At 36.7% G+C, this 66,700-nt stretch overlaps 1 protein-coding gene across 6 annotated transcripts; it reads right to left on the bottom strand.

Moving 5' to 3' along the window:
* Positions 1–6,375: 6,375 nt before the first annotated feature.
* Positions 6,376–46,475, bottom strand: LOC115214218 (18S rRNA (guanine-N(7))-methyltransferase bud23). Of its 6 annotated transcripts, XM_036504891.1 has the most exons (4): positions 46,300–46,475; positions 29,834–29,852; positions 8,491–8,561; positions 6,376–7,333 (listed from the first exon to the last, which is right to left on the bottom strand). In XM_036504891.1, the coding sequence occupies exons 1-4, from the start codon at positions 46,455–46,457 to the stop codon at positions 7,318–7,320; spliced, it is 264 nt and encodes an 87-aa protein (XP_036360784.1). In that variant the 5' UTR covers positions 46,458–46,475; the 3' UTR covers positions 6,376–7,317. The 6 variants fall into 6 exon arrangements, 4 of the variants coding, with proteins under 4 accessions (XP_036360784.1, XP_029639190.1, XP_036360783.1 ...); XR_005000112.1 differs by lacking the exon at positions 29,834–29,852 and having other exon boundaries at positions 46,300–46,420; XR_005000113.1 differs by lacking the exon at positions 29,834–29,852 and having other exon boundaries at positions 46,271–46,394.
* Between the last annotated feature and the right edge of the window lie 20,225 nt (positions 46,476–66,700).

Below are 66,700 nucleotides of genomic sequence, written 5' to 3'. Positions count from 1 at the left end.
AGTGGTATCTTGCGCAGTTCCTCCTGTCGGACATGTTGTCAGTGAATCCTGGCTCGTTGGCATAAAGAATTTCCAGTTTCAGCTATATAATCCTCCTTGCACATGGGGCAGGTTATGCAGTATATTACATTCTGCGTTTTGCAGTTCATATCTGCATTTATTTTAAATATGTGACCACTTTTAAATTTCATTTCTTTGTCTCCCTCTATGTATTTGTAGGTGGGGTTACTGCAGATCCCACACCTATCATCTCTGCACTCTTTTACAAAGAATTCAGTTTTAGTTTCTGAAGAGAATTTCGCTCTTGTTAGATGTTTCTTTAGGTTTTTGTCTTGTCGTCTACTGTTTTTTATGCAATATTTATTTAGTATGTTTTCCATTTTGGGGCTTTCTAAGGCTATTGGCAGGTTTGAATGTATGATTTGGAACATGTTGGAAACTCCAGGGTTGTGTGTGTTTATGAAAGGGATAATGTTTTCTTTGTTTTTTGCTTTGGGTGTCCTGAGTTGTGCGATGTCTAGTTTCATTGCTCTTGTGATTCCATTTTCTATTAGTTTAAGGGCGTATTTTTGCTCTAGCTGGAAGTTTTAAGTTCATCTAGCCTTATTAGTCGTGTTTGTGAGTCAGTTACTATGCTGTATATGCGTCTTGCCATACTATATGGGATGTTTCTTTTTGTGTGGGATGGGTGGCATGAGTGGAAATTTAAATATTGGTGTGTGTCAGTTTTTTTGTAGTGGATGTCTGTTGTGATGATGGAGTTGTGTATTTTGATGTTGATGTCTAGGAAGGAAGTTCGTTGTGGCTGGTATCTATTGTGAAGTTGATAGATGGATGCAGCGTATTGAGGATGTTGTGGAATGTTTGTAGGTCTTCTTCTGATCTGTTCCAAAAGATGAAGCAGTCATCGAGGTAGCGTTTCCACTTTTTCTTAATGTCTTCCCTAAAGTCGTGTTCGAAGACTTTCCCTATTTCATCGTATAGTTTGTTCTCCAGGAAACCCATCACCAAGTTGGTATATGAAGGTGTGAATTTTGTACCCATAGCCGTGCCCTTTATCTGTTGGTATGTCTTGTTGAATGAGAACGTATTTCCTTCGAGTATTAATTGGGTGGCTTGGGTGATAAAGTCTGTCTTGAAACGTTCGTCTATGAGTTCCCTGTATTTTTTTTACCGATTGTCTTATTGCTTTCAGACCTAGGGTGTGTGGTATGTTTGTGTATAGATTTGTGACATCGAAGCTTGCAAGTATGGTGTTTTTCGGGACTGTATTTGGAATGTGTGTGAGGAAGTCTATATCATCCTATATGTAGCTTGGTATCTGTGGGCATAAAGGTTTGGAGTACATCTATGAAGTGGCTTAGTTGTTGTGCTGGTGCCTGGGGTCCTGCCACTATTGGTCTCATTGTGAGGTCTGCGGGTCTTTGTATTCTTATATAGTGGTTCCTCTGTTCCTTTATGGCTCTCTGCATTTCAGAGCTTTTATGAATTTTAGGTAATCCATAAAAGTTGCTATCTTTGGTTCTTGAGTTGCATAGATAGTCTTTCTCCTTATCTGTAAAGGAGTCCTGGTATTCATTGACTAAAGTTCTAATTTTTTTTATTGTTGCTTTCTCCGGTGGTGTGGGTTCCTCTTTATAGTATGTCTGGTTGTTCAGTAACTCCAGTATCTTTTCTTTGTAGTAATCTGTATCCATAACTATTGCTCCACCTTTGTCAGCTTCTTTTATAATGATTGACTTGTCATTTTTTAGTTTTTGTAAGGCTTGTTTTTCTCCTCTGCGGAGATTCTGTTTGCGTTTGTGTGTGTTGAGAGGGAATTTGGATATTGTCTCTATGTATGCGTCAAGGTGTTTGTCACTTCCTTTGTAAGGGGTGAAATGGGATTTTTTTCTTATGATTGAGTTATCTTCTGTTTCTTTATTTTCAAAGAATTCCATAAGGCGGAGGTGGCGGCTGAAGTTGTCTATATCAGTTTTTAGTTCTATGAGGTTTGGAGTGGGTGTAGGTGTAAATTTGAGGCCTTTTAGTAGTAGGTTCATTTCATTTTCGTTAAGTTCTCTTTTAGATAGGTTTATTATTTTGGGGTCTATGTGTTTTGTGTGTTCATCCAGAATTTTTGGTGTATTGAGTCTGGAGTATGGTTGAAGTATCCTTTCCCTAAAAAAGGGGTTGTGTTGTTGCGTCTCCAAATTCCATTTTCAGTTCTTAGGTTTTCTTGTAGTAGTAGGGGTGTTCTGTGTGGTCTGTATGTGTTGTTTTGTCTTTGGCAGTTGTTTTCTTCCCATCTTCTGTGTTTGTTGAGCCAATTTCTATTACTGTGGTTCAGGTTTCTTTGTGGGTAGGTGGATGGTTCATGTATTGTGTTTGTATTGTATTGATAGTGGGGGTTGTTTTTTATACATCTTGTAAATTTGTGGGGTTGCATGGGGTTGGTGTTTGTGTGGTTTGGATTTCCTCGATGTTTGTTGTAGGTTATGTTTTGATTTCTATCCACTTGTTTATTGTTCCATGTGTGTGTCCTTTTAGGATGTCCAGTGTTATGTGTTGGTGGTTGTTCATATTCTATTTGTTCTCTCCAAGTGTTATAGGTTGTTGGTTGTATGTATCGTGCTCGTCTTGCTGCTTGTGTGTTTGTCTTTGTGGGGTTTTGGGTTGATGGTTGTCTTTCATATTTTGTGTGTCTGTTTATTGGTGTAAGGAGTGGGATTTTGGTTTGTGTTTGGTAGGGCTTATTTGGAAGTCTGGGAGTCCAATATGTTCGTGGTGTTGGTTTGTTGTATGTTTTCATTTGTTTTGGTAGTTTTTTTGTCTTCATAATTGATTTTTCCCCATAGTTCTTACATATATATATATCACATGATCACGTGACCGACCAGACCATCAGATGTTGTTACAATGCGTTCGCATTGTTTTAGCCTTCGGATGACGCCACCCCACTGGCTAAGCGAGCAGGCCAACAGAAGAAAGAGTGGTGAAAGAGTACAGCAGGGATCACCACCCCCTGCCGGAGCCTCGTGGAGCTTTTAGGTGTTTTCGTTCAATAAGCACACACAACGCCTGGTCTGGGAATCGAAACCGCGAGTCTGCTGCCCTAACCACTAGGCCATTGCGCCTCCACATATATATATATATACATGTGGAGGCGCGATGGCCCAGTGGTTAGGGCAGCGGACTCGCGGTCGTAGGATCGTGGTTTTGATTCCCAGACTGGGCGTTGTGAGTGTTTATTGAGCGAAAACACCTAAAAGCTCCACGAGGTTCCGGCAGGGTGTGGTGATCCCTGCTGTACTCTTTCTTCTGTTGGCCTGCTCGCTTAGCCAGCGGGGTGGCGTCATTCGAAGGCTAATGTAACAACATCTGATGGTCTGGTCAGTCACGTGATCACATGATATATATACATATCTCTTGAACAAGCCTCAAATTGTGTAGGTCTTTACCTCAATGAGGCCAAGACTGAATACATAAACAAGTGCCTGTCCAACAGTGATTGCATCATCCATACTCTCAACAATGCGCCCTTAAATATGGTTTCTGATTACAAATATCTTGGGTCATACATATCATCATCTGGAAAAGACTTTCTAACTAGAAAGGGTATGGCCTGGTCAGCCTGTAATGACATGCATAAGATCTGGTCATCAAATCTAAGTAGAGATTTCAAACTTGAAATCTTCAAACCCACAGTCGAACCAATTCTACTATACAGCTCAGAAACCTGAACGTTCTCAAAGAAGCTTGAGAGGCAGTTGGATGGAACCTACACTCGCCTCCTTATGAGGGGTCAAAATCTCTCGTGGAAGCGCCATCCAACTAAAATGCAAATATATGGGAAACTACCACCTGTGTCATCTCTTGTGAAAGGTAAGAGAGTCCAGTTTGCTGGACATTGTTGTAGAGCTGAAAAAGAGGTAATTTCTACTCTTCTCCTCTGGAAGCCATCTACTCGCAATACCAGAGGGCGCACACTCCCCTACCCTGATGTAATCTCCAGGGATACAGGCATCCAGCAACAGGACCTCTGTAATGCCATGATGGACCGTGAAGTCTGGCGTAGCATGGTAAATTCCATTGTCTCGACCACGGTCGAACAATGATGATGATGATACATATATATATATATATACACATATATATATATATATTATATATATACATATATATATATATATGTATATATATATATATATATGTATATATACATATATATATACATATATATATATATATATATAATATATATATATATATATATATATACATATATATATTTACATGTATATATTTACATGTATATATATAAATATATATATACGTGTGTATATATATATATATATAACGGGAAGCTTTATGAAAATAGACAAAAGACGAAGGCAGGTTTACGGAAATAAACAAAAGATGAAGGCAGGTGGAATACAAACAAACAATTGTATTAGTATGGCGCTCTGGAAATATAAATAAAACAAGTCTTTAACATTTCGAGCCTACGCTCTTCAACAGAAAGATACACAGAGAAGAAACACAGAAAGAAGGAGAGAAAAAAAAATGCGTGCAGAGGCTAGCGAATCAACATGGCGATCTGATTTCGGCCAGAAGTCAAAGATCAAACGTGAGACGCAAGAGCGAAATTAGGGGAGATAATAGGGTTAAATGACCTCGCTCCAACATAAGAGTGTGTGTGTGTGTATGAGAGAGTATTAGTGCGTATGAGAGGTCTGGACGTGTGTATGTATATATGATGTGATGTGTAAAGTCGTATGGTGTAGTGTAGAGAGAGGAGATGAGGGAAGAGGGGGAGGTAAGGGGGAGAGAGGGGAGGGGTGAGTGAAAGAAAGGGGAGAAGAGGAGGGGGAAGGGGGAGAAGGAAGGAAAGGAGAAGAGGAGGGGAGAGAAGGGGAGAAGGAAGGAGAGGAGAAGAGGAGACACACATATATATATGTACATGATATGCTTCTTTTAGTCTCCGTCACCCAAATCCACTCACAAAGCTTTGGTCAGCCTCAGCCTATAGCAGAAGACACTTGCCATGTAGTGGGACTGAACATGGAACTATGAAGTTGGGAAGCAAACATCTTAGCACACAACCACAACTGTGCCTAGTTCTTTATAAATAATATTAAAATTTTTTATAGTAATTTTTTTCATCAGTGTATATATACATAGATGTCATTATGTATGTCTACACATGCACACACAGAACCATATGTTTGCTTTAAAATCTATATTTCCATTCTAGTATGGGACAGAGGTGGATTTTCTAGTCAGATGCCCTTCGTGTTGGATAACTCTCACCTATTTTCGAGCAAGATAATATTTTCCCATGACCAGATATGTTTTGCAGAATATTGGAAATGAATGGCACTCTTGCATGATAGTGATGCTTATGTAGAACTATCACATGATGTCAAAATGAGTTGCTTCCCAACCACATGGTTTTAGGTTCTGTCCCACTGCATAGCATCTTGGGCAGGAGTCTTCTGCCATATCCTCAGGCTGTTTAAAGCCTTGTGAGTGGATTTGGTAGATGGGAATTGCAAGAGACCTGTTGTAAGTATATACGTGTGTGTCTTTGTGTCTGTGTTTATCCCCTACCACCTCTTGACAACTGATGTTGGTGGATATACGTCCCTGTAACTTAGTGGTTTGGCAAAAGAGACTGAGAGAATAAGAACTGGGGTTAAAAATAAACGTACTGGGGCTGATTCGTTTGACTGAAATTGTTCAAGGCAGTGCCCGAGCCTGGCTGTAGTCTGAAATAAGTAAAAGATAAAAGATATACAATGGACATCTTCTTGCTTTTGTCAACCAAAACCATTCACAAGGTTTTTGTTGGCCTGAAACAATAATCAAAGTGCCATGCAGTAAGACTAAACTCAAAACCATGTGGTTGGGAAGAAAACTTCTTAACTACACAGCCATGCCCATGCATGTACAAATGGTTATACACATATGTTTATACAAAGACACAAATATAAACAGGAATTCACAATTCTAATCACATCTTTTCCTCCAGAGGCATTAACTTTTCAGAAATAACAGATATCAAATTAGAAAATGATGATGTTCATATTTTGTGAAGTATGATTATGTGCAATTGGCAATTAAAACCAAACTGTGGACTCACCTCTCTGCTACTGGGGTCATGAGTTCAAAACATATGCTAGCTTCCATATATTTAGTATGCTTAAGTAAGATCAATAACTTTGCGAGCTTGAGTTTTGTTGGCTTGACATGTTCCATCCTTTGTAAGTAGTTAGCAGTAGGAAAAACTGTCAAAGTGATTTTGCTCTAATATGCAAATGTGAGAAATTATAAAAAAAACCTTTTCTGGTGTCAATGGATGTAAAATCAATGACAAAAAAACAAAAAGCACAATTTTTGATGTTTTAAAAATATGTTTATTATTTATCTTCTTTATAGAGAAATAAGAAAAGTTTCAGTCCTCGTTTAGGGTGTGGTCTGCAAGAGAACAAGGCTCCTCGGAAAACCTCTACAGATAAGGTCAAGGCTAGCTGAATATCTGAAATGTTCCTTGGATAGAACTGGAGCAAAAAATGTCCATTGGGTTTTAAAATGTGAGAAACAAAAGAATAAAATCTTCCTAAAATGCATTTTGAATCTTTTGTAACTAATAACCACTGTAAAAATGAAGTACTGATGACAACATCAAAACAATTTGGGCGAAAGGGAAGTCTGTAACTATGGTCAAGTTGGAGGTAATCACAACTCTTCAAAGACTTCTTTTTCACAGCCATAGATAGCATTGACATACTAATGTCAGTGCCAATAAAATGGCAATTATTTGAAGTGAAACTTTCAGTACTTACACCTGTACCACAGCCAATGTCTAACAACAACAATGGACTCTTATGGTAAATTAAAGAAATGATCTCAAATATTTTTCTCAGTATTGAATACTGAATATCTAATTGCCTAGTATTATTATTAAAAGAAAGAGCCAACTGTGGTGTGTAGAATAGGCGAGAGTCTGCTACTTTTAGTTCTGGTCTGCGCTGTTTGGCTGAAGTCTGTTTTAAGTTTGGAATGTTGAATTTTGATAAATCAAAGACTTGTTGATATTGAGTTATAAATGGTATCTTCTCTAGGTTAGTGTCTGGTAGAATGTAAATTAAATTTTCTGGGTTCTTGATAGAAGAATGATAACGTATTATATAAACTGCAAATGACCTACTTCTGGTAAGCCATTGACAATTTGAGGTTATCATTGGCAGGCAAAAGTACAATCAACTTGACATGGGAGTAGTTCAGGAGATATTCAAACATGAATCATCAAAGTCAATTAAGGAAGTGGATTATTCAACAAATAACATAACTGAAAATAGAAAACAAAAAAAAAAAAATAAAATTTCACCAAGATTCTAGACAACAAATGGGAGAACAACAATGGTACTTAATCTTTTGGCAGATAATCATCAATGAATGGCTGTAGAAATATGGTAACAGTACACAACAAATTATGATTCTTTTATTATGACTTTTATCAGTTGGCTGTGTAGAAAATGCTTAACCCTTTCGTTACTGAATTTATTTTGAGATGCTCAGTGTTTCTTCCAATTATGTTAAATATAACAAAGAATTAATTAAAATAACATCGTTATCATTAAGCTAGAGTTAGGGACATAAATTGTGACTAAGGTTTGGTGGAAGGTTTTAATTCAGAACTTTTGAAAACCAGACATTTGTACAAAAGAGCCAGAGCCGGTTTCAGCCGGGTTGGTAATGAAAGGGTTAAAGTTTGAGTTGTTTATAAGATAATGATTTTTCTAGAATATTCTTCTCATAAATTCACAGAAGTGAATTCTTTGTCTTTTGCAACATTTGGCAGAATATTTGTAGAGAACAAGTTACAAGATGGCTTCACTTTTTATTTTATTTGACTGGTTTTTTCACAATCTTACAACAAATTTGATAATCAATATGTACATCAGAGACGTTTTTGATTGTCTTATCTTCTTTTTAGCAAAATTGTTGTCAGGAGAATAGGGTTTGGAAGAAGGTCCTGCTAAGAATAGACGTAATAAATCGGGAAAATATAATTTATAAAAATTTTAAAATAGGAGCAGGCATGGCTGTGTGTTTAAGAAGTTTGCTTCCCAGATTCAGTCCTATTGCATGTCATCTTTGAAAAGTGTCTTCTCCTATAGCCCTGGACTGTGTGTAAGTGTGCGCGCATGCATTTTGTGATTCCTTGTCTTGACATCATGTGGGGACATATATGAGTGTTGCAGTCATACAATCAGTATCAGTTATTTCAAGTATCCTGCAAAGACATATGCCACTATGAGAATGTAGCTTACTTAGAAACAAACAAGGGTTGGTAATAGGAAGGGTGTCTGGCCGAAGAAAATCTGTCTCAATAACCCTGTCTGAGCCATGAGAGCATGAAAAAGTATATGTCATGGTAATGATGGAAAAAATCTGTGCCTTGACAGTGGTGGTACTATTCAGAGTTGTAGGCATGCCACTTACATATAGCAGCTGTGTTCAGGAGAGGCATGATAGTCATAACAATTACTTGCTTCAAAGGCTGGCAGGGTTATCTATACAGAAATAGATAAAACTAATTACAAATACTTACACAACGGAGGCGTTTTGTGTTTGATAAAGATTATTACAGCAGTAACTATACCACAGTTAATACAAAAGCAAAATAAAATATTGGATTGATGTCCTATTTATTGTTGCTAAGGTAACATATGGAGAGTAATGTAAGGTGTGTTTTTGAAAACCAAAAATGCACTAACATTGTTATCTAAACAGAAATAAAAATCACAAAGGGTGTATTATTGACATACTTTCAATACATTTACTAACATAAAGTGGAGAACACCATGGTTAGGTGATTAAGAAATTTGCTTCCAAGTGGTTTAGGGTTCAGTTCCACCATGTGAAACCTTGGTCAAGTGTCTTCCACTATAGCCAAGGGCCAAACAAAGTTTTGTGAAATGGATTTGGTAAATGGAAACGATGAGGTCCATTACACACATACATATGTATATACACATAAGATATTGAATGAAGTCTAGTAACCAGTTGATCTTAGTAAGGGGGGAGCTAGTGAGCAATAATGTTGCTGAGAGAAAGGCACTGAAATGGCACACATTTTCACCTGATGATCCTCATAAGTCTCCTAGTGTCTGGAGTATGGAGCTTTCAACTGTAGCACTTGTATCTGCAAGTTATTTATAAATAATATATGAGGGGGTACCCAAAAATAACTGGAAACGTTTTATGTGGGTCAAGCCCACTGTAGTTCAGGCTGTCATTGTTAGAAGCCACTTGATGTGACTGTCAGATATCAGTCTGCCATCCTCTGGCATCAGGTGTAGTCCTACTGCCATGTGGTGTGTCTTTGTTTTGCAGTGTTTCTCCCTTGTTTGTCAATTCTTGTGATGGCTGAAATGAAGGAACAACATGCTTCCATGAAATTCTGTTTTCTCCTGGGGAAATCGGTGGCTGAAATAGCTATTATGCCTCGTAAAACACAAGTTTACAAGTGGTTTTCATGCTTTAGGAATGGTTACTTGTTGCTTGTGGACAAACTTTGTTCAGGGCAACTGTTGATCTCCCGAATGAATGAAAACATCATGAAAATTCATGAACTGATCTTGGAGGACCATTACTGAACAATTGACAAACTTGTTGATATGACTGGTGTATCTTGAATTTTGAGTGAAGAATTGCAAATGAAAAAAGTTGCAGCAAAATTTGTGCCTCGCTTGCTCACAGAAGATCAAAAGTAGTCACAACTGAATGTATGTTATGAACAGAAAGAACAGCTGAAAGTTGATCCAGACCCTTTTTTGAAGGCCATCACTGGTGACAAAAGCTGGTGCAATGGAATTTGCAGATGTGGAAGAGGTGAAAAGAAAAACAACAGAGGTGTTAAAAGGCATCACTTCACAAGAGTTCCAGCACTGTTTCAAACTGAAAATCACATCTGGACTGATGCATTGCTTCAAATGGAGAATACTTTGAAGGTGATAAAAGTGCAAACATGTAAAACTAAGGGAATAAAATAGTATTGCAAAATTCTGGCTTCTTTTGGGTACCCCCTCGTATATACACAAAATATATATATGATATATACCTACTACATATGTGGAAAATCAGTGTGTGTTTGTGGCATTGTTAGCTAACTCCTCCTACATCATTTTATTGATTTTGATGAAACTTGACATGTGAGTAGAACTCATCTGGAAACCTCATGACATACTTAGATTGTTGAAAAATCGATAATAAGGCCCCTGGAAGGGACCTTTATATCTACCGTATATAACTAATTCTTTTTAAACACCCAAGGGAAATAACCCATTTCATTGTGGATAAGGTTACAGAGGTAGTTAGAGTATGCGATAGAGTACTTAAGCTCAGGCTAGTCTTGCAGAATAGTATAGCTACAATTATATCTGCCTATGCCCCACAAGCGGGCCTACAAAATGAACAGAAGAATCATCATCATCGTTTAATGTCAGCTTTCCATGCTAGCATGGGTTGGATGATTTGACTGAGAACTTGCGAACCAGATGGCTGCACCAGGCTCCAGTCTGATCTGGCTGAGTTTCTACAGCTGGATGCCCTTCCTAACGCCAACCACTCCGAGAGTGTACTGGGTGCTTTTATGTGCCACCAGCACAAGGGCCAGTCGGGTGGTACTGGCAATGGCCACACTCAAATTGTGTCTTTTACATGCCACCTGCACAGGAGCCAGTTAAGTGGCACTGGCAATGACATCACTCGAATACTTTTTCACATGCCACCAGTATGGAAGCCAGCCAACTGCTCTGGCAACGAACACGCTTGGATGGTGCTCTTAGCGCTGCACTAGCATGGATGCCAGTCATCGAATTTGATTCGATTTCAGTTTCACTTGCCTCAACAGGTCTTCGCAAGCAGAGTTTAGTGTCCAATGAAGGAAAGGTATGCATAAGTGGGCTGGTTACACCCCTGGCATAGGCCACGAGGTTATGGTCTCACTTGGCTTGCTGGGTCTTCTCACGCACTGCATATTTCTAAAGATCTCGGTCACTAATCATGGCCTTGGTGAGGCCTAATATTTGAAGGTCGTGCTTCACCACCTCATCCCAGGTCTACCTCTTCCGCAGGTTCCCTCAACCGCTAGGGTGTGGCACTTTTTCACACAGCTATTTTCATCCATTCTCGTCACATGACCATACCAGCACAGTCTCTCTTGCACACCACATCTGATGCTTCTTAGGTCCAACTTTTCTCTCAAGGTACTTTCACTCTGTCGAGTATCAACACTGACATTACACATCCATCGGATCATACTGGCTTCATTCCTTGCAAGCTTACGTCTGTCCTCAGCAATATTTCACTGCCATGTAGCATGGCTGTTTGTACACATGCGTCATACAGTCTACCTTTTACTCTGAGCGAGAGGCCCTTTGTCACCGCAGGGGTAGGAGCTCTCTGAACTTTGCTCAAGCTATTCTTATTTCAGCAGCTACACTTTCAGCGCACCCTCTCCCGCTACTGACTTGGTCCCCTAGGTAACGGAAGCTATCAACTACTAGTTTTTCTCCCTGGAATGTGGCAGAAGTTGTTCTCTGCACATTTTCAGTGTTTATTGCTCCTGAGCATCTGCCACATACAAAAACTATCTTCCCAGTTAGCCTTCCTTTGATATTGCTGCTTACACTGGGTACATCTTTTAGAGTTTCTACCTATGCCTTTTCTGCAGATTGAGCAGGGCCAACTACCTGAAGGGATTTGTGGTTTGTCTGCTTTCCTACTTATTAGGACTTTGGTTTTAGCTACGTTGACTCTAAGGCCCTTCAATTCTAATCCTTGCTTCCACACTTGAAACTTCTCCTCTAGTTCTGATAGTGACTCAGCAATTAGAGCAAGGTCATCAGCATAGAGGAGCTCCCAGGGGCATCCTGTCTTGAATTCCTCTGTTATTGCCTGGAGGACTATGATAAATAGGAGGGGGGGGCTAAGAACTGAATCTTAGTGGACCCCTACCTCTATCAGGAATACTTCACTGTACTCATTGCCAACCCTCATGAACCACTTTTATGCTATTCTTCTGCAGGCTACCTCCAATATGTGTGACAATGATCTCATCTTCATTGCTGAGGATTTCATTGAGCAGTCCAGTATCTACCATGGTGTACATGGAGGCCATGGAATCAGTTCCCGAGGTGAAGAGGGAACAAGACTACTGGAGATCTGTGATGCAAATAATCTTTTGATCGTCAACACCAACTTCAGGAAGCCAGCTAGCCACCTGATAACTTATCAATCAGGTGACTCTGCTAGCCAAATTGATTTCATTCTCACCAGGCAGTGGTATGCATGGTTGCTCTCAAAAGCAAAGACTCTCCCTGGTGAATAATGTACCCCAAGCATAGACTAGTCATTAGTGACTGTAGACTCTAGGCCAGAAGGAAGCCAAAAAGAAGACTAATTTGGAAAAGAAGGATTTGGAAGCTTAAGGACTCTTCAAATGGTCTGAGATTTAGGGACATCCTAACTGAGAAATTTGATGAGAGGGAGGAGCAGCTACAAACTTGTGATATAGAGGGCAACTGGGAATTCCTGTGGGATAGTTTGCTGAGTGCCACAGACCAAATCTGTAACTGATGCAAAGTCCTTTCCAGACCTAGCGTAACGTGGTGGTGGAACAAAACTATAGACAGGGCCATTAGAACAAAGAAACAGACTTGGGAACAGCAAGGAACTGTGTCAGATAGCCAGAAGGGAAGCTAGGAGACAGATATATCTAGCCAAGGAAGAAGCAGAAAAGAAGTTTGCCTTTGTTCAGTGCCGTGATGACCAACAAACTGAAGTATTTCAGATTGCAAGACAGTGTGTTAGAGAAAATTGTGATGTCATAGGTGAGAAATGTTTCTGTATGGATGATGGTGCCCTTGCTTTTAATGAATATGCAAAGAAAGCGGCTAGGAGACGCCATTATGGAAGACTGAATGAACTCCAGTGGTCTGCATGTGCTCTCCATCTGCAGGGAATTCAGTCTAAGTATCACAAATACCTATTTTCAAAAGTGAAATTGTTGCAAGACAACCTCGATGCATCCTAGATCTAAGGATAGGCATCTCATAGACTATGTTATCACTAAGAAATGAGATATGAGGGACTTTAACATTACATGTTCCTTTCGTAACACCTGTTATCTCTCTGACCAATCTCTTCTCTGTAGTAAGGCTAGGGTTCATCTGAAACACATATGACTGTAAAAGTCATCGGTACCTAAGTGCATTAATGTTCTGCCTTTGAAAACTGTTGAAAAGCAGGCTGAGCTCTCTATCAAGTTGGACTCTGCACTCAACACTGTTAATATCAATGATCACATAGTATCATCTTGGAAGGCTCTGCATGATACAATGCATTCTGCATGTGTAGAGATTCTTTGATTTCCTGTTTGTAAACAAGATTGGTTCAATGATAACAACACCGATATCCAACAATTGATAGATAAAATGCACAGCTCTCACAGAACATAGATAAATGATAAGAGTTCATCCAGAAAAGAGAATGCCTACAAGATATGCAGAGGCCAGGTTCAATGTACTTTGAGACAGATGAAGGAGACTTGGTGGTCTTTCAAGGCTACTGAACTCCAAGAAGCTGCAGACAGAAAGGATTCTAAAGCCTTTTATGATGGCCTCAAGAAAGTGTAAGGCCCTCAAGAGCACGGTGTTACTCCTATTTTTTCATTGAATAGAGAGACACTTGACTGACAAATCTGATGTCCTGAAACGATGGAAAGATCACTTCGAAGCTGTGTTGAACTCTACCTCAGTCACTAATGATGACGTTATAATGTCTATTCCGTAGCACACTGAAATACCAGAACTGTCTCTGGAGCCAGCCTTCCTGGAAGTGGTAAACTCTATTAAACAAATCTCTTCTAGTAAAGTGCCTGGAAGGAATGCTGTTCCTCCAGAAATTTACAAGCATGGTGGACAGAAGCTTTTTAAGAAATTGCATGACCTCTTCATAAACATTTGGATGGTAGGCCGTGAACCAGAGGACTTCAATTCAAATCTTTATAAGAACAAAGGAAACAGAAGTGTCTGTGATAATCATGGAATATTGCTTGTCTATTGCTGGAAAGATTCTTGCTTGACAGGATCATCAAACACATAAATGATATCTATCTAAAATCACAGTGCAGATTTCACTCTGGTTATGGCACTATCGACATGATCTTTTCCCTTCAACAGGTCACAGAGAAAGTACATGAAAAAAATCAAGAGTTGTTCTTGATATTTGTTGACCTTACTAAGGCCTTAGACACTGTTAACTGGCAAGCACTATGTAAAGTTCTGAAAAAGCTTTGTATACCTGACAAGATGTTGAATGTCATCATCTCCTTTCATGAGGGAATGAAGGCTGCTGTTGTGTCCGGTGAGGACTCTTCAGCTTCCTTCGACATTACAAACAGCACAAAGCTAGGTTGTGTTACGGTCTGTTCTGTTTGTACTCTTCTTTTCAGTGAAGCTGAGGTATGCTTTTAACGACAAAGTGGTGTCATATTCAAGTTTCAGACAAGACTATTCAATCATCAGTGTTTCAAAGCCAGAACACTGCTCCACACCAGTATCAGTTGTCATCTAATTTTTGCAGATGATGCTGCACTAGTAGCGACCTGCTTAGAGGAAGCTCAGAACTTCTAGACTGGTTTTCTGCTGCATGTAAAGCCCTTGGCTTGATCATCAGTATAAAGAAGACAGAAGTAATCCACCAACCTTGCCCAACTCCTAATCAAATTTGAGGTGTCAAGCAAAGGCCACCGGTTCACAATTTCCTGACACTCCTATACAGGTTGATGGGAAAAGCCTAAATTATGTAAAGTCATTTACATATCTTGGTAGTAAAGTGAATTCCCATGATGATGAAATTGTCAGATGTCTTGCAAAGGCAACCAATACATTTGGCAAACTCCGTCATCTATGGAATAAAAGGGGCATCAAACTTGACGCTAAAGTAGAGGTCTATAAAGCCACCATTCTTACTACTCTCTTGTATGGCTCAGCATCGTGGATACCCTATAGATGACACATTAACCAACTAGACATCTTCTGCAAACTGTCTGAGACAATCTGCAGTTATTCCCTAAAAGATAGAGTTTCTAATGCTGACTTGTTTAACAAGTGTAAGATTGGTGAAATCGAGAGCTTCCATATGCAATCACAATTGTGCTGGGCTGGCCATGTCATCAGAATGAGTGACGAAAGAATACTCAAAGTCCTCATGTATGGCCAGCTTGAGAGTGGGCACAGGAATGTTGGTTGACTATGGCTCAGATATAAGGACAAGCTGAAGAGTAGCCCCTTAGAAATGAAGATAACTCACAACACCTCTGAGTGAACAGCCTTGGAACGAATAAAATGGATATCGTTGTGTCAAAATGGTATAAAAACTTTGTTGCAACCAGCATTAACAGGCTTTGGGGTGAAAGGTAAAGGAGAAAAGCAGCTGCAAATATACCACCTGCACTGACGTGTAATCCTCATACTCGCAGCATTTGTGGTCTTCTTTGCAAATTGTTGGCGGGACTTAAATGTCACATTCGACATAAGCATTATGATCAAGAAAGAAAAAGTATGTTGTCAGAGTCTCATTAATATATATATATATATAGGGAGAATTCACAAAAAAACAAAAGACAAAGATAGGTGGTGTAGACAACAAACAGATGTATTAGTATAATGCTCGGGAAATGAAAAAGTCTTTAACATTTCGAGCCTATGCACTTCCACAGAAAGGAACACAGAAAGAAACAGAGAGAAAATAAAGAATGTGTAGTGGCTAGCGATCTATCATGGCGAATGATATATATATATATATATTGCAAATAAGAAAATGGAGGAGCACAATAGTTGGTTCTAAAGTTGATGAACCAACTAATGTGCTCCTCCATTTTCTTATTTGCAATATAAATTAATGGTAAAATATCTCTTTACCTTCACCCATTTAATACATGAGGTAAATTGAAATGCAATAAAAAACACTTGTGTATTAATAATTGGGTATTATATCAATAGTATATTGGATGGATATTATCCCTTAGTGGGTTGGACCCACAACCCTGAACTTTCTTCAAGTTTATATATATATAAATATATATGTATATATATATATATAACTTGTAATTCTTTAATTCATCAAATAACTTTCAAATCGTAATTCTTTAAATCCTTGCAAAATCTCTCCCCATTTCATAACTCATGTGTTCACATACTTTGCCATGATTCTCGCCATGTCTTATAGCTCATGTTTCTCATTTATCCTCTGTCAAGATTTCCTCCAGAGATTAAGTCTTTGAAGTCTCTCTCTCTCTCTCCCTGTCTCATTAATGTCATCTTATTGCAATTTCTGTTTCTTGTGGCCATTGTTTGTCTGCGATGTGCCCACCCATTCCTGCCTCCACCACCTATATGGGAAGTCTCTTCTCTTATACTGGTAATTCATACAGGGCTCTGCCTCACTTCTGTACCAGAAGATTTGCATACCTCCATCTCTCCCTCCCCACCACCACCAATCATACACACTACTGCATGCACCAAAAGAATGTGTTACTTAGTAAATTAACAAACCACCTACCTCTTTCTCTCTATATATAATGGACTAACCAATAGCAGCTCCTTTACTTACTTAATTTAAACATTGACCTATTTAGATTTGCAGCAGTAACACTAATATTTACAATGCTTACATTACACTCATCTTCAATAGAGACAACAATTTTAACATGTTTGAATGATGATAGGTTAAAACGAGAACAACTGATGTGACATGTCTGTTATCAAACAATCACTGTAATCTTCTTTTCAGGTACTGAATACCATCACTCATTTCTATGGTCCCTCTGATATCTGATGCCTCTTATGCCTAATTTTTCTCTCAACATGCTTAAACTCTGTCATGTATGTACATTTACATTGCATTAGCTTCATTTCTTTCAAGCTTAAGCATGTCTTTGGCTGTCACAGCCCATGTTTCATTGCCATGTAACATTCTCACTGCTACACTCTCAGGGTATCCACCTCCGCTACTACCTTTAGCTTTCCCCCTGGCAGTTGATGGAGTCTGCTTTCTGTATATTTTTGGTGTTTATTGTACCTGTGCATCTTCCACATACAAAAGCTAGTTTCCCTGTTAACCTTCCTCTGATATTGCTGCACCTTTTATGTGTCCAAAGCTTACACCAGGTACATCTACCTATGCCTTTACTACAGATCAAGTAGAGCCATCTACTTGAAGGGATTTGTGATTTGTCTGCATTTCTAGTTACTAACACTAGTTTCTGCTAGGTTAACTCTAAGACACTTTGATTCTAGACCTTGCTTCCATACCAGGAACTTCTTCTCTAGTTCTGGTAGTGATTCAGCTATAAGTGATTCATTGACCACTAGATGAGGGATCGGGGGACCATGTCAACAAAAGTCAAGTACAGAGGTTCATCTTTGGCTACATATTTCTCCTGTAGCTGTCTTACCAGAAATATAGCATCAGTGGTGTTTCTCCCTGGCACAAAACCAAACTGCATCTCATCTAGGTTAACTCTCTCCCTAATTAGTTGGGCTATGACTCTCTCTGAAACTTTCATTATTTGATACCTCTGTAACTATTTCTATCTAAGGCATCACCTTTACCTTTATAGTAGGTGATTATGGTGCTGCTACACCAGTCATTGAGTATGACTCCTTAATGAACCACCTGATTTACAATACAAGTGACTAGACCATAACCTACACTGCCAGATATTTTAAACATCTCAGTGGTGATTCTTGATGGGCTGGGGGCTTCCCCTGTCTTCATATCCTTAATTGCTTTATTATCTACAAAGGTACTGTCAATTCAGGTAGCTGGTCAACATTTGGCAGACTCTCCTCCTCCTGTCCATTCTCCACATTCAGCAGACTTTAATCTTTGCAGAATCATTAAAAGCAAGTGCACCATCATCCATGCAGACACATTTCTTTCCTATGACATCACAATTTTCTCTCACACACTGTCTTCACATCACTGAACATAGGTAAATTTCTTCCTTGGCAAGATATACCTGGCGCCTAACGTTGAGGCTTTCTGCCAATTCTCGGGTTGTGCAATGTTGGTTATTCTCAATTAATGACTTGATTTAGTCATCATCTGTAGTGGATGGTCTGCCTGATCGCTCTTTATCAATAAGGCTACAATCCCCAGCTTGGAACCTTGCGAACCACTTCTGTACAGTTATTTCGGATAAAGAAATATCACCATAAACTGTGCATATTTCTTTGGTTGCTTGTGAGGTATTTTTCCCTTTACAGAAAAAGAAAAGCATCAAGTGCTGAAAATGAACTTTCTTATCTTCCATTTTAAAGGGTTACAGAATTAACACAGGTTATAGGAACATAAACCTTCTTCCATGAAAAGACAGCTTAAACTGTGCTCTAAATGGAGGTGTAGTCAAATCCTATTTTATGGACTCAACCATGTTCTAAAATAAGTTGAAAGGTAAGCTACTATAAATCAGCATGAACTTTCTGGACAACCCAATACTAAAAGAATAAAAATAGAAAATATATACCTTGTATTGAATCCACCAAAACAAAAACTTTGAATTACCATACTAATAATAAAATAAATGAGATTATTATTTGGCTAATCTTACCTTTTGCCAAACAAATTGAAACTAATTTAATTGAAGTCAGACGTAGAGGATTTGTTGGACACAGTGTGAGGCGACTGTTGTTATCGTTAGGCCTAACTCATAGTAAAGTAAATACCACCATGACTGATATCCAAACTACAGTGGAAAAGGCTCGCCACTGGATTTAGTTAAAAAGAGACGATGAGCTAGAAGAATATTGTGCTTTATTTGATAACCAGTTGATCCAGCAAGCAGGGCCTCATATGAGAGAGGTGGGGGGTGCACATACATTCTCTCCTGATGAACCCATACACTTGCTGGATTCCAGTATGTGGAACTTTTGACTGGTAGCACTTGCATGTGCAAGTTGTTTGCAAAATATATATATCTAGACTGATAAACAGGCACTTCACTATAATAAGTATAGTGAAATTATTAATAGCTAATTTTAAGATATGGTTTTCCAGTAACTAAAAAAATATATTTAGATATACATCTTCAATTAATAATGCAAAATTAGATAATTTTTACAAGTATCGTAAAAATACTTCTGGAAATAGCACACATTATCTTTCTGCCACAAATAATTCAGATAATTTCAGATAATTTTATCAAGAGGAAATAACCACCAAAAATCCACCTATTTTAGTGAATTCCAAAGATAATCTTCATAAATAATGCAATTGTAAGATTAAAGAAAAATGCAAATTTAACAATTATTGCAAACGTAAGAATCTGATATACCAAGCTATCATTGAAGCAGGAGGAAAAATCACTACTATATTGGTTTGACAGAATGTTTTGTGAAAACCAGAATTTCAAACAATGAGAATTCTTTTAGAAATAAAATTAAACAGAATCCTACAAGCCTTAGCAAATTTATTGGGTTAGCAACTAAGTTCCTGCCGTTTTTTAAAATTTAAATTTTTTAAAAGGTTTAATAAAAAATAACAACTAATTAATCGATAATGTATTCACCCTTGTTGTTTACAACTTCTTCTCAACGTTCAACAAGATTTTCAATAAGTCATGTTGATTTTTATTGTTGTCACTTAAAGCATACAGAACCCATGCTCCATACTTCTGAACATTTCCCACTGAGTGAAGATGCTTCTCTATAGCAGTGTGGGAGCATTCCATTTTCTCTGCCAATTCCCTTGTCGTTCGATGAGAATTTTCGGGCAAAAGTTGGTTTAACCCTTTTGTTACCAAAGACGCGCGAAAAAAATTTTGGTTAATGTGACCAAACCGCCCAAAGCCGCCCGAATTTACCTATTCATATTTAAATGAGAATATCAGAGCAAATCTCTTTAGTACATTCGTGAAAACACGTGATTATGCTTCGTAAACAGTTCATCTACAGTTTTGTACAAAGATCGACGTGTAATTTTAATTCCCTGAAATTTGGGAGATTTTTTTCCACATTTTTTTCGCATCGATTTTTCTTCAACTTTGAAAATAGATAGGAGTTTCATGTTATCAAGCATTGATTCCGAATTGGAAAATTTGTGAAACGAATACTGGGTACTGTTGTGGATTTAGTTTTTATACAGGGAAACTAATGTTAGTCAGCATGGCTTAGGGTATGATGTGGTCTGGAAGTTATTGTTTGAAGCGATCAATGCGGAAACAAACTTATGCAGAATGTAAACAAACACAAAATGGGGGTTCAAATTTTGGAAAATTTGTGAAGCAAATACTGGGTACTGCGTGGATTTAGTTTTTATACAGGGAAAATAATGTTAGTCAGCATGGCCTAGGGTATGATGTGGTATGGAATTTATCACTTCCATACCATAACCAGGGCTGTATATTATTTTTTGACTGATTTCTTTAGTTCGGTCAAACTTACGGTGGATTCCAATATTTCAGTTTATTCCACCTTTATGGTACACCTGTTGTGCATTAAATTCAACTGATGATATAGTGATGTGCACAATTCTTCTTTATCAAAATTTTGTTGCATACCCATTTGAATATTAGCTGATGATTCATTTTCTATGGTGATGTTTAAACAAAATTTTAATATTTTTACCTTTTGCTCATTTTAAAATTTTAATATTTTTACCTTTTGCTCATTTAAAATTTTAATATTTTTACCTTTTGCTCAATTTACCTGGATTTACCTGTAATTAAAGTCACTTTGAGACAAAAGTTATGCAATAGAATTGATTAAGAACCCTTTCTTTAATTATGTTCCAAATATCACATTAATATGTTGATAAGTAAAAAAGTTACAGTTATTTAATGAAACAAGCCTAGATTCATGATTTTGGTCAGAAATATAGTAACGAAAGGGTTAATCGCTCTTCATCGAACTCAACTGGACAGCCAGAATGAGGTGTGTCTTTGAGGTCAAAATTTCCATTTTTGAACTTGGCATACCAATCACAAGTGGTTCTTTCAGCTATGGCACCCTCTCCATACACAGCACAAATGTTGTGAGCAGCTTTTGGGGCCTTAGAACCTTGATTAAAAGCAAACAGAAGGAGGTGTCGAAAATGGTCATTTTTCTTAACTTAACATTCCATTTTAATCATCTGAAAATAAACAAAACTTAACTAAAATTAACTAGAAAAAAGAAAACATTCCAAAATGATTCAAAAATAGAATTCTTGAAACAAATAGATACCAAAATTGAAAAACACAATAAATTAAAAAATTTAAAAAACTGCGGGAACTTAGTTGCCAACCCAATATTTGGAAATTAAAAGATAGCAATATTAGTTTCAAAATTTGGTGGAAAATATTCACCATTGCAAAATCTTACCATCCCTAAGACAGAATTTGTTCCTTATGTACAGCAGAATATTCTATTCTCTAAAAAACAATTATCAGTTGTCCCTGTTTCAACTACTCCACATTTCGAAGGCAAGGACAAGACACGACTTCGTTGAAACAGAAGGGGAATATTCTTTATGTTGTGTGTCTCGTTTCTCTGTTTATTTTTTTCGTTGTTCAAAAAAAAGTTCATTTCTATGTTTTTGTTTTTGTTTTCATTTCTCTTGTGTTCAATATTTTTTTAATGTCCTGTACCCATATATGTATGTATATATACATATATATGTAGGTATGTACATATATGTATGTATATATACATCATCATCGTTTAGCGTCCGCTTTCCATGCTAGCATGGGTTGGACGGTTCTACTGGGGTCTGTGAAGCCAGAAGGCTTCATCAGGCCCAGTCAAATCTGGCAGTGTGTCTACGGCTGGATGCCCTTCCTAACGCCAACCACTCCGTGAGTGTAGTGGGTGCTTTTTACGTGCCACCCGCACAGGTGACAGACAGAGCTGGCAAACGGCCACGAACGGATGGTGCTTTTATGTGCCACCGGCACAAGGGCCAGGCGAGGCTGGCAACGGACACGGAACGGGGCGGTGCTGGCAACGGTCGCGAAACGGAAGGTTCTCTTACATGCCACCGGCACTGGTAACACATCTGCAATTTCCATTGATCGATTTCCATTCTGATCCTCACTTGCCTCAACGGGTCTTCACAAGTAGAGTTTCGACATGCCACCGGCACTGGTAACACATCTGCAATTTCCATTGATCGATTTCCATTCTGATCCTCACTTGCCTCAACGGGTCTTCACAAGTAGAGTTTCGACATGCCACCGGCACTGGTATCACATCTGCAATTTCCATTGATCGATTTCGATTCTGATCCTCACTTGCCTCAACAGGTCTTCACAAGTAGAGTTTTGTGTCCCAAGAAGGGAAGGTATGCATACATAGGCTGGCTCCATCCCAAGTAGAAGGCCATGGGTTATGGACTCACTTGTCCTGCCGGGTCTTCTCGTGCACAGCACACTTCCAGAGGACTCGGTCTCTAGTCATTTCCTCAGTGAGACCTAAAGTTCGAAGGTCATATATTTATATATATAATATATATATGTATGTAGAATAATCAGGCAATAATCTGATAGTTCTGTGTCGGCAAGGTATGAATGAACATTTTTCCTTTCATCCTTTCACCTCCTCTTAATTCTATTTTACCTGTTTCAATGCTCCTTCCACACTCTCTCTGCAACATTCCTGTATTTACTTACCTCTACTCTCTCCATCACCCTTTTCCTTCTCCTTTCTGCATGTCCTCTCCTATAACTTTTGTTTCACATTAGCAACCAGTGTTATTCTGCGCCCATTATCAATTGCATCCAGTTTTTCAAGCTGAGAGGATGTATTTTTTCTCTGCCCCCTGATGAAGGATTGAATCCAAAACGTTGGATATTCCACTCCACATGGCAAGTTCACTGTACCCCTTCCACTTTATTTATATATATATATATATGTATATATATATATATATATATATATATATATATATATATATATATATAAGTAATACTAAGCAATAAAGCATATTTTATCTCAGTAGATGACCACAGCATCTTGTTTTGGCTACACGCAGGTGGGAAGGGGCTGGTGACACAATCTTTTCATTCACACATTGAATTTGGTGATACTAGTTGCGGATTCTAGCTCGCTCTGATACTGAGTTGAGTTGGTGCCTTCTAGTATCTCAAAATTCAATATATAATCATTTATGATTATAGTATTCTACGCTGAAGAGAAAAGAAGTTTTGGTAAGGTAGAATTATTTAATACTTAATTCTTATGCTTTCCTAAAAACTTGATTTCGAAACGTGCGTCCGTAGATAACATAAAATTGTATGATAGATTGCCGTCAATTCATTCTCTCTTACCTGTTTGTGTCTGCCTTCCAATTGCTGTTTTTACTGAGATCTCCCTTTTTAGTAGAAGAAATAGCTATAACTCTTTGACTGCTATTTCTAAATTCGGTATGTGGTAAGGCAATTCGTTGCTAAACCCTTTATTGCTTAGTATTACTTAAATTTTCCTCGAATGAGGCTTTTACATGCTGAAGACTACTTGGTGTAATTGATAATTATTCCAAATTAATTAATTTCACCCTTCATTATTATGGATAACCATATTTTATCTCAGTAGATGACCACAGCATCTTGTTTTGGCTACACGCGGGTGGGAAGGGGCTGGTGACACAATCTTTTCATTCACACATTGAATTTGGTGATACTAGTTGCGGATTCTAGCTCGCTCTGATACTGAGTTGAGTTGGTGCCTTCTAGTATCTCAAAATTCAATATATAATCATTTATGATTATAGTATTCTACGCTGAAGAGAAAAGAAGTTTTGGTAAGGTAGAATTATTTAATACTTAATTCTTATGCTTTCCTAAAAACTTGATTTCGAAACGTGCGTCCGTAGATAACTTAAAATTGTATGATAGATTGCCGTCAATTCATTCTCTCTTACCTGTTTGTGTCTGCCTTCCAATTGCTGTTTTTACTGAGATCTCCCTTTTTAGTAGAAGACATAGCTATAACTCTTTGACTGCTATTTCTAAATTCGGTATGTGGTAAGGCAATTCGTTGCTAAACCCTTTATTGCTTAGTATTACTTAAATTTTCCTCGAATGAGGCTTTTACATGCCGAAGACTACTTGGTGTAATTGATAATTATTCCAAATTAATTAATTTCACCCTTCATTATTACGGATATATATATATATATATTCAAAATGTGACCGCATGTGTATCGTTGGCGATTTTTTTCCCTCCGTCTTCCCTTCTCTGGATCTTTCCTTTTCCTATGTTTCTGACGAAGAGCTCTGCTCGAAACGTAAAACGCCCCTTCCTTCCTGAGCGTCCAATAATACTATATTTGTTCCAAGTCCTCGCGTTGTTGTGTTGTCTCTTTGTGTTTTCATGTTTGGATTAACTTTATATATATATATAAATATAGAAATAGAACAAAAACGGAATAGAGAGTATTAAAACATTCGGACAGATAGACGATACAAAGGTGGACAAGAGAAACAACAATTAGAAGGACAGGTAAAAAAAAGACGGGTCATTCTAGGCTTTTTTCCATCAGTCAAGTACCAGAAGTCATGACCACTTCAGACAGTTACACTGTATATATATATATATATATATATATATATATATATATATATATATATATATGTACTAGTAGAGTTACCCGGTGTTGCCCGAGTTACATTCAATTGAAGAGTTAGATTTTTCTATTATATTTTCTGTAATGAACTGGAATACCTATGTTTCGAATTTCACCATAATTGCAGATGAGGGTTATTTCCCTCTTTTCACACCCAAGCAAAATTATAATCGTGCCACATGTATCCCATACTACTGATTTTTATGCGCATATTCCAAAATTCCAGTTTTATTGAACCTGTTAAAAGGAATTTGCTCCTGAAAAATGGAGGTCATGGAGCTCTAAAAAGTGAGAGTTAAGGCCCCTGTTGGGGGTGGGCATCTTAATGTCAACCAGAGGAGTTGAATTGTTGAGAATCTTTTTAACTTGGGTCTTATATCTGTTGTTTGAATTTCTTTGAAATAGGAAATATATGTTCAAATATATGTGCTCAAATATAAGTTTCAAATATCATAAGGATCCATTCAGTAATTTTGGTCCATGAAATCGTATGAAACACACAGCATTACCCTTCTCCCAAGGCTTCGATTTTGTGTTCCAAATTTCATTATGATCGGTGCAGCAGTTTTCGAATGTATAAGTAATACACAAACACATAAAGACATTGTCTTTGATATAATAAATATGAATGTACACATATACATACATGTATATATATATATATATATGTGTGTGTGTGTGTATTTTATATATATATATATATATATATATATATACATACACACACAAAGAGAAATTGATAGATACAACTGAGTGGGCAAACAAAAATATGAGATACTGCCTAGTGGGGTTTTTTTTTATTTTGATAAGCCTGGTACTTATTCTATCAGTTTCTTCTTGTGAAACCAATAAGTTATGGGGATGTAAATAAACGAACACCAGTTGAGAAGCAGTGATGAGGGAGAAACACAAAGACACACACACAGACTTACATATATACATACATATATATATGATTGATTTCTTTCAGTTTCTGTCTACAAAATCCACTGACAAGGCTTTGGTTGGTCTGAGGCTATAGCAAAAGTCACATGCCAAGTCACCACACAGTGGGACTGTACCCTGGACCATGTGTTTTGGAACCAAGTTTGTTACCACACAGCCACACCTGCACCTATGTACGTGTGTGTGTACGTGTGTATGGGTGTATAGATGTATGCATGTATATATGTGAATATATATGTGTACATATTACATGTACATCTATATATATATATATATATATACATCTACACATATACATGTATATGTATAGAAATAAATGTATACATATACAGCTATACACACACACACATACATAGGTGCAGGTGTGGCTGTGTGGTAACAAACTTCGTTCCAAAACACATGGTCCTGGGTTTAAATTTAAATTTAAAATAATAAGGGTGCGAAATTGAATATTAATTTGATTAATATGAATTGAAAACCAGTGGTGTAGCATATAAGACAATAGCGGATGTTCTTCTAGCAAAATGGATGTCCACTGTTAATGGTTCATCCCTCTTATATAATAGTCTGACTTTAATAGTTTCAGTATTAAAGTGAAAGTATCTGACATTACAATAGAGAGATGTTTTTGTTTCACTTTTAACATGTAATACTGAAATAGTGGAGAAGAAACGATATTGCTGTGGGCTCGCCCTAGGCAAGAAGTTGGAAATGTTTTTGCCCATGACACTCCCTGGACCCTAAGTAAGGCATGTGTAAAATTTGAATGAAATTGGTTGTGTAGTTCTCAAGTTTTAGGGAAACACACAGACAGACACACATTCTCAGTTTTATATATATAGATATATATACGTGTGTGTGTATATATATGTATGTATATATGTATGTATATTTATTTTATATATATGTGTGTGTATATATATGTATATATATGTATGTATATATGTATAAATATATGTGTATATATATATATATATATATACTAGCATTATGACCCGGCAACGCCGGGTCACAGTGCTAGTTTGGTATAACTTTGTTAAATTAAAAATTTGGGGTAATAAAACATACAATGACATTAAAAAGACGAATGAAAATTCCAGAGAAAAATACATAGAAGATAAATATACAAATTTACAAAAATACATAGAAGTTCATAGATGCACGAATTAATATGTAACATATCATATATTTAAAATTGACACTCCCCTCGTCAGGATGTTTTTTACACACAACACATAGTACATGGAAACAAATGCACAATTACATACCTGCTACATGCGAAAGACCAGACATTACGTACTCCCAAAAATTCTCATAGATACTGAATGCTACTTTATAAGCATATAATTCAATCTAGTAGCTATAGTAAATGGTATGCACACAGCTCCATCTAGACTAATTCACTTTTGCACTCAATTAAATTTTTTATCTTTTAATTTCTCCCATTCATGCAAAGCCACATACTCGAATTCAAGTCCTTGATACATTTTATACTAATTGCTATTTTTTCTTTTAATTGTTATATTACGATTTAATTACAATACTTTAGTTTTATTCTAATTACTACTTACTATATTTAATTCTATTGTTATTATTACCTCTAACTTTTATTGCAATTTTTATTTCTAAATTTCTTATGGAACATCGAGTGGAGCTTATGCGTACAATATATTTTTATATGATGTTTAGATACTCTTTTACTCTTTTACTTGTTTCAGTCATTTGACTGCGGCCATGCTGGAGCACCGCCTTTAGTCAAGCAAATCAAGCCCGGGAATTATTCTTTGTAACCCAGTACTTATTCTATTGGTTCTTTTGCCGAACCGCTAAGTGATGGGGACGTAAACACACCAGCATCGGTTGTCAAGCAATGCTAGGGGGACAAACACATACACACACATATATATATATACATATATACGAGAGGCTTCTTTCAGTTTCCGTCTACCAAATCCACACACAAGGCATTGGTTGGCCCGGGGCTATAGCAGAAGACACTTGCCCAAGATGCCATGCAGTGGGACTGAACCCGGAACCATGTGGTTGGTTAGCAAGCTACTTACCACACAGCCACTCCTGCACCTATATTTATATATTACTATATATTTCTAAACGTCGGGCTTTATGTCTGTTCTGTAGATATAAATGAATATATGAATATATATATGTGTTTGATCTTTCTGTGGATTTTGTAGTGCTCTTGTAGTTGCTGCTCACATTGCCTCCCCTCGGATTAAAAAGTGTATACAGCTCATTTGAGCACTACTATTCCAGTCTGTTATATATTTTGAGCGTTGTTGTCACTAATGATCTCAAGATATAACTTTATATTTTGTAATATATATATATATATACATCCATACACATACAATAGAGAGATGTTTTTGTTTCACTTTTAACATGTAATACTGAAATAGTGGAGAAGATATGATATTGCTATGGGCTCGCTCTAGGCAAGAAGTTAAACATGTTTTTGCCCATGACACTCCCCGGACCCTAAGTAAGGCATGTGTAAAATTTGAATGAAATTGGTTGTGTAGTCCTCAAGTTTTAGGGAAACACACAGACAGACAGATAGACACACATTCTCATATATATTATATATTATATATATATATATATATATATTATATATATATATATATATATATATATATATATATATGTATATATATATATATATATAAGTATATATTATATATATACTAGCATTAAAGACCCGTCGTTGCCGGGTCATAGTGCTAGTGCATGTATGTATGTGTATATATATGTGTACATATTACATGTACATCTATATATATATACATCTACACATAAAATGCAAAATGCAAAGTTATATCTTGATATCGCTAGTGATAACAATACTCAAAATATATAACAGACTGGAATTGTTAGCCCATCTCTTGTAATTTCGATCAATTGTATCTTGTCCTCCCTTTTGTATAGAACTGTGGCTACAATCCAGCCTACCTCTACTCTTGGGGGGAGGGGGGCATTTAAAATTTTTTCCGGGACATCCTACGTCCCAGATATAAAGGTAAAAATAAAATATTTCCACTTTGCAAGTTCGAGTCGAGTACTCCCTTGCATGCTCCATTGACTCGAACCTTGCCTCTATTGTGGCGAATTTACCGCCTCTGATTAGATATGTTTTTCTCTACATTGTATACTTTATAGACAATAGTCTTTTCTTTAATTTAATTTTTTATTATCCATCTGGACTATTCCATTTCTGCACGCTGATTTTATTTTTAATTTATTCCTATTCATGTGAAACCACTTATTCAAGTTCAAATCATTGATGCAATTTTATACCAATTGCTATTTTTACTTTTGTTATGTTACGATTATATCATACTTTAGTTTGATTTTAATTATTACTTACTACATATAATTCAATTGTTATCTCTAATTTTTATTGTTAAAGTGAAAGTATCTGACATAAAATAGAGAAATATTTTTGTTTCACTTTTAACACGTAATACTGAAATAGTGGAGAAGATATGATATTGCTATGGGCTTGCTCTAGGCAAGAAGTTGAACATTTTTTTTGCCCATGAAACTACATGGACCCTAAGTAAGGCATGTGTAAAATTTGAATGAAATTGGTTGTGTAGTTCTCAAGTTTTAGGGAAACACACAGACAGACAGACACACACAGTTTTATATATATAAAGATATACGTATATATATCACTGTGATCACCGTGACTGACCAGGCTATCAGATGTTGCTACATATCGCCAGTCACAATGCACTTCGCATTGTTTTAGCCTTCAAATGACACCATCCTGCTGGCTAAACGAGCAAGTCAACAGAAGAAAGAGTGAGAGAAAGTTGTGGTGAAAGAGTACAGCAGGGATCACCACCACTAGCTGCCGAAGCCTCATGGAGTTTTAGGTGTTTTCGCTCAATAAACACTCACAACGCCCAGTCTGGGAATTGAAACCGCGATCCTATAACTGCGAGTTCGCTGCCCTAACCACTGGGCCATTGCGCCAAGTATGGGGGTTTAGTTCACAAATGATCTAAATGATTAGGTATGCTAGGTAAGTGCTCTAACAGATTACTAGGGCTTCAAGGTTATAGCCAAGATGGTAGTTATGGAGCCATTGCAGATTTCTGATGCAGCAGATATATAATTGTTAAAGAGGACAATAAACATTAGGGCAAGGCAAACATTTCAAGTCGTATACATTATTATTAGTGGAAAAAATCCAAAGTCTTACCGCTGTTTCTGGGATATCCCTGAGTATGGGACATTCCATCATCAGAGACAAATAGGGAAAAACAGAATGGTATATATTAACAAGATGACACAGAGGAAGGGAGTAAGAGAATAAGGAGATAGAAAGAAAGAAGAAAAAAGAAGCATAAAAGCTCATAATTCAACTTTCCAATGTTATAGAAACAAGTGCATAAGTCCTTAGGTGCAATCCTGTGTAGATGCATGTGGGTTAAAATTGTGATATAATGGACATTCAGAGAAAAAAGATGTGAACCTGTCAACATTCAATAACAGAATGGTAGTGGAGGTGGCTATTAAGTGGTAAAAAGAATGTACAGAAAATAGAAAGAGAGGTAGATAGTGTGAGGGGGAGAGGAAATTTTAGGTTTGGCTATAGGATAAAGTAAGGTGTATGGTGTCTAAGAATTGTGTACAAGGTAGCTGAGAAGATAAGACAGAGAACAAGGAGGGCGAGGTAGATAAGGTAAAAAAAACAGAGCAAAATGAAAGGAATTTAGAGAGAGTAATAGGTGTCTGTGGTAGTCTTAAAGTCTATAGGTATTGGGGAGGAAATCTAGTAGAAACTGCTTGTGTCCATTCTGGTTAAGGTCAGTGGCTGTAGAGTTATTTTTATCAATGGGGTTGTGGGTGTATAAGTAGTCAAGAATGGAAGAGCTAGCTGGATGTTAACTTATTTATGAGTGGGAGTTAGAGTTGGCTATTAAGGAATTTTTGTTAGAGTGTGCTTTTTTCAGATCTATGTTTTTTACAAACAATTATATATATATATATATATATATATTATATATATATATATATATATAATATATATATATATATATATATATATATATATATATATATGTATATATATATATGTATATATATATATATATATTATATATATATATATATATATATATATATCTGCGATGGTTTTTGGTAGGCAGTGTCAAGTTTTACAATTCTGTAAATAATAATAATAATATTTTATTAGCTTGAAGCTTATAAGTGGTCACCTTGTAATGACTAAAGAAAATTGTCTAATATTGGAGCATATAAATCCTCAACAGAAAAAAGGGATTTTTTTTTTTGTATGCATGGGATGGAAACCCTACTTTAATCCGTCGAGGGCTTATATACCCCAATATTAGACCATTTTCTTTTCATCACTACACAGTGGTCACTTAGAATCTTTAAGCTATATATATATATATATATATATATATACTAGCTTAAGGTGACCCGCTCTATGCGCGGGTAAGAGTGTGGTAGTTATTTTCTGCTGCTTCCTTTCAGCACGTAAAAAGCACCATCCGAACGTGGCCGATTGCAGTGCCGCCTTGACTGGCTTCTGTGCCGGTGGCACGTAAAAAGCACCAACCGATTGTGGCCGCTGCCAGCTCCCTGGCACCTGTGCCGGCGGCACGAAAAAAGCACCCACTATACTCACAGAGTGGTTGGCGTTAGGAAGGGCATCTACCTGTAGAAACAATGCCAGATCAGACTGGAGCCTGGTGCAGCCTCCTGGCTTCCCAGACCCCGGTCAAACTGTCCAACCCGTGCTAGCACGGAAAACGAACGTTAAACGATGATGATGATGATGATGATTCTCCCTCTTTGTTTCTCTCTCACTTTCCCACTCTCTTTTCTTTTCTCTCGGACTCTCCCTCGCTTTCTCTTACTCTCTATCTTTATCTATCTCTCTCCCATTTATAAACAACAAAAGATCTTGAGTAAGTTGAGAAATAGAATATTTTGAAAGATCAATCATAAATATCAGGCAGTGACAACGGAAAGGTCTGCTTCAAGGCAGACAGCAAAACACTAACATTTAAAAGGGACAGACGAACTTGCAAGCTGAATAAAAATAATAAAATATTGGAAACCAAAGTTTGAAGGGATAGAATCTGAGGATAGTAGAGTCACCATGGCTGGCATTTCTTAACGACGGACAGCAATGTATTGACAGTTTAACAGCTGGCGTAAAATTTTGAACTTGATGTAAAAGAAAATTCCTAAACACCAAGTTTTGAAGTGATTCTTTCTCACAACAGTAGACTCACCATGGCAAGCATTCAAAACTTCTTCATCATGGACGGCAACACATTGACAATTAAAAGGCTGGTGCAAATTTTTTAGCTTGATGTAACCGAGAATTCCTAAACACCCACTCCTTTAAATTTTAATCCCCTTCCAGCCCCATTTATACCCCTTATCACATTTTGGTTAATATAACCCGATTTCATTCGGGTCTACTGGGGCCACATTTTATAAGATGAGGAATTTTGTCCTAGAGGTCACGCCTTTCATTTGAGGAAAAAAATAGTTGTCATGCAAACTTGCCAGCACTTTTAACATAGGTCTGCATATTTTCAGCTCAACCGACCACATAATGCACACGTTATATATATATATATATATATATATATATATATATATATATATGTGTGTGTGTGTGTGTGTGTGCACGCATTATATATACAAATGTATACAAATTATATATATATATGTATAAATTAAATTAGAGATAAAAACCACTAATAGGCAAATCAAACAGTGAAAAACATAAAGCAAAACATGCAAACTCGCCAGCACTTTTAGCATAGGTGTGCATATTTTCAGCACAACCAACCACATAATGCACACATTATATACATATATATATATATATATATATATTATATATATATATATATGTGTGTGTGTGTGTGTGTGTGTACGCATTATATATACAAATGTATACAAATATATATATATATATATTATATATATATATAAATTAAATTAGAGATAAAAACCACTATTAGGCAAATCAAACAGTGAAAAACATAAACTAAAACATAAAAATAAAAATATAATATACAGAATATATAAAATATAAAATTGAAAAATTAAAATTATTTAAATTTAAAATTAAAATTATTGATTTATATTTATAATTTTATAAAAAAATATATATAACTATAAAAAAGTATTAAAAAGTTTAATATACATAAATACAGATATATACACTTTGTATATATACATTATATATACATATTTATACATAGAACACACACACACATATATAAATTAACCCAATAAATATCTGATTCATAATATTTGTTCTCATGATTGTGTGGTAGTGGTGGCAATGATAATTCTCTCTATGAATGCAGACAGACGTAGAAAGAGAATATCTGATTCATAATATTTGTTCTCATGATTGTGTGGTGGTGGTGGCGATGATAATTCTCTCTATGAATGCAGCCAGACGTAGAGAGAGAGAGAGAGAGTGTGTGAAAGCGCTGTCGAAGGCGGGGAGGAGGGGGAGACTGAGGACGCCATGACAGAACGTCATAAAGAGAAAGTGAAGGTAAGGGAGATAGACGCCATGAAACAACGTTATATATAGAAAGTGATGGGAAGGGAGGAAAGAGAATGAGTGACGGAGGAAGACAGATACATAAAAGAATGAGAGTAGACTTGTCAAAGTGTGTTTTTGGCCCTAGCAACGACACCTTTTAAGATGGGGATTTCTAACCTATCCCACTAACATCCTCACCTCATTTTACATGTCCCTGCAAATTTTGGAGTCAATCCGACGGGATCTAGTGGCTGAATCACAAAACCAATTTGGGACTAATGGGCCATTATATTTTCACTCAGCCCCATGTACTTTAATGATATTTTTTATTATCAACTAAAATGATAGTAACTAATAAAGAACTAAACACTAATAGATCCAGTCTTTCACTGCTTCAATAAACTTACTATTGTCTAATCTGTGACTGATTCTTATTTGCCCAAGGTTTCAAGATATGCAGAGAAGAGGTGCAGATATAGCTTGCTTTCCATCCACATGCTTTGATTCCTGCTGTGTGGTACCTTGGTTAAGTGTCATTTACCTTGTGAGTAGAATTGGTAGACAGAAACTGAAAGAAACCTGTAATGCATGTATGTGTGTATGCATTTATATGTATGTGTATGTTTCCTGTGCTCTTTGTCAGGCATAGGAAAATATTACTTTAGTTGGAAACAAGTGAAGGTTGCTGATAGGAAAAGCACCTGGTCATAGAAAATCTGCCTCAACAAATTCCATCTGATTTCTAGCAGCATGGAAAAGTGTCTGTTAAAACAGTGATGATGATACTGTCATTTGAATTAATGCCAGCACTTGGTTTGTGCTTATGTTGTGGATGACAGAATAATGGAGATAAGAGCTAAGCTGACAACAAAGGAATTTCAAGAGAAAATAACAGGATATCTGTTTTTATCAAGTACTTTAGAAATATTATTCACTGCCTCAGGTCTTCGTTGCCACCCAACTGCATAACCCAATCTCATAATGTTCTGTTCTAGTACATGATTTACAATTTCAAACAGAACTACGGTTAGCAATGAATGTGTGTGATAACACAATTTAAATTCATGTTTGTATGTCTACAGAAGATATAGTGAATTCAATTCTGCCTATGACTTGCTCTGTGCTTTATGTTGTCAACCTTGGAATACTAAAAGGTTATAGGTGAAGTTGATAGGAGAGGTATTTCAATTCAATAAACAGGATATACTAAATAAGGCATTTTAATAGGTGTCCTGATTACATCATCTTTTCTTGGAATTGTTACCCACTTCACTCATTTTAAAGGGTGTCCTGATTACATCATCTTTTCTTGGAATTGTTACCCACCTCACTCAGACTTCTCTCAGCCTATATTGCATCATTAAAAACCATAAAGCTATATATATTAGCGTGTGATCATTACTAACTATTAAGCAACAATGGCTGAAGAAGAGATTGCAGCTCTTGAAAAGGCAGTGCAAGACCAAACTGAATTTTTGCAACAATTAGAAAGAAAGAATGCCAGAGAAGAAAAAGTAAGGTCTTTTTTTTTTAATGAATTTATATATGTGTGTGTGTATGTGATAATATAATACTTTTAGCTCTAGATTATTGTGTAATTGTGATTGTGATTTACGAATTTTTCCAATCTTAAGTGATATTTAATATTCACGGACCATTCATCCTCAAATTAATACAAAATAATAAGAATATCAATAATAATTCTGTAATTTTGACAAAAGGTCAGTAATTTTGAGGGGAGGAGGCAAGTCAATTACAATGACCCCAGTTCTTGACTGGTACTTATTGAAAAAGGATGCAAGTCAAACTCAGATGAATTTGAATCCCCCTGTTGAGCTGTAATAATAATAATAATAATAATAATAATAACAACAAATGCCCTGATGCAGTACCAGGCAGTGGCTCTCATGGCTGCTGATCTTAACTGATTGGAAGTGTTGTTATGTACATTGTTTTGTCTTGGTATAAAAGATGGGCTACAGCAAATATTCTGCTCAAAACCACAGATTTGCTTGTCAGTTGTTTGACCTTAACCAGTTGAGCATGTCCCTTAGTGGCTGACGATATGTACATCTCTGATCACGAGCAGAAGTAGTGCATCTCTGATCACGAGCAGCATCATAGCCATGTGTTGAGAGGTATTCTTTGGGGTTTGAATAATTCACCTCTGGAAACATGGGTGTTTTGTTCAACATCCTTAAACAACCCTTATTCAGGGACCTTTTGAGCGGGATGGGTTACTCAACCAGAAGAAAATTCTAACTGGGCCCCCAACTGCAAGGTCATGTGCTGTTTATCTTGATATGAGATCACCATGTTGTGCACATATGGTTGTGATGCATGTGCCTAGGGTACCTTTATCAGACGGGTATACTGGGCTTCATATATTTTACCCCAGTGTCACTTTGATGGCATGCACTGCTCTCTCACTCAATAATAATAATAATAATAAAAATAATAATAATCCTTTCCACTGAAGGCACAAGGCCTTGAAATTTTGGGGGAGGGGACTAGTTGATTACATCAAGCCTGGTGTTTCACTGGTACCTAGTTTATTGACCCCGAAAGGATGAAAGACAAAGTCGACTGCGGTGGAATCGGAAGTCAGAATGTATCTGTAGCAGCAGATGAAATACAGCTAAACATTTCGTCCATTGTGTTAAGGATTCTGCCAGTTCACTGCCTTAATAATAATAATTACTATCTTATAATCATTATTATTTATTTTTATTATTATTGAGGCTGTGAGCTGGCAGAATCATTAGTATGACGGATAAAAATAATTAGCAGTATTTCATTTGTCTTTTTATTTGGAGTTCAAATTCTGCTGATGCCAATTTTGTTTTTCATTTCATCCATATAGGGGCTATAAAATAAGTACCAGTTGAGCACTAAAGTTGTAATTGATTAGCCTCTTAACCCCAAATTCTGCCAAGGTCGACTTTGCCTTTCATATTTTCAGGGTCGATAAATTAAGTACCAGTCAAGTACTGGGGTTGATGTGATCGACACCCCCCCCCCAAAAAAAATTTCAGGCCTTGTGCCTACAACAGAAGGATATATTATTATTATTTCCTGTGCAGGTGGCACATAAAAAAACACCATTTGAGCATTGCTGTTGCCAGTACCACCTGACTGGCCCTTGTGCTGGTGGCATGTAAAAGCACCCAGTACACTCTTGGAGTGGTTGGCATTAGGAAGGGCATCCAGCTGTAGAAACTCTCACAGATCAGATTGGAGCCTGGTGCAGCTATCTGGCTCACCAGTCCTCAATCAAGCCATCCAACCCATGCCAGCATGGAAAGTGGACGTTAAACAATGATGATGATAACACTGATGTCCACAGATTAAGAAATAACACTAATGACAATTAGTCCAATGCCTTTTTGTAGTAAAATATGCCTTATTTAAATTTTCAGCAATGCATGGATAGATTACTGCATATTTCTATTTTAATCAAGTTCTCTGAAAAAACTTGATCTTTTATGACTGCAATATTGCAACGTTAAACAAGACAAACAATTGTTACCAGATGCACCCAACTTGTTGCTAATGTCTTAATACCATAACTCAATAAAAGAAAACTATCAGACAGGCAATTAAAAGGCCAAAATGAAATTGTACATAACTCAGAAACAAAGACTTCTGAAAAGCATTAAAAAGCAAAGAAATTTAATAGTCATACATATGGTAATTCCCTGAATTCCGGCTTTATGAATTTTGGCAAATTTCCTGGAATATTTAACGGATTTGTAGACAATTCTTCTGTCAAATGAATATACCTTTATATAGATGTTACTGTTGAGAGAGGCATGAATATCACAGGAAATGGTGCTAAAAATTTATCACTGATAACAAATATATGAAACAAATAATAGAGATATTTCAGGAACACTCATGTATAATAGCAATGAAAGTATCAGGAAATAATAATAATAATAATAATAATCCTTTAAACTGTAGGGACAGGGCCTGAAATCTGGTGATGGTGGTGGTGGTGGGGGGTAAGTTGACCACATCAACTCCAGTACTTGTCTGGTACTTAATTTATTGACCCAGAAAAAAAAAAAGCATGCAAAGCAAAGGAGGGTGGGGAGAGGACTTTCGGAAAATTCACAAGGTCTGATATTTTTCCCTCATAACTTTGAGGAAAATGGATATCTTTTGATGAAATTTTATATAAATACCTTTCACACAGCATACATTACGGTTATAAAGAAATTTCTGAGGAAAATTTTACTGACGGGGTGGGAAGAGGACTTTTGAAGAGTAAGAAATTTATAGACTATTTTTTTGCGTGAAAAGATATTTTGTTTTAATATTGTACCTTTACTTGTTTCACACACACACACAAACTCTAGTGTGTTTTTTTAGATGAATTATTTATTCTTTATCTTTCCACAAACTTTTTTACCACTAACTTCCTTAACCTCTGCATTTTCACTTATTCATTTCAAACTTCTTTGAATTTTCAATCTAATGTAATCCACACTCTCTTGAAAACGTATTTCTGCAAAAGCTGGAATTCAGGGAATTACCATATGTATGACTATTAAATTTCTTTGCTTTTTAATGCTTTTCAGAAGTCTATGTTTCTGAGTTATGTACAATTTCATTTGGCCTTTTAATTGCCTGTCTGATAGTTTTCTTTTATTGAGTTATGGTATTAAGACATTAGCAACAAGTTGGGTGCATCTGGTAACAATTGTTTGTCTTGTTTAACGTTGCAATATTGCAGTCATAAAAGATCAAGTTTTTTCAGAGAACTTGGTTAAAATAGAAAAATCTTGGATATATATTTTTTTTGTTTGAGTAATAGAAAAAGGTTTTTAAAAAGATCTCATGTATCATGGTGAGAGAAACAAATTCATAAATATAGTGTTGAATATGGTTTCACTATAGAAAAAAGTTAAGGGTGATTTAGCATATCTCATGACTGTCTGATAATTTTCTTTTTTAATATTTTCGGTTAATTACTACAAGATCTCTCAGTTACCAATAAGTAAGTTAACAAGCCTAATGGGTGTAGGAAAATCTGTATTGAATGTTTTAAAGTATAAGCCTAGTTGGGGGTAAGAAGAATGTGTGGAGTGCAGTGGAAGCCTTGCCCGATTTCAGCGCCAAAAATTGCAAAGGAAAAGTGCTTTAGTTTTTCAAATGTATTCTGCAATCTGGGATTATTATATATTATACATATTATATCCAGTGATTTTAAGAGGTAGGAAAAAGATATTTTGTTTTAATATTGTACCTTTACTTGTTTCACACACACACACAAACTCTAGTGTGTTTTTTTAGATGAATTATTTATTCTTTATCGTTCCACAAACTTTGTTACCACTAACTTCCTTAACCTCTGCATTTTCACTGCATTTCAAACTTCTTTGAATTTTCAATCTAATGTAATCCACACTCACTTGAAAACGTATTTCTGCAAAATGTTATCTAAAAATATGGGTAAAGAAACAGCAAAAAAATATTTGAAAAGGGGGAGGGGGTGAAATTTCCGAGGATTCCACACCACCCCGTTTTCCAGACCCCAAAAAGAGTTTTATGGCATATTAGGAGGTCACCATAATTCATTCAACGAAAAAAAAAAATCAACTTACCCAATGATTCTGGGATGGGGGTGGTCCAGTTTCCTACCCACCCTTTTTCTGAACAAAAATAAGGGGTTTGCAGCAAATTGGGAGGCAGAGTGTGAAATTTGCATCATAGCATGTTCACTGATGTTAGTGTGAAACATTTGATGTCTGTTAGAAAGAAGATAGAAGGAAACAAAGAAACGGTCTGTCTTACCGCCTAAATGTTGGTTGTTTCACTCATCACACTGAGCTAAACTTATTCATTAAGTGGGCCTGACTTGGATTAATATCTCCTCAGTTTTGGAGCTTGCAGGATTATTCAGAAGTGATGAGAAGAGACTATATGGTCTTAACCTCTGTCCCTGAGTAAAAGGTAGGTGCCTCGTCTAGGACACCATAATCTGTGATTCTTTCGCTCCTGCCTACATCCTGGATGATGCAGTAAATGGGAGGGTCGCTGCTTCTGTAACCAAATTTAACAAAACCCTGAAGTATCGTAATGTGGCAGTGAACTATCTCTTCCAGCCTGTGGCATTTGAGACATTTGGAGGAATTAGGCCACTAACGGTGAAGTTCTAGTTATCATTGGCAGCTCGCCTCACTGAAATGTCAGGTGATGCCCATGAGGGTGCTTGGCTTCTCCAATGCCTTAAGCCTTGCCATCGCCCGTGGTAATGCCACAAGCATACAGACTTGCTTCAGTAGGTTCCATGAACTTTGTAGTGTGCAACCAATTGAGGCACTTGGTGCTGCATTAATGTTTTTTCCTCCCTTTTTTTTTGTTTTCCTTTTGTAAAATATATTCTTTTTCATATTTTGAATAAAATATATATTACCACCCCACAAATAAATTAATAAAAAAGTACAAGAAACTAAAATATGAGAAAGCAGAAGTATAAGTTGCAATTAAACATTCAATCAACGACAATGTTGTTAAATGAAAGTATTTAAAAGGAGCTTTAGAAAAAGTGTTAAAATAAAAGCATAGGGTTAATGGATCTTGTAAAATTTCTTCCAACCACTTAAAGTTTTTCAAATTATCCTTAAAAATATTTTGATGTAGTTATGCATACTGCTTTAACCCACCCCGTTCTTTTCTTTTTTATCTCTCTTTTTCTGTTTCTTTGTATTTAAATGCTACAATTAAAAAAAATTTGGCAGAGTTAAAGGACATGGACCCCCTTTTGGTTTTTTGGTGGTGGGGGACGAAATATGTACAAAAATACAGGGATTATGATTATGAAAAAAAATTTTGTAAAATTTAAAATAAAAAAAAAATGAATACTTCTATCCCTGCCTGCACATCTATGACAGAAAGTAAAATTAAAGTGTTTTCTCTACTGTTTCATGCATGCGTAGAATTATACTAAAATAGCAGATGTAAAAAGTATCTAAACAGAAAATTCGACATGCTAGAAACAGCAGCTAAATGAATTACGTTTTCAAAATCTTCAATTAAGTACACTCCTACCAGAAAGTCCGACAAGCTAGAAACAACACCCAAATCAAAGATCAACTTTCAAAATATGAATTTCCAAAAAAGAAAAAAATTTCTTTTGAAAAATTGAAAGTTAATAAATTTTTTTTTTTTTTTTTTTTCCTGAAAGCTCTGATCATCCAAAATGAGTGGGGCAGAAATCTGTAGTTATGCTGAAGAATCATGGAATATTACTAAATTGGTAGAATCACGAGACAAGACAACATTCTTCAATTGTTATTGCAATTCACCATGTGGTGACATTATTGACGGGAAAGTTTGGTACCGCAAACTTTGTAAAATGTGAAAATCAATCCGTCATGGGTCATTCTTTGACAAAAGCCACGTGTCCCTGTATAGCATCTTTTTAATCATTTATTGTTAGTCACGTGATATGTCACAAAATGATATGCATGAATCTTCTATACAAAGTAAGGCGAAGGTAAAGAATATGCACACCTGGTGTTTAGAGTTAGGGTTATGCCGAAAATGGGTGGTGTGCGTATTCTTTACCTGTGCCCAAAACTGCGATCATAGATTGGAGTAATTTCTGTTGAGAAATATATGATGTTTGGCTCAAACAAAATCCAATGCAAATTGGGGTCATTGATGCTTATGGGCAACCAATAGTTGTGGAGATAGACAAGAGTAAATTTTTTCATGCAGTTTCACACCTCTCCTTGAAAAATGCATCTGGCACATCACAGTGTGTATAATAATTATAATACATATACATATATATGTGTTGTCTATTTTTAATAAAAAATATTTACTCGTGTTTTAAGTTCTATCTTTCTGTGTGTATCACCAACTATATACATGTATAAATGGAGAGAGAGAAGCAATTACGCAGATAAACAAATTAAATATAACAGATGTAAGGTGTTATAAGCTGTTGGATTTATAACACCTTATCTCTACCCCTTTAATATTCTCTGTCATTTGTGCTCTGTGTAAGTTTGATCTATTAATATATGAATATCTATATATAAGGTATGTACTATGAGTGCTGTTTGGTTTACCACTAAAACTCCAGTTTGAACTGCAACTGAACATGTGATGTTAAAACTGCCTATCAGAAGTGGCTATAGGTGGTTTTTTTCCTTGAGCAGGTAGATAAAGATTAAAGTAAAAATGAAAAGGCAAACCGTTTGGGATCACTTGAAAAAGACATTTAATTTAGATAGAGAATATATAGAATATAGAGTCTCGTGCAGTTGTTTCTAGAATAGCCAAGTGTGTGGATCATCATACTGAGTAAGGATTTCATAGGCTGAGTATACTGTCATCAGAGAGATGTAAAAGTGAGGGTAAGTCCTCAATCGATGATATTAGAGTAGTTCAGTTTGTCAAAATTGGGGGAAGGATATGTTAGGTAGATCCATGATCAAATGAAGAATACAGTTATAGGTAATATCCAACAGCAGCTTCAAATGAGAATATTCGATGATAATCCATGGTGAGGAATAGTGAAAGTTACCTGTACCAGTTTTAAATAGAGAATGAATGAGAGTAGAATAGGGATATTATACTATAGTCAGGAGGAAAGACAGGTGGATGTAGTAGAGTAAATATATAGCAGTCAGTATAGTGGGGTATGCAAGTCGAGAGAGGTTAGCGAGTGCATGTATAGAGACAGGAAAAGGGATGAAGAATAACATATCAAATGACCATCAAGGCTGGCCAGGGTTAGCAAAAATGGGAGGGATAAGGTAGTGATTGTAAAAAAGTAGTTGTAAAAGATAATGATCTCATGCTAAAGGGAGCCCGATAATAATGGAAGTGAGGGGAGATTTGGGACTGGTTGTAGTGATGCTAGAAGTAAATGCCCATAATACTGAATATAAAATATAAAAATTTGTGGTGTTAATGAAATGTATGCTCATTGGGAACTGAGGGATAAAAATAAAGATTTAAAATGATAAATCAAATAAAGATTTAAAATGGTAAATCAAAAATAAATAGATTAGGGACATATAGATATAGTGAAATTGTAGGGCTCAAGAATGAAGGAACTAAATATATTAAATAAATGAGTGAAGAGAATTGAAAAGATTGATTAATTATATGCATTTTAGTAATTCGTATATAGTTCCAAACCATCAAGAGAGATGCTGAGTAGTGTTCTATTAATTATTAGTGTGTTGCAGCCGAGAGGATATTCTATTAGTTATGATCTAGGTGGGGGGATATTAAATATGGAATAAAGGAAAGAAAGAGAATCTACAGAAGGAAAAAGATGTGAAGATATTGTAATCTACATACCTATACTTAAATATTCATTGTCTGAAAATTTTCCGTCTTTGCTTTCTTTCTGTTTGCACATATACATACAGTTGAGGATAGACGGAGCAGAGAGTATGGGACAATCTGCACTCAGTTCCACTTTCAACTCTCTCTTTGATCAATTTTCAAGATGTTGCCTTCTGCTAATGTAAAATTCTCAAGGGACTGGATTGATGCCCTGCCTGTGGCTAACATTGATGGTCTACTCAGTCTAGATGAGCTCTGCATCTCCATAGCACTCAGAATGGGAGCTGACGTCTGTGGGGAACTGAGATGTTCATGTTGTAGGCTCCACAACTCAGCAGGTTTTCATGGTTTGTCTTACTGCCTAAAACACTGCTTGCTTTGCTTGTCACACCAAGATAAACTTAATCATTAAGCAGGCCCTGGCATGGGTTAATATCCCCTCAGTTTTGAAGCTGGTGGGATAATGCAGAAGTGATGGGAAGAGATCAGATGGTCCTTACCCTTTGTCCCCAGGTAAGATATAGGTGTCTAGATGCTGTAGTAAATGGGAGAATCACTGCTTCTGTAGCCAAACAAAACAAAATTCTGAAGTACTGGGACTTGTCAGTGAACCATTTTTTCCAGCCTGTAGTGTTTGAGACGTTTGAATGGGCTGGGCCACTAATGGCAAAGTTCTTGTCATTGTTGGCAGCTTGCCTCACTGAGACGTCAGGCGATGCCAATGCAGGTGCTTGGCTGTCCCAACACCTTTGGCTTACCATCAACCATGGTAATGCTGCAAGCATGTTGAACTTCGGGTGTGCAACCAATTGAGGCACTTGGTGTTGCATTGGTGTTTTTTCTTTTCTTTTTTCTTTCTTTGTTCCTCTTTTTCCATTGTTTTCCCCCTGGATTTGGATTCGCATTTTTAATGCGATTTTTGCATTATACATGTATCATATACATACGTGTTATGTTCCAATAAAAGAATATTTCCTTAAAAACAAAAAATGTATGCATATATGTGGAGTGGGGTTGCAAAATGGAATGTTTTTACTGCATTTTTTACCTTGGCACGAAATATATATTTTTTATAAATGTTCATAACCTTCCAAAAACTATATCAGCTAAGCAAAAGGCCTTCCCTAAATGCCTTGAAAGTATTTTAACATAATATGATCACTATTTCAGAAAATTATCGTTGTTCTCTTTCAACATATAATAGACAAATTTGGGTGGGGCAAAATGAGTAAGACAAGATAATATATATTTGCCACTTCAATTCTCTAGAATCACATTTGAAAAGACACTGAAACTCGTCAGTATCCATCCCTAAACATTAGAAATGCAAAATAAATTTTAAACACCTAGGTCAAATGAAAGAGGATCAGGGGAAAATGGCACATGATATGCAATCAATGAAACTCGATTAAAAAAAAAAAATTCAACATAGAATATTCTCTATAGCTTCTTCACAATCTGCTGGAGTGTCCCCTTCATGATATATTTACACAATGGATGGAAGCACTCCGTCGGTTACGACGACGAGAATTCTGGTTGATCCGAACAGCTTGCTCGTGAAATTAACGTGTAAGTGGCTGAGCACTCCACAGACACGTGTACCCTCAACGTAGTTCTCGGGGATATTCAGCGTGACACAGAGAGTGACAAGGCCGGCCCTTTGAAATACAGGTACAACAGAAACAGGAAGTAAGAATGAGAGAAAGTTGTGGTGAAAGAGTACAGCAGGGATCACCACCATCCCTGCCTCGTGGAACTTTAGGTGTTTTCGCTCAATAAACACTCACAACGCCCGGTCTGGGAATCGAAACCGCGAGTCCGCTGCCCTAACCACTGGGCCATTGTGCCTCCACTATATTTACACACCGTGTAGTTAAAGAGAAGAAATAACTGAAATTAGTCGTTACTCATTTTACCCCCATTCTAGACGTCATAATGCTGGCGTGGGAGGACGTCCCACACCAGCATTAACAAAACCAACAACAGAAGCAGCAGTATTCAAAGATACACGAGATGTTCCGGAAACACCTTCAAGCAGCGCCTCTCCAACAACAGATCCGAGAGAGACAATGTGCCATGTCCTTGGCCAGCCATGTGTGGCACCTGAAGGACAAAGGGACTCCACAGGTAATCTCATGGAAGATCCTAGAAAAACCAGACCCTTACATCAACGGGAACAAGTGTTGCAAGCTGTGCTTAGCTGAATGGGCAAGTATATTAAAGAAGTTCATCAACTCGGAGAACATCTTAAATTCAAGGATGGAAGTCTTCAGATCCTATTTACACTTCATGAGATTGCTGCTGAAATCCTGGAACCCACAGACTGACCGGGTCCACTACAGATAGTGGTCTAAGGGAGACAATCCCTTGCATTTAACCCTTCTCCTTTGTCTGTTTTCAACAACTAGTCTTCTCCCCCCACTTTGAATAGGGGTTATAGGCCAGTGGCTATTTTGGTCTGAAGAGCTAAGTACTTTACGGATGCGAAGCCTTAGATAACCCCTATAACCATCTTTATCTAATATATCATCATTTAACATCTGTTTACCATCTTGGATGGTTTGACTGAAAATTGGTAAGCTGAGGGAGCTGTACCAGGTTTCAATCTGATTTGTCATGGGTTCTAAGCTGGATGCCCTTCCTAACGCCAACCACTCCAAGAGTGTAGTGGGTGCTTTTTATGTGCCATTGGCATGGGTGCCAGTTACGAAACACCACGACTATGATCTCACTTGGCTTGACAGTTCTTATCAAGCATGGTGTATTGCAATAAATCTCAGTCACATTCATGCATTTGTTTAGCAAGATTCTTGATGTGAAATCATCTGTTGAGATAGGTATTGTTATACTTAGGGACGGTCATTGTTTGCTAATTAAACACACGCACTATATATTTGGCCTTCACTTCAACTTTATTATTATTTTAATTTCTTTTTGTTAAAGCTCTTTCAATACACATCCTGTGACCTCTTTAGTAACTCTATCCCACGTCTCCTCCAGAAACAAAGTCAAGGGGGTGCACACATGCGTAGGAATCTGGTCGAACATTTGGATGCCGTCAACTAATTACCATGGTTTCGCTCCGCTTGCAACAAACAGTAGCCAAATCTCACCACACCATCATATTAAAAAAATAAAAATCGCCCTAAATATAATGCCTGAACGATTTGCTGAATTATGTTGTCCTAGTCGAACTGAATAAAATAAATACCAAGTTGGCTGGAACACATTTGATCATAGTTTTGCCACACCAGGACGATTAAATAACAAGAGAAACAGACAACCTAACCTAACAATCTAATACAGTCAAACAGGTGTAAAAAAATGTAGAAAACGAATATGAAAACAAAAATTTGTGCAGACGAACGTGGGGGGAACTTTCGGAAAATTCACAAGATCCGATTTTCCGAAATCCTTTCCCCACCCTACGGAAAACATTTCCCCATAAATTTCTTTATAATAGTAATCTATGACATTTCATCAACATATATCCATTTTCCTGAAAGTTATGAGGGAGAAATCGGATGTTGTGAATTTTCCGAAGATCCTCTCACCCCACGTTCGTCTGCACAAATTTTTGTTTTCATATTCGTTTTCTACATTTTTTTAAAAACCTATTTGACTGTGTTTCTAATTTTGATTTGGTGAACGGGAGTTAAACTATATATTAACCGACCCACACGAAATTTTGTAAATTGCATTCTCGCCGGATTGATTCCAACTTCTGAATTGTGTCACTCTTGTTTTAGGTTAGGTACAAATGTAAACATTTACCGTAAATATAGTAACGTTATTTCACTTACGTCACACGAATTCTTGACTGGGATCCTGATATTTTATCAATATCATAAAGAAAGTAAGCAAAGCCCCTTCTCCCCATATACAGGGGCTTCCCGGTTTCCTGTCCGATTGCATCATCAAATGCACCGTTTACCGGAAGTGACCTTTCAGTTGCCCTCATCTCATCACCATGGCCGAGCAAGAAAAAGCCGCAGTGAAACAGGCAATCAAAGAACAAGGTGAAATTGTGCGTAAATTAAAAGCAGAGAAAGCTGAAAAAGAAAAAGTAAGGTTTGATATATCATATGTGCGATGGTGCTTTAAATTCAAGCTTGTTATGTGATTATTATTACTGAATTTTGCAAATCATATGGGATATTTTTATCGCATTCGTTTCATACATTTCTCAATAAGTTTTTTTCTTTTGAACTAATTAAATTTTCGCTCAAATATAATTTATATATTCATCATTACTAAGGGCTGCTTTGGTGATTTCTTGTAACACAGTTATGGCTAATTTTTGCAGGGGAGAGTTATGGTCAGTTGAATCGTTCGTACGACATTACAGGTACTTGATATCGATGTCTCAATCGACACCGCACTTTTTTTTAATTGTAAACAGCTGAGTACAGAGATAAGCAGAGTATAGCATCCAATCATGCATTAGAACCATGCAACCATTTTTACTGGCTTATTATTGTTGAAGGACAACAGTTGCGTGAGATTGTGTAAACTTGGAACCTTTTCGAAATCTAGCAGCGTCATTGTAGTGAATTGGCTTAAACTATTCAAACCGAGACGTGGACTCGACTTGCCGCTAAGCGTTACTTTCTTATTATATTCTCTACATCGCTTTTCTATGAAGGTGGTTATAATGTTCTCTAATTCTATAAACTTAAACTGAACACGCACACATCTATTTCAAAAATGTTTCATAATCAATAGTCGGGTAAATATATTTTGTAGGACTCCCTCTCAGACTTATCTTTGAACACCTCGTTTTAAGTGGCCAGACGTAGCTTATTCTGAACTCATCACATCTTGGAATACACACACACGAGGGGATACTGAAATGTTCCTGGTTTGGGGTAGAAGAAAATACCAAGAGGATCAGTTAATTATGATTTTAAGCAACACATTCTCCTCTCAGATTTACACACCGCAGCAGTCCTTCAGTTTTTCTAAGCCCCGTAAAAGAACTCAGAATGCTGGGCTGCCATCCAGGCCTTTCGCGACACTCTTAAAGTCAGGGATTTTTCAGCACCCCCCTCGTATATACAGGGGGTGCACAATGAAGACTGCATTTTCGACTTTGAGAAGAAATAACTTTTTTAAAAATGTTCACAACCTTGTGTGTGTGTGAATATATATATATCTTCTATATATATATAAAACTGAGAATGTGTGTCTGTCTATGTGAATCCCTAAAACTTGAGAACTAAACAACCAATTTCATTCAAATTTTACACATGCCTTACTTAGGGTCCATGTAGTGTCATGGGCAAAAATGTTTTTAGCTTCTTGCCTAGGGCGAGCCCACAGCAATATTATATCTTCTCTACTATTTCAGTATTACGTGTTAAAAGTGAAAGAAAAACATCTCTCTATTGTAATGTCAGATGCTTTCAGTTTAATAGTGAAACTATTATATAACAGGGTTGAACCATTAAGAGTGGACATCCATTTTGCTAGAAGAAGATCCGCTATGGTCTTATATGCTACACCACTGGTTTTCAATTCATATTAATCAAATTAATATTTAATCTTTCACCCTTATTATTTTAAATTCAAATTTACATGTGTATATATATATATATATATATATATATATATATATATATACACATACATGTATATATATATATATATATGGATGCGTATATATATATATATATGTACACATATATATATACACATATATACATGCATACATATATACACCCAGACACGCACACACATAGGTGCAGGTGTGGCTGTGTGGTAACAAACTTGGTTCTAAAACATATGGTCCTCAGTTCAGTCCCACTGTCTGGTGACTTGGCATGTGTCTTCTGCTATAGCCTCAGACCAACCAAAGCCTTGTCAGTGGATTTTGTAGACAGAAACTGAAAGAAATCAATCGTATACATATATATATATGTATGTATATATGTAAGTCTATGTCTGTGCCTTTCTGTTTCTCCCTCATCACTGCTTCTCAACTGGTGTTCGTTTATTTACATCCCCATAACTTACTGGTTTCACAAGAACAAACTAATAGAATAATAGAATATTTTTGTTTGCCCACTCAGTTGTATCTATCAATTTATCATTGTATGTGTGTGTGTATGTATGTATGTATCTATCTATATATATATCACTCTAATGCTCCCAAATTTTAGTCATTTCTTTTATGTTCCAAAACTAGGTCAAAAGTACTGAATGGATTTTTATGAAATTTGAAAATTATATTCTATGCATATGGGCCATAACCCCATTGACAATTCATGAATTTTTGCTGTTGGCGAAATTTTAACCATAGATATTAGACACAAATGAAGTAATATTTATAAAATTTCATCATCTTACAAGTTAGAAAGACCCCTCCATGGGGACTTAACACCCACAATTTTGTCATTTTATCTAAGCAAAAACGAATACAGTTGTGCTCTTGGAAGCTGTAGGGTTACCCGAGCATACAAGATGAGCATTATTTGTAATTCAATGGTACAACAGTGTAACAGTTTGCTTTGACATACACTTACGTTGGGATTTCTGCAATGTGGTGCATAAATTGTCAAGTAAATGAGAGGCATCTTTGCCTCCACTGATTCGGAATTGTGAGTTTATGTCAAACAGCTGCTGTCACGCCTAGGAAGGGTACAACTGTCAACCAAGTCAATAATAAAGATTATTCTACATCCTCTCTGAACAGGGACGGGAAGGTCTGTTTTCTCTATGTAATGGCTGTGGCGAAAGAGGTGGTATGGAAGACACGCATGAAAGGAGTGGTGACAGTTGTCTTCATTTCCAGCCTTAGTTTGGTAAACTGTTTTATTTTCCATAAGGTTGGAGAGGAGACGCTTGTCACTCAGTATATATGAGAAAAGATGAAAGAAAGTGGCAAGCATGTTGAGAGTGAATGTGCCTGCTTGAGTGAAAACATAAGCCTCATAAAGGGATCTGTGGTGAAACATGGGGTCACACCTGTCTCTCACTCCATCATTGTTAGATCATCCGTTATTCATATATATTATCATAAATTTTTAATTAATGTATCAACCCTTTGTGGTTAATAAAGAACCAATTTCCAAATCCTCTCACTCTCTATTTTAATGTTTTCATTTCAAGTTTTAATCCACTATTTGCAAACAACTACAATAAATGGTTAATGTTGAAATTAAAAAAAAAATATATATAGTCTACAACTTGACCTGGAAATGAAAATCAGGAAAAAATAGTGCAATGGGTGTAAAAAAATGTATAGGAAACGAATATTTAAAAAAATGTGTGCAAAGCGATGGTAGGGTGGGGAGAGGACCTCAGAAAATTCACAAGATCCAAGTTTTTCCCTCATAACTTTTAGGACAATGGGGTTTTTTCATATGTGATATAAAATACATTTTATATGAATACCTTTCAAACAGCATACATTACGATTATAAAGAAATTTGTGGGGAAAATCTTTTCCAAGAGAGTGGAGAGAAGACTTAGGAAAATTCACAAGATCTGAGCTTTTTGCTTGTAACTGTTAGGAAAATGTGTGTCTGTTTTTTTTTTCAAACAGCATACATTGCGATTATAAAGTAATTTGTGGGGAAAATCTTGAGGTGGGGAGAGGACTTTCAGAAAACTCCCACGATCTGAATTTTTCCATTCCGAAATCACATTGAACTTTCTACAGATGCTCTAGCATAGCACTACTACACTATGTAGTGTTTATTTCTACCCACTTTCAATAATTTTTAATGTTTTGGCTTCAATTTTGTTTCATTTTATTTCCAGTTATTTTGACGCTTTTTAAACCCTTCCGTTGTTTTTCTCATTCACTCATTATTTTTTCTCTCTATCTATCTATCTATCTATCTATCTATATATATATATATATACACACACACACATACATCTATATACATATACACACACACACATCAATATATACACACATACACACACATATACACACACACACACACACATATATATATACACACATATATACACATGCACACACACATATATATGTATATATACAGACATGTATATACAAGATAATATAATGGATCTTACATATGAATATTATGGATTATTGCAGTAGAATAACCAAGGAAGTATATATGGATTTAAAGACTCATCAAAAGTAGTAATTTTTAATTTATCTTTCAAACAAACACCATTCTATAGTTTTACTTCAAATTAAAAAAAACAAACTATCATTCGATATGTTATACAGAATTCAAATTTTATATCTCTGAAGAGCAGAAGCATTGTCTATAAATGCTTATCAATATAGGATTTCATTATAGGGACAACTCTTCTGTGAAACGATCATAAGATGCTTTAAATAATTAATTCAAAACTTTTAAACTGTCATATACATTATATCATCATCATCATTTAGCGTACGCTTTCCACGCTAGCATGGGTTGGACGGTTCAACTGGGATCTGGGAAGCCAGAAGGCTGCGCCAGGCCCAGTCTGATCTGGCAATGTTTCTACGGCTGGATGCTCTTCCTAACGCCAACCACTCCGTGAGTGTTGTGGGTGCTTTTACGTGCCACCGGCACAGGTGCCAGACGGGGCTGCAAACGGCCATGGTCGGATGGTGCTTTTTACGTGCCACCGGCACGGGGGCCAATACTTTTATCATCATCATCATTGTTTAACGTCTGTTTTCCGCGCTAGCACGGGTTGGAGAGTTCGACTGGGGTCTGGGAAGCCAGGAGGCTGCACCAGGCTCCAGTCTGATCTGGCAGTGTTTCTACAGCTGGATGCCCTTCCTAACGCCAACCACTCCGCGAGTGTAGTGGGTGCTTTTTATGTACCACCGGCAAAGAAGCCAGTCGAGGTGGCGGTGGCATCGGCCACGATCGGATGGTGCTTTTTATGTGCCACCGGCACAGGTATCACAACTACTATTTCCATTGATATTTATTTCGATGTTCATGTACTTGACTCAATAGGTCTCCTGAAGCACAGCGAGATGTTCTGGAATCCAAGGTACTTTGAATGGGCAGGGGCTATGCGGAACTGGTGCAGGAAGCAACCTGGGTCTTTGCAGTCACAGCATATCTCCAGAGATCTCAGTCCTTCGCCATTGCCTCTGTGAGGCCCAACGCTCTGAGGTCATGCTTGACTACCTTATCCCATGTCTTCCTGGGTCTACCTCTCCCCCTGATACCTTCAACTGTTTGGGAGCAGCACTTCTTCACACATCTCTCCTCATCCATCCGCAGTACATGACCATACCATCGCAAGCGTCGCTCTTGCACACCACATCTGATGCTTCTTATGTCCAGCATTTCTCTCAGGGTGCTTAACATATTTATATATTTTTAATTCGACAATTATTTTTCACACGTGTATATCTTTCTGGGGAGTTTTGATATTGATTTCCTAATATTAATAATAATATTATTAAAAATTATATATGTATACATACAGACACATTAAATTTTTACAAGATTTTCCCCACAAATTACTTTATAAGGTATTTATGTAAAATTTCATTGAAAAAAAAAACCATTTTCCTAAAAGTTATGAGGGAAAAACTTGAACCTTGTGAATTTTCTAAGGTCTTCTCCACACCCTCCCATTGCTTTGCATGCATTTTTTTATATTATTCGTTTCCTACACATTTTTTTACACCCATTGCACTATTTTTTTCTGATTTTCGTTTCTGGGTCAAGTTGTAAGCATTAAGCAAAAATAGTGCAATGGGTGTAAAAAAAAAAGGTGTAGGAAACGAATATGAAAACAAAAATGCCCGGAAAGCAATGGGGGTTGGGGAGAGGCCTTCAGAAAATTCACAAGATCCGATGTTTTTCCCTCTTCTCTTTTAGGAAAATGCGTTTTCTTAGTGAAATTTTATATAAATACATTTCAGATAGTATAGATAATGATTATAAAGAAATTTGTTGGGAAAATCTTTTCCTGGGGGTGGGGAGAAGACTTCGGAAAATTCACAAGATCCGATGATTTTCTCTTGTAACTTCAAGGAAAATGGGTATCTTTCTACTTTACACCCATGTAGGAAACAAATCTGAAAACAAAAATGCACAGAAAGTAATGGGGGTGGGGGAGATAGGGCCTCAGAAAATTCACAAGATCCAAGTTTTTCCCTTGTAACTTTTAGGATAATATGATCCTTTTGAAATCACAAATTAGGGTTTTCCTCTGGAACTTGGATGCTAAACATCCCTTGAAGGGTTCGGGTCCTAACTTTTACCACATATATATGTGTGTGTGTATATATATTGCAAAGAACACAGATACAAGATTTTCTGGGCAGGGAACACTGACGGGGTTGGGGGCGTGGGTATACTTCTTGCTGAAAAATGGGTAGATAAGGTAATTGAGGTAATCAGGGTATGTGACAGAATACTTAAGATTAGATTAGTGCTTCATCATGGATTAGCAACCATTATATCAGCCTCTGCCCCTCTGCCTGGGCTACCCGATAGACAGAAAGACCGATTCTATGACACCCTACTGCAGACTACCTCATTGACGAACGACAGAGACCTTCTCTTTGTGGCTTGTGATTTCAATGGGAATGTTGGAAAACATGCTGGGGGCTTCCATGGTGTACGTGGAGGTTATGGTTATGGCTCCCGCAACAAGGAGGGAACCAGGCTGCTGGAGTTCTGCGATGCAAATGATCTTATGGTTTGCAACTCTAACTTCAGGAAACCTACCAGTCACCTACCGATCGGGACGACATACTAGCCAAATTGACTACATCCATACCAGGAAAAGGGAAAGATGGCTGCTTATAAATGCCAAAACCTTCCCAGGTGAAGAATGTACCCCACAACATAGACTGGTAGTTAGTGACTTTAGGATCAGGACTAAGAGGACGACTAGAAGACGACCAACATGGAGAAGAAGGATCTGGAAGCTTAAATATCCTGCGAATGGACAGAGACTTAGGGAAATATTACTTGAAGCCTTTGATGAAGTAGAAGGGGATATAGCTTCACATGGGGTAGAAGACAGCTGGAGGTCTCTAAGGGACAACCTGCTGAGAGCCACTGACCAGATCTGTGGCTGGTGCAAAGTCCCCTCTCGACCTAAAATAACGTGGTGGTGGAACAATGTTGTAGACAGGGCTATTAGAGAAAAGAGACAGGCTTGGAAGGACTGGAAGAATGGGGGTAGCAGGGAATTGTATCAGACTGCCCAAAGAGAAGCTAAGAGACAGGTTTATTTAGCCAGAGGGGAAGCAGATAAGAAAAAATTTGCCAATGTTCTGCGCCATGAAGACCAAAGACTTGAGGTATTTCATGTTGCAAGACAGTGTGTGAGAGAAAATCATGATGTGGTAGGAGAGAAATGTGTTCACATGGTTGATGGTTCACTTGCGCTAAATAAGGTTGCAAAGAGAGAGGTTTGGAGATGCCACTATGAAAGGTTGCTGAATAAAGAAAATGAATGGGATGAAGAGAGTCTGCCGAATGTCGACCCAACGGAGGGACCAGCCATCCAAGTTGACTATTCTTTGGTAGTTAAAGCAATTAGAAGCATGAAGACAGGGAAAGCCCCAGGCCCATCAGGAATTACTGCAGAGATGCTCAAAATATCTGGCAGTGTCGGCTATAACCTAGTCACCCGTATAGTTAACCAGGTGATATACGAAGGAGTCATACCCAATGACTGGTGTAGCAGCATAATAGTCAACTGCTGCAAAGGTAAAGGTGACGCTCTACATACAAATAATTACAGAGGTATCAAGCTGTTGGATCAGGTAATGAAAGTTCCGGAGAGGGTCATAGCCCAACTAATTAGAGAGAGAGTGTTAGTTTAGATGAGATGCAGTTTGGGTTCGTGCCAAGGAAAAGCATCACTGATGCCATATTTCTGGTAAGACAGATGCAGGAGAAATACCAAGCCAAAGATAAGCCCCTGTACCTGGCTTTCGTTGACATTGAGAAAGCCTTCGACAGGGTCCCCCGATCCCTTATCTGGTAGTCAATGAGGAAACTAGGGATAGTGAGAGCTGTGCAAGCCATGTACAGGGACGCTGCTAGAAAGGTGAGGGTTGGCAACGAGTACAGTGAAGAATTCCGGGTAGAGGTAGGGGTCCACCAAGGTTCAGTTCTCAGCCCCCTCCTATTTATCATAGTCCTCCAGGCAGTAATGGAGGAATTCAAGACAGGATGCCCCTGGGAGCTCCTCTATGCTGATGACCTTGCTCTAATTGTTGAGTCACTATCAGAACTGGAAGAGAAGTTTCAGGTGTGGAAGCAAGGATTAGAATTGAAGGGCCTTAGAGTCAACCTAGCTAAAACCAAAGTCGTAATAAGTAGGAAGGTAGACAAGTCAAAAGCACCTTCAGGTAGATGGCCCTGCTCGATCTGTAGAAAAGGCGTAGGTAGAAACTCTATAAGATGCACCAAGTGTAAGGTATGGACACATAAGAGGTGCAGCAACGTCAAGGGAAGGCTAACTAGGAAGATAGTTTTGTATGTGGCAGATGCTCAGGAGCAATAAACAATGAAAATGCTCTGAGACCAACTTCTGTCACTTTCCAGGGAGAAAAACTAGAAATAGTTGATAGCTTCCATTACCTAGGGGACCAAGTCAGTAGCGGGGGCAAGTGTGCTGAAAGTGTAACTGCTAGAGTAAGAATAGCTTGGGCAAAGTTCAGAGAGCTCTTACCTCTGCTAGGGACAAAACCCCTCTCGCTCGGAGTAAAAGGCAGACTGTATGACATATGTGTACGAACAGCCATGCTACATGGCAATGAAACGTGGGCTGTGACTGCTGAGCATATGCGTAAGCTCGCAAGAAATGAAGCCAGTATGCTCCGATGGATGTGTAATGTCAGTGTTCATACTTGTGAGAAAAGTTGGACCTAAGAAGCATCAGTTGTGGTGTGCAAGAGAGACATTTGCGCTGGTGTGGTCATGTGGCGAGAATGGATGAAGATCGTTGTGTGAAAAAGTGCCACACCCTAGCGGTTGAGGGAACCTGTGGAAGAGGTAGACTCAGGAAAACCTGGGACAAGGTGGTGAAGCACGACCTTTGAACTTAGGTCTCACCGAGGAAATGACTAGAGACCGAGACCTTTGGAAGTATGCTGTGCGTGAGAAGACCCGGCAGGACAAGTGAGACCATAACCTGTGGCCTCAGTCCACTTATGCATACATTTCCTTCTTGGGACACAAAACTCTACTTGTGAAGACCTGTTGAGGCAAATGAAAATCAAAATCAAAATCGATCAACATCAATGGAAATTGTAGCTGACACTAAACGAGGATGATATATATATACACACACACACGCGCAAATGCATATATTTATATATGTATACTTATATTCTTTTGCTTATTTCGGTCATTTGACTGTGACCATGCTGGAGCACCATCTTTAGTTGACAAAATCAATCCCTGGACTTATACTTTGTAAGCCTAGTACTTATTCTATTGATTTCTTTTGCCAAACTGCTAAGTTATGGGGATGTAAACAAACCTGTGTCAGTTGTCAAGTGATGTTGCGGGGGACAAATACAGACACATGCACATACATATATATATATAACTAAAAAATAAGCAACAAGAATGGATCTGGTAATTTAGTACAATTGTTTCATACTATAACAATTTATTAAAGCTGCAAATATAATATGTCAAGTAATCTTCAGCTAATTTCATATAGGTTTTCCAACAATGCAAAGTTCTCAAATCAATTAATAACATCTTAGAGAGTGTAAATATACCGATAAAGTTGTAGATGTGAGTTTCAGGAACTTGAAGCAAGATGCCAAGTAGACCAAGATTGAATTCATATATGCTTTCCAACAATGTAAAGTTCTCAAATTAATTAGTGACATCCCAGAGAAGGTAAATATACCGATAAAGTTGTGGATATAAATTTCAGGAAACATGAAGAAAGATGCCAGTCAGACCAAGTTCGCATCTAACTGTTGCAAGAAAAAATTTCTTTAGTGGTAGGAATGATAGTAGGGTAGGTCAAGGAAGCTGATTAGCTGGACAAAAGAACAGAAAGAGAAAAAAAAAATTTGGGGGGTGTAAAAGGAACAAAGACAGAGTGACACTAAAAAGAAAGGTCAGCCTATTTCTATGGTGACAGAAATTCTAGTTCTTAAGAGACTGCAAGGTTGACCACACCTTGCTTTCAAATGAAAGCCATCAGAATTTATAGTGGGAGCTAGGAGAAAGAAAGATCTAAGGAAAACTATAAGAGGGTCTTAGGTTATCGGTAGAGAAAGATACAGCAAGAAAATCAAGGTTAACACTAGAATAGAAGGCTATTTTTATTTTTGTTTTTATTTTAAATTTTATTTTTATATGGTAAGAAAGTATCTAGATCACTATCTAGAGGTCAATTAGAATCAATAGCAAATGGTAGGGGAACTGTACCTATTCAAATTTATAGTGAAAATCAAATATGTAACTAAGAGAATAGTATTACATGTTAAATTTAGAATAGAATTGGGAAAATTTGCAAATCTATGATTTAAGTAAGGTTAGTTTAGTTGACTATAAAGTCAATTAAAAGCTAGCATAGTACAAATTTCTATTTATTATATTAAAAAGATACAGTTAGAAAGAACAACAATAGGAGAACCTTCAAATTTCTATTTGAAATATTTTAAAGTTTTGATTTTTGAATGAATACAAGACAGACCTAACTCTAGACGATTATTTAGTAGATTTTTATTTTTTCTATACTTTAAAATCTCATAGGTCTCCATAGAACAGAGTTGGCAGCCTACCCTATTATTTCTGTAAGGTATTGCCCTTCTAACTATTTCCCATTTTAGGTTATATTTAATGTTATTATTTTTGAGATCCCAAATTTTTCTAGATAGTGTAGTGCAACCTGCTTTATGATCTAATCAGAAAGAGGAAAGATGATTGTTAATTCTCTGTTTAAAATTAATAGAACAACCGATGTAAAAAAAGTTACTATTAGAAGTTGTTATAGTACATTTATAGATTACATTTTGGACTGAACAATGACCAGATGCCGGACAATTTGATCTAATCCTACAATTGCAACTAGGGGGATAATTATCAGATTTGGAATTATTTAAGGACAGATCTGTTATTGCTGTTATTCAAATTATTATAAATATTATTTTCATTATTATAGGTAATATTGTTATCTAAAGTGGGGTTAGTATTTATTGATCCATTTACACTATCATTCACATCCACCATAACAGTACCTCTATTACCTACATTATTGATATTGCTATTATTATTATTTGTATTTATATCAAAGTAATTATTACTGCTATAGATATAATTGCTATCATTATTTTCGGTATTATTTTATTTATATTATCCTTATTTTTATCATTATAATTATTTCTATTAATATTACTGATATTATTGTTATTGATGTTGCTCTCATTTTGATAATTATTATTATTATTTTTGATACTATTATTATAATTGCTATTCATGTTGATACTAATCTTACTACTCCTGGCTAACTTAATGTTTTTACTATTAATTCTAGCTACTATAGTGGACATATTTGGGAGGGTTGAATAAGAAATCCTAACTGTTCTCTTAGAAATTATTCTATGATATTTATGAGAGGCTGGAAAATTTTTTTCTAGTATAGATTTGAATCTACTGTATACATTCAATAAAATCGTACAGTTAAAAGGAATATTTAGCCAAATGATATTTTCTTAAATTAGAGTTAGGGTGAAATGTGTTATTACTGTTCTCACGAGAATTATTATTCGTATTACTTTTATTTGTATGTTTTTTAGATTTATCTAGATTAGTTTTTTCAAAGTTACCTATGCACTGGTCAATATTTTTATTCATATAATTTGGTTTGTACACTGGATTTTTCGTCACCATAAATCTATTTTTATGTCGGGCACGATAGTTATTCTTGTTTACGTAGTTAATATTCTCTTCCTTGTTTGGAAGATACAAACTATCCTTATCGAGAAAGGTAATTTCATGGTTGTATCCTGCTTTAGATAATGCAGTATTATAGTGTTTAGAGTGAGAATTGAATATATCACTATTAGATGACAGTTTGGAAATTCTTAGGGAAATATTTCTAACTAATGATTTTATTATATTAGGGGGATGATTAGATAATTTATTTACATATCTAGTGATTTCACCTTCCTTTCTAAATGGGTAATGTAGCTTAGAGTTAAGGTCTAAGGTGATATCTAGGAAATTGACTATCTTAGTGCCAGGTTCATAAGTTATGCTAAGGTTAAAATCTTTAAAGAACTTATTAATTTTCTTTTTAATCCTTTCAATGCTGTAATTCAGGGATTTCTCTTTTTATGCACCTTAATAAATATGCACCTACTAAATTAGTTATCTCAGCTGAATCGCTGGAACGATTATATTTAAAAAAAATTTTTTTTTTACTTGTTTCAGTCATTTGACTGTGGCCATGCTGGAGCACCGCCTTTAGTCGAGCAAATCGACCCCAGGACTTATTCTTTGTAAGCCCAGTACTTATTCTATCGGTCTCTTTTGCCGAACCGCTAAGTGACGGGGACGTAAACACACCAGCATCGGTTGTCAAGCAATGCTAGGGGGACAAACACAGACACACAAACACACACACACATATATATATATACATATATACGACAGGCTTCTTTCAGTTTCCGTCTACCAAATCCACTCACAAGGCATTGGTCGGCCCGGGGCTATAGCAGAAGACACTTGCCCAAGATGCCACGCAGTGGGACTGAACCCGGAACCATGTGGTTGGTTAGCAAGCTACTTACCACACAGCCACTCCTGCGCCTATATATATATATACATGTGTCTTCTTTCAGTTTCCATTTACCTAACCCACTCTCAAGGCTTTGGTTGCCCCGAGGCTATAGTAGAAGACACTTGCCCAAGGTGCTATGCAGTGGGACTGAACCCAGAATTATATATATATGCATACATGGATGTATATATATACATATAAAATATATATCCATTTGTGTGTATATATATATATCATCTTCGTCGTTTAACGTCCACTTTCTATGCTGGCATGGATTGGACGATTTGACTGAGGACTGGCGAGCCAGAAGGCTGCACCAGGCTCCAATCTGATCTGGCAAAGTTTCTACTGCTAGATGTCCTTCTTAATGCCAACCACTCTGAGAGTGTAGCGGGTGCTTTTACATGCCACCGGCACGAGGGCCAGTCAGCTGGTTCTGGCAATGATCACACACAAAAGGTGTTTTTTTATGTGCTACCTGCATGGGAGCCAGTTCGGTGGCACTGGCAACAGCCACACACAAATGTTGTTTTTCATGTGCTGGTAAGGCAATGATCATGCATGAATGGTGCTTTTTACGTTCCACTGGCACGAGTGCCAATCAGGTGGTACTGGCATCGGCCATGTCAGTGATTTTGATTTCACTTGCCTCAATAGGTCTTCACAAGCAAAGTTTATTGTCCAGTGAATGAGGGGTACTCATAAAAGTGGGCTGGTTACATCCACTGGCATAGACCATGATCTATAGAATCACTTGGCTTATCAGGTCTTCTCAAGTACAGCTTATCTCCAAAGGTCTCAGTCACTAGTCATTGCCTTGGTGAGGCCCATTGTTCGAAGGTCATGCTTCACCACCTCATCGCAGGTCTTCCTGGGTCTACCTCTTCCACAGTTCCCTCAACTGCTAGGGTGTGACACCTTTTCACACAGCTGTCCTCATTCATTCGCAACATATGACCACACCAGCGCAGTCGTCTCTCTTGCACACCACATCTGATGCTTCTTAGGTCCAACTTTTCTCTCAAGGCACTTACATTCTGTTGTGTATGCACACTGACATTACACATCCATCGGAGCATACTGGCGTCATTTCTTGCAATCTTAGGCATGTCCTCAGCAGTCACAGTCAATGTTTCCCTGCCATGTAGCATGGCTGTTCGTACACATGCATCATATAGTCTACCTTTTACTCTGAGCAAGAGGCCGTTTGGCACAAGCAAAGGTAGGAGCTCTCTGAACTTTGCCCAGGCTATTCTTATTCTAGCAGCTACACTTTCAGAGCATCCACCGCTGCTACTGACTTGATCCCTAGGTAACGGAAGCTAAACTTACTTGGAAATGGATGGGTGGCGTTAAATTAAATAATAATATAAATTTTATATATATATACATTTGTGTGTGTGTGTGTGTGTGTATATATATATATATATATATATAAACTTGGAAATGGATGCATGGCATTCAATTAAATAATAATATAAATAATATATATATATATATATATACATAAATAAATATATGTATGTATATACTAGCTAGTGTACTCGGTAATTCTCGGGGGTGAAGATGTTCTATTACTCTGATATAAGAAAACAATTTCGTTATAACTGCCACAAAAGGCATATTTTCCATCACGAAAAAGTACATGGTGAGAGAGGCTTTTGGAGGTTGGCGATAGGCAAAGACATTATTCTGCTTAGTGAAGGCATCTGCGAAATACATAACTGCTGTCATTCACAGAAAAAGTATTGTTTTACCGAGAAAAGAGCCATTAATGTGTTAAGAGAAATTTGGGAATCAAGGATCGAATCCATGCTATGCCTGCATGAAGCCATTACAAATACGTTGTGAAATAAGAAATTTATCTACTGTCATGGAAAAAGTGTAACTGTAAAAGTGCAGAATTATTGGAGCAATGGGCATTCAAAAAAGTATGTATGCATAGAAATGTATGAATGAAGTCTTGAAGGTTTAAGATTCAAATTAAGGAAGTGCAATAATAATGTTTAGCTATTCAAAGCTGTGAGTAGTGAAATGCAGAATTAGGTTGGCTGATCATGAGAATCAAATATTGATTGCTTCGCTAAAATTCTGCAGGTGGTATAGGTTATTTCCCTTGAGTTGTTTAAATAAAATATTAGTAATATGTAGTAGATAGAATGATCCATTAAAAGGGCCCTTTTATCGACTTTTTTTCAACAATCTAAGTATGTCATAATGTTTCCAGACATGAGTTCTACTCACTTGTCAAAGTATAAAAGTGATATTGTCTGCAAAAATTATATATAGGATGCACAAAAAAATCAATATTCAAAGTAATTGAACATAAACAATGAAATGGGATATTTCCCTTAAGTGTTTAAATAAAATATTGTACAGGTGGTATGGGTTATTTCCCTTGGGTATTTAAAAAAATTAGTTATATGAGGTAGATGTAAAGGTCCCTTCCAGTGGCTGTATTATTGATTTATTCAACTAAGTATGTCATGAGGTTTCCAGACATGAGTTCTACTCATGTGTTAAATTTCATCAAAATCAATAAAACAATATAGGGGGAGCTAGCTAACAAAGCCACAAACACACCTATTTTCCACATATGTAATATATATATATATATATATATATATATATATATATATATATATATATATATATATTAGAAATGGATGCATGGCATTCAATTAAAAAATGATATAAATGATATATATATATATATATCTACTACATATGTGGAAATCTGTGGGTGTATTGGTTTGTGGCGTAGTTATCTAACTCCTCCTACATCAGTTTATCGATTTAGATGAAACTTGCTATGTGAGTAGAACTCATTCCTGGAAAACTAGTGACATACTTAGATTGTTGAAAAAAATCAATAATAGTGCTTCTGGAAGGGATTCTAATATCTACTACATATAACTAGTGTATTATTTCTAAATATCCAAGGGAAATAACCCATTCACTCCTGAAAGGGATCCTTATATATATCGAAGGGAAATAACCCATTCATGTTCATAAATTATTTCGTATAAATCAAATTGAGTAAGCTTATTTCTTAGTATTTGAACTATTTGAGTTATTTTTCGCAATTTATCCAGTACAACGCTTAAACAAGTAAATACTATTTTCCTAAACAATAGAACCACTTTTTTTGGTTAGTGACTTATTCAAGAATATACCAACACTAGCGCTGCTGAGGGTAATATTCTCTGTGAATGCACAAAAGCATTTTTCAGAGTTATTTACTTTGAATTGTTATTATCTCATATCCGATTAGCCTGTTATCACGTAACATGCTTTATGATTTTTGTATACATACCTTACTAGTATTCTCTCCTAAGTTCTATATACCCTAGGAACATATTAAAGCCCCTTTTGGGGCTACAATTTCATGTTATTACATAACTGACTTCACAATTTGGGTATTCATAACTTATTGGGAATTCCTTAATACAAGATCCTGTGTAAGACAGTTTGGTATTCTCAATAAATGCATAAAAGCCGTTTTAAGGGCTACATACTTTCTATTGTTGGTACTGGATTAGTGAAACAATAATGAGAATGGAACAAAGGGATAAGCCCCGCTTTCCTGTGAATTACTGGTACATCAGCTAGTATATTTATATGTATATATAAACTTAGTTGGAAAGGGATACATATATATATATACACACACACACACACACATATATATATATATATACACACACACACACACACACACACATATATATATATATATACACACACACACATATATATATACACACACACACACACATATATATGCATATATGTGTACAGGATGTCACCAACAGTAAACAACATGAAATAGAAAAACAAAGGAGTTAAATATGCAAATAACAAGAGAAAAAAGGACAAGTAATACAAAGAATGACCCTTCATCAGTTGTCGGCTGTCTATCTACTCCCCATTTCGAGCAACCAATGACAGTATGAGTCTTCGAAGACAGTTGTTCCCATAAATACGAAAATAAAATTTTGGGTTTATGGAGGATCAAAGTTAGGAACAAAAAGAGGACAGTGGAGACATACAGGAAAACCAAACGAAAACAAACATGGAGGGTCGTTAGACCTGAACAAGTGGAAAATAGTGCATGCTGAGGGAAATATTTTCTTTGAAAAGAGAAAAAACAGAAGAAAGAGATAGGAGACATCCAATATTGAGAATATCCATGCAGGAAAGAAAGGTAGTCACATGAGGAAAAGAAAGATGGATGATAGTCACTTGTGAGTAACAAGAGAGAGAGAGACAGATAGAAAATGGTGAAAGGGAGAAAAAGGGAATTAAAGAGGGTAGGGAAGAAAAGAGTATAGAGTAGAGTTGCTTCAAAAAGGTTAAGATAAACTTACTTGGAAATGGATGCGTGATGTTCAATTAAATGATAATAAATATATATATATATATATATATATATATATATATATAAAACAGTACTTGGAGAATAAGAACGGAACAAATCGAATCGAATCGACGCGAGGGCGCTGTCATACAATAGTGTAATAAATAAAATATATGCATACATACATATATGTACGTACCTACATCTACATGTATATATACATGCATATATAAATATATATACGCGAGTACAGGACATGACAACTAGACGTAGAACGAAACGAAAACGGAAAAACAAGCATGGAACAAACCATTTTTTCTGTTTTTCTGTTGTAAAAAAATGGTTTGTTCCATGCTTGTTTTTCCGTTTTCTAGTTGTGGTGTCCTGTACTCACGTATATATATTTATATATGCATGTATATATACATGTAGATGTAGGTACGTACATATATGTATGTATGTATGCATATATTTTATTTATTACACTATATATATATATATATATATACACAGATACACACACACAAATGCATATATATATATATTGTATATCTATAATATAAATTGAACATGGGCGATCGTTGTATTCTTTCTTGTCTTGAAGTTCACAGCCAAACAGCCAGGTGGATTCGCGTGAAAAATGGCACACATGTGGAGATGGATGTATAGATTGGAATGTAGTTTGTATTTTTTTCCTAGCCCCCAAGAAAATTGATTAAAACTTTTCTAATGGAATTCCCCCACCAACATACATAACCTCTCTCTCCTTTTCTCTGTTACTCACTCGCACATTCTTTCACAACAAGTGAATAACAAAATTTCAGTTAAATCTCTTGTCCATCTTGCACACCCCATCAAACACACACACATGCTCTCTCTGTCTCACACGCACATGCTCTCTCTCTCTCACACACTCATGCTCTCTCTCTCTCACACACTCATGCTCTCTCTCTCTCTCTCACACACACACACACACATGCATGCACATCAATTCTTCCGCATCACACCAACTTCAAAAGAACTTCACTCATACTATCTGTCTCTTTCGCTTTCACAGCGACTTCAAAAGATCCCCTTTTCACCCCTCCAGAGATAAACACAAACCACCTCATGCTGACTGCAAAAATCCCGCCAAATTAGCCGGAAAAACACACACGTCCATTTCATATATCTTCTTTCAATTTCTGCTCTCTGATTACACAGATGTCCAATACAATAGCTCTCACCTACATTTTGTTCTCTAAAAAGGTATGTGTCTATTTTTTCTATAAGTGTATAACAATGACTTCTTCCACACTTCTCCACTTCAACTTTTATCTTCATTTTTCTTAAATTGGATATGTTTGCTATTAAGTTGCAGAACTTTGGCAGTACAGTTAAAAATCATTTCTGCTTTACATCTTACATACAGTTTTCCCGTAAATTCTTACAGCTTCATTTTTTGATGATGCTTGAAATGACAAACATTTTCTAACTGTTTAAGCAATTCTTAACGTCAACTTCTTAATGCCTCTTCTGTTTTTTTCCTAGCACCCATACTTACTGAGAAAATTGATTAAAACTTCTTCCCTTCTTTCTTCCCCCATTAAAATAACCAGTTGCTCACACAACCGCCATATACCTTTCCACTACAGAATGACAGTCACCAAAATTTTCTCTATGCTGTCTCTCGTCTTTCACCTCTTTGTGGGGTTAATTATCTTTGTCTTTAGTTACAGTTTCTCATTCAAACTACATAATACGCAGAATTGTCAGATTAATACAGGAGGAGGGTGTTTTGAAGGAGATTTGGCTGCTATTTCTACCAGGTCTACCTACCATGTAGACATCTGAACTTCATTTTCATTCACAAATTTGCATTTCAAAAATTTCACATAATCTTTTCCATAAATCAACTATCGTAAAAATTTTCTACTATGACCTCACATTTTCTATGTATGTGTGTATACCTTAAAAGATGTGATTAGACAGAGGTCCAATAGAATAGTTCTCAGAAACAGACTACATACAAATTCTTTCTTCACAACTCCTGAAGCTGTTTTCTGTGAAAATATTTTCACTTTACTCACTCTATCTCTCTTTCTCACCCTCTTTCTCTCTCACATATATATGCACAGGCATGCACACACACACATCCATTTCACATGTCTTCTTTCAATTTCTGCTATCTGCAAATAAAATTTTTATAGATACAACTGCTTACAAAAATAGGGATTAATGTATAATTTCTTTCTATGCTCATAATTAAATAAATGTTTTAATGATTGGACAGAGGTCCAATACAATAGCTCTCAGAAACAGACTACATACAAATTCTATCTTCACAACTCCTGAAGCTGTTTTCTGACAGGGGGTGGGTGGAAAATTTCATACAGCTGGAGGCACCAATCGAAACAGGGGACCTGAAATGATAAGGTTGAGAAACGCTGTTATAGATTATGCCTAACTGAAAACGATCAGAGCCACATTATCCAAACAGACCGGGTGAAACCGGGCTTAACTGCTAGTATATATATATATATATATACAGGGGTTGGACAAAATAATGGAAACACCTAGCATCATAGCACTGTAATATCTATAGAACCATCAAAAGCTTACTCTCTTTCTCTTTTACTCTTTTACTTGTTTCAGTCATTTGACTGCGGCCATGCTGGAGCACCGCCTTTAGTCGAGCAAATCGACCCCGGGACTTATTCTTTGTAAGCCCAGTACTTATTCTATCGGTCTCTTTTGCCGAACTGCTAGTGACGGGGACGTAAACACACCAGCATTGGTTGTCAAGCAATGCTAGAGGGACAAACACAGACTCACAAACATATACATACACATACATACATATATATACATATATACGACAGGCTTCTTTTAGTTTCCGTCTACCAAATCCACTCACAAGGCATTGGTCGGCCCGAGGCTATAGCAGAAGACACTTGCCCAAGATGCCACGCAGTGGGACTGAACCCAGAACCATGTGGTTGTTAGGCAAGCTACTTACCACACAGCCACTCCTGCGCTTGTTTATTTTTTTGTTTTTTGGTTTATTATTAGTGTTACTTAATATGCTTTGCTAAAATTGCTATTTCTTTTCAGATATCATCAGAAAAAGGTAATTAAAATTCATT

Source organism: Octopus sinensis, linkage group LG7, assembly GCF_006345805.1.
Source record: "Octopus sinensis linkage group LG7, ASM634580v1, whole genome shotgun sequence".
NCBI lineage: Eukaryota > Metazoa > Mollusca > Cephalopoda > Octopoda > Octopodidae > Octopus > Octopus sinensis.
The sequence above is the reverse complement of the archived record's forward strand: the minus strand, read 5'-3'. Positions and strand labels throughout refer to the sequence as shown.

Excerpts from the sequence above, each read along its gene's own strand:
- LOC115214218 (XM_029783330.2), bottom strand. The coding sequence starts at position 7,226 with ATGATAACCTCAAATTGTCAATGGCTTACCAGAAGTAGGTCATTTGCA.